The 71,907-nt window shown below is 35.3% G+C and overlaps 5 protein-coding genes, 1 long non-coding RNA gene and 1 pseudogene across 12 annotated transcripts; 2 read left to right on the top strand and 5 right to left on the bottom strand.

Annotated features, from left to right (window-relative positions):
* Positions 1–15,468: 15,468 nt before the first annotated feature.
* LOC131600068 (annexin D5-like) lies at positions 15,469–17,368 on the top strand. Its single transcript, XM_058872299.1, has 6 exons — positions 15,469–15,625; positions 15,922–16,067; positions 16,139–16,357; positions 16,437–16,652; positions 16,739–16,828; positions 16,974–17,368. The coding sequence occupies exons 1-6, from the start codon at positions 15,550–15,552 to the stop codon at positions 17,175–17,177; spliced, it is 951 nt and encodes a 316-aa protein (XP_058728282.1). The 5' UTR covers positions 15,469–15,549; the 3' UTR covers positions 17,178–17,368.
* Positions 17,369–19,979: 2,611 nt separating this feature from the next.
* On the bottom strand, positions 19,980–23,483 carry LOC131598168 (F-box/LRR-repeat protein 3-like). The gene is made up of 2 exons (XM_058870795.1): positions 23,320–23,483; positions 19,980–21,228 (listed from the first exon to the last, which is right to left on the bottom strand). The coding sequence occupies exons 1-2, from the start codon at positions 23,481–23,483 to the stop codon at positions 19,980–19,982; spliced, it is 1,413 nt and encodes a 470-aa protein (XP_058726778.1).
* Positions 23,484–24,952: 1,469 nt separating this feature from the next.
* LOC131598167 (uncharacterized) lies at positions 24,953–26,895 on the bottom strand (annotated as a pseudogene).
* A 651-nt stretch (positions 26,896–27,546) lies between these two features.
* On the top strand, positions 27,547–30,816 carry LOC131600067 (tRNase Z TRZ1). 2 transcript variants are annotated; one of them, XR_009282990.1, is made up of 8 exons: positions 27,547–27,943; positions 28,064–28,226; positions 28,309–28,379; positions 29,201–29,296; positions 29,487–29,600; positions 29,933–29,960; positions 30,074–30,148; positions 30,479–30,541. XR_009282990.1 is itself a non-coding variant. In XM_058872298.1 (8 exons), exons 1-8 carry the CDS (start codon positions 27,548–27,550, stop codon positions 30,551–30,553), a joined length of 1,059 nt encoding a protein of 352 aa, XP_058728281.1. In that variant the 5' UTR covers position 27,547; the 3' UTR covers positions 30,554–30,816. The 2 variants fall into 2 exon arrangements, 1 of the variants encoding a protein (XP_058728281.1); XM_058872298.1 differs by having other exon boundaries at positions 29,892–29,960; positions 30,479–30,816.
* Positions 30,817–36,369: 5,553 nt separating this feature from the next.
* Positions 36,370–42,581, bottom strand: LOC131595670 (RNA demethylase ALKBH10B). 2 transcript variants are annotated; one of them, XM_058868094.1, is made up of 8 exons: positions 41,793–42,581; positions 41,028–41,153; positions 40,547–40,644; positions 40,330–40,447; positions 39,133–39,255; positions 38,862–38,974; positions 38,601–38,755; positions 36,370–37,330 (listed from the first exon to the last, which is right to left on the bottom strand). In XM_058868094.1, the coding sequence occupies exons 1-8, from the start codon at positions 42,364–42,366 to the stop codon at positions 36,640–36,642; spliced, it is 1,998 nt and encodes a 665-aa protein (XP_058724077.1). In that variant the 5' UTR covers positions 42,367–42,581; the 3' UTR covers positions 36,370–36,639. The 2 variants fall into 2 exon arrangements, with proteins under 2 accessions (XP_058724077.1, XP_058724078.1); XM_058868095.1 differs by having other exon boundaries at positions 41,028–41,150; positions 41,793–42,580.
* Positions 42,582–63,786: 21,205 nt separating this feature from the next.
* Positions 63,787–66,965, bottom strand: LOC131600066 (anthranilate synthase beta subunit 2, chloroplastic-like). The gene is made up of 8 exons (XM_058872297.1): positions 66,790–66,965; positions 66,515–66,672; positions 65,908–65,978; positions 65,744–65,781; positions 65,503–65,613; positions 65,293–65,392; positions 64,611–64,746; positions 63,787–64,206 (listed from the first exon to the last, which is right to left on the bottom strand). Exons 1-8 carry the CDS (start codon positions 66,908–66,910, stop codon positions 64,105–64,107), a joined length of 837 nt encoding a protein of 278 aa, XP_058728280.1. The 5' UTR covers positions 66,911–66,965; the 3' UTR covers positions 63,787–64,104.
* Positions 66,966–68,195: 1,230 nt separating this feature from the next.
* Positions 68,196–71,309, bottom strand: LOC131600065 (uncharacterized). Of its 5 annotated transcripts, none has more exons than XR_009282988.1 (7): positions 70,794–71,309; positions 70,186–70,696; positions 69,917–70,094; positions 69,400–69,589; positions 69,040–69,154; positions 68,858–68,941; positions 68,196–68,419 (listed from the first exon to the last, which is right to left on the bottom strand). It is a non-coding gene; the product is annotated as an uncharacterized LOC131600065 (long non-coding RNA). The 5 variants fall into 5 exon arrangements; XR_009282989.1 differs by having other exon boundaries at positions 68,858–69,154; positions 70,794–70,896; positions 70,979–71,309; XR_009282985.1 differs by having other exon boundaries at positions 68,858–69,154.
* Positions 71,310–71,907: the final 598 nt, after the last annotated feature.

The raw sequence follows: 71,907 nt of genomic DNA, 5'->3' as shown, positions 1-71,907 counted from the left end.
GCCCTAACTTTTGCCTAAGTCATTTGCTTCAAAGCTTTGTTTTTTTTTGACTTAGCGGGCTATTGCTTCTTTTTTTTTTATTGTTCATGATTTTCTTTTCATTCTTTTTCGTCTCGTTCGGGAACAAGTTGCATGGCTTTGTGATTGACTTGATGAAAAGGTTGTGACTGCCTTCTTCTTAGTGAATGGGAGACATCCGTTGTGGATTGTGCTCTTCTTCTTTTTGTTGTGAGATATGAGATATGATTGATCCTCTGATGGAATACCTGAAAATCGAACGCTCAGTCGCACTAACTGAAGACTACCCTGCCCCTGGTTAAGATCGAGGGTTTAGTATTTTTTTGAAAAGAAACTACTACTCCATAGGCTCAAAGGGGTTTACGAAGGTTTCGCTCCCTTATAACTCCGGTGTTTAGGAATTGAAACAATGCCTGTACATCCTCAGCAGGATCTTGTTCCAAAAACATACAATCAGTGATTCATGTGTTTTTGATTTTTCATCATTCTCCTTTTTTAGTTGCTTAAGACAAATGAGTGAAGTATCAATGAACATAATGACAAAAATGAAATGATTTGAGAAAAACATGTATATTACATTATTTTTATTTATTCAAACAGAATGAGTTTCTTACAATGAATAGTACTTGATAACAACAAAAGTAGTACAATTGAGAATACTAGAGAAATCTATACAATGGCAAGCTTGGCCTTATTATGATGCAAATGAAATGTTCTCTGACAAACATAAAGTCTTTAGGCTCCATTGGTGGGAGGTGCCCCTTTAGGAGGCATGGGGTTTTCTGATAGTAGCTTGATTTTACTTGTAATTCCCCATGATTCTTCTTCTGTGAGCTCTTGTCAGATATCGGTGTGGAGGAATCGTCTTGACTGATCTGATGGAGAGGAAGAGTGGTAAGAGTCTTGGTAACCATGGATGCACATGCATGAATGCAAAAATGTTAATGAAGATGCAAATGCAGTAGGAATCAGGATCAAGGATCAAGGCCTCTTGTGATAATAACTTCTCATGGTCAAAAGATATGGTCGAATCCTCCAGATTCAGAGGTTCGACGTTGCTTTCTGGATAAATAGCTTGTGCATAAGTCAAAGATGGTCGAACCCTCCAGATTCAGAGGTTCGACGTTGATTATGATAGATAACCTTTGCAAAAGTCACATAAAGTTAAACCTCCAGATTCAGAGGTTCGACGTTGATTATGATAGATAGTCTGAATGGCTTAGGGTAGGATGGAGGCATGTTTTCCTGCAAAACAAAATTTCCCAACCCCTCTCACAGGTAGGATCTAGTATATGGTATGTCAAGAAGCCAACAGAGGATTGAAAGTAGGCGCTATCATACGATATTGCCTCGTTCAACCAAGCTCTGTCCGTGGATACATGATCGGATCAATCAGACATACGTCTTCTGTCCGTCATGGCCACTCTATTCCTAGTTCCTAAGGTATCACTCTGGCCTGGGTATTGGGCCTTTTACCTCATAGAAATCCCACCCAACCTGCAAACAGAGAAAATATGCGGCCCCCACGGGGACCCATAATATAGTCCAGAATGCGAGAAAATAAACATGATATGCAGGCAATAAATAGTCATGATATGCAAGGCATAAAGAAGTAAAGCAATAAAGCAGTAAAGCAATAAAGCAATAAATCAGTAAATGAACACCCATGGAAAAGAAAGCAAACACAAGCTAGGATCGACTAAGCTAGGTCCCCAGCAGAGTCGCCAGCTGTCGCACGCTCGCGAAAATAAACAACAGAGTCGCCACCAATATATTTATCCCAAAGAGGGAAAGGAATATCAGAAAACCTGGAATAAGAAATGGATAAGAAAAGGTCTTTCGACCAGAGATAGGGTACGGAAGTCGGTTACGCAAGGGGAAGGTATTAGCACCCCTCACGTCTGTGGTACTCCACAGGATCCACTTATGTTTGTTCTATTCTAAGGGTGTATAAATCTAAAGCTTAATGCTAAGGGAATGCATGCAAATGAAAGAATAAGAAACACGGGGAAAATAAGGTTTATAAATAATTGTGCTCGTTCAAGCCCCGCGACTTGATGCCTACGTATCCTTTTCAGGAATCAGAGCGCCGTAGTTCGGCTCTTTAGTTTTTGTTTGTTTTTGTGTTTTTTAGTTGAACAGTTACATTCGCACTCCGCTGCTCGACCTCTGGAGTCTTAAGCTGGGAATGGAGCGGAAATAACGTGTCCGATTAGGAGAAAGAATGCCCTGAAGGCAAGAGAAAGAATGCCTCGGAGGCAAGAGAGAAAATATTGGTTTGTATCTTTTTAGGGTAATTCCATGATGAACAAAACCCAATACAAGGTTTCGCACCACTTCATTACTTTGTTTAGGTCTGAGCCTTTATTAAGTGTTTTAAATGTTTTTGGTTGAGTGTTTTTTAAGGGAATTTACTTTGCGATTCGAATCACATAAAATGTATGATGTCAAAGAAACAGATTAGGGAATGAATCCCACTCATTTCTCTACATGGATAGAGAAACAGATTAGGGAATGAATCCCACTCATTTCTCTAATAATCGAGAAACAGATTAGGGAATGAATCCCACTCATTTCTCTTTGTAGTGATCGAGAAACAGATTAGGGAATGGATCCCACTCATTTCTCTCTCACTAAGTGTTCGAGAAACAGATTAGGGAATACATCCCACTCGTTTCTCTCCCACTTTTAATGTGATTCGCCTCTTCCTTTGTTAAGTGTTTTAAAGTTGAAAAGGAAAATAAACAAAACTAGCCTAAGATGAAAACTAGCCTAATATGATGGGAACCTCTAATTCCTAAAGTTGTCATGGTTTCTACCTAATGGTTAGGAGCAAAAAGCGACATGAGAATATAAGCATAAGCGGAGATCGAAATTACAAGTAAAAATACAAGTAAATAACGATACAAGAATTAGTGTAAAATGGCTAACATAAACACTTGAAAATATGGTACAAGACATGAAAGTGAACAATGCAAAATAGTACAAAAATCGAATTTAAAATACTATTATTTTTACGGTTTTTTTTATGAGAGGAATTGAGTTCTAATCAAGTAAAAGACTAAAGCAAATAGCCTAAAACTAATATTTTTGTTGATTATTTTTTATATGTTAGAAAAGTTGTATTAAAGTCTAACAATGATAGTGGAAAAATTAGTATTTATCATCTAAAGAAAATTGGTAGAAATATAATTAAACCTAAACTAAGATGTAATGGAAACAGGGGGTGAAAGTTGAATTTATGGTGCAATTAGTAATTTGGGCGCTGGCCCATGGGAAAGGCCGCCCAGAAGAGTTTTTTATGTAGAATTTCTCTTTAGCCAAAAAGAAGATGTTGGGCCCAGGGGTGTATGATTAGCAATAGCAGGCCCACGGATGGTTATTTTTGTTTGATTTTCAACATAATGAAAAAGGACATGGTGGGCCTAAAGGGTGTAACAATTTATGAAAGGCCCGAGGGAAATTATTTTTCTTATGATCCATTCACGTTTTTCTTGATCCAATTCAGATTATTCACATTTTCTTCAATTAAAATTAAAAGAATGAATTAAATGAATAATAAAAATAAAATAAAAAGGAAAGGGGATTTAGGGTTAAGCGAAATGTACCGATTGAACTTCTTCTGCTCTCAACTGTGTGCGACGGCGCCGGAGTCTCTGATCAACGTTCGCCATGAGTTGCGCAAACAAAGCCTCTTCACCGCTTTCATACTTTTCTCGATCATGAACCTCCGTCTCAGTCCCGATTTGAAACCTTGGTGTGAAGATCGAAGCGAGGGTGATGTTGTCTACCGGTTGTTGTTGATCGTGTTGAAGATTAGAACAAAGATGAATCGGTGGTGTATTTGATGGCTTTGCACTGGAACTGAGTTGCGTGTTGGTGATGGACGAAGATTGACGAAGCTGCCGGAGAGGCTCCAACGGCCTTTGAACCTTGACGTCGGTGATTGACAAATGCGAAGAGCAGCGAATGAAGCTCTGGTTTCAGGTAATACCACGAATTCCTCAGCTTCTTGTAATACGTATTCTTCTATCTTCTTCTCTTTCCCTTCCGAATTATCATTGTGTTCCCTTTTTTCCAGAATTCTTTATGGTGATTGAAACAGAGCGAGGAGGATGAAGTTGATACCGTGATAACGTGAAGAGCAGTGGTGTTCTTGAAGGTTCAGGTGATTTTGTGTGGGTTGAAGATGAAGATATGGTGAGTGAGAGATTGAAGAATGAAGAGATGAAAGGTTCCAGGTGAGGGGAGAGTGGTTGAAGTTGAAGATTGGAGTGAAGTGAAGATGGTGATGAAGTGAGAAATGGTGAAAGTGAATTATGGTTGAGAATCGAAGATGAAGAGAAAATGGAGAGATGAATCGAGAGTGATGAAGATCAATGGAGTGGAGACCCTTGAATGAAGGTGGAGAAGTCTGTTATATAGATTGTTCAGGTTAGCTATTCTCTTCTCATTTTTCTGTTTGGATTCAGTTGGTAATTGGTTTGGGTTGTTGAGTCAGTTAGGGAATAACTGAATTAGTTTTCTGTTAGGATCTGTTAGAGGTTAGTTAGAAAACGGTTAAAACTGTTAGAGGGTTAGTTATAGAATGGTTCTGAGTTAGTTAGGAGGTTGTTAAAACTGAAAGGTCGTTATAGATAAAACAGTTAGGAGTAGTTATATGTTTATAAAAAACTGTTAGGAGGATTATGAAATTAAAGGGTAGTTTGGACTTGTTTAGTTGTGAACTGGTTTGAAAAGTTGCAGCAGAGACTGAATGTATTTACAAATGTGACTTGTGTTTGATTTTTGTGTGATGATGACGAACCTGTCTTGATTTGGTGCAGATTTGAACTGGTCATGGAATTTGTAGATTCAGTCAAAGCACATTATCATGACGAAGAACCGGGGCCGTGGAATCGAAGCTATGTGCGTCTGAAACATGATGAAGGGGCAGATCGATATCTATACGGGCTGTTATGTGGCACTTGTTAGGATGAAGTTTAGATATTAATTGTGAGGTGGTTTGGAAATGGACTGTTTTTTGCTGTAGGCTCTGTTTTCTCTTTGTAATGGGCTTCCTGTTTGTAATTTAAAACTTGTCTTGAAATGTTGCATATATTCCCTTTTGATTTTGAATGAAATTGCAATGTACTTCACTAATGCCCTTTTGAATTGGAGGAATACATTTGAACTTGTAATATTAACTCCGAGGTTGACTTTTGAGTTTTGAATAAGAATTGAGATTATGAATATAGCATTATGACTTGAGTTTCAAGGGACTAATAATGAATGAGTCTTGCCCTTTGATAGAATCTTCTTAAAAATACATATGAGGTTCATATGAATCTTGATGAAGACTTTTGAATCATACTTGTATAATTTTCATAGTTCCATAATAATTAGATCCAAATTGAGCATTCCTGATTGGATCTTATACTTGCTGCAACCTTAATACGCATAAAACATTAACTTGATGTATCAAAAGATAAACAAACTCATCATCATCCTATTGCACAAACCATGAGCCCTTTCTTAGTTGTTTCTTGTATCTCAATTAACTTTAGGAACCCCTTGAATTGGTGAATGATAGAAGTGGGAAAATATATCCTGTTCGAATGATGATCACAAGTAGGTGAATATTTACAAAGAGCCACAAATGAATCTTCACATCCATGATCCTATGCCATGTTACTTAGTTAGTGATGAATGATGTTAAATGACCTAATAGAAGTATGCGGGTGAGATGTGACGCCTAAACCAATTAAAAATAAAATTAGGTGGGCAAATTTTGGGGTGCAACAAATGTCAAAGCTAACCTAAAAAGTCTACTATTTCTATGAGTTTTTGAAGTGGAAAATTTACTATTATCTAACAATTAATTCTAAACAACACATAAAATCTATTTAGAAAATTGATGAATTTTATTATGTTTTATCGACTAAAAGAAAGTAGAAAAATTAAGTAAAAACTATATCTACACATGAAACATATGGAGTCAGGGGAGGTTTATGTTAAAAATAGTGGTGAGGTTAGTAACTGGCGCAAGGCCCAGGCTGGTGGCCCATCAGAATTGTTTTTGTTCAGGATTAGTGTAAACAGATGGGAGTGCATGGGCTTAGTGGGGTGAGCAATAGCAATTCGGTGAAGCCCATGGAGTTTGATCCACATCCAGATTTTTGAAACAATTGTTTTCAGATTTAGATTTTTCTAGTACCAAAAATGGGGTATGCTGGGCCTGAAGGGGGGTTGATGAAGCAATTCGGCCCAGCTTATGGTTTCTGTTTTGATCCAAGAACAGATTATTATTCAGAAAGCAAATGATTAATTAAAAATTAAAAATAAACTAAAATTGAAAGAGGGGCATTAGGGTTTCGGTTGTGACCTTTGAGCTTATACGTGAAAGACTCTCTTCCTCAACGGACTCGGCGGCGCGGCGGCGGAGATCACTCCACTTCTCCCTCCCCGATCGAACGAAGCAAAGAGCACCAATGTCACGGCGTTCCGGTTACCACAAGGATATTCCCTCCTTCGCCTCAGTCCTTCTCCCTTCTCTTTCACGAGCGGCGGCCGGAATCTCCAATCTTAACGGCGCCGATTTGAGCTTCTCTTCCGATTGAAGCTTCATTCCGTCATCGTAAACCAAGTAAACGACGACACTTATCTCTCTGCTTCAATCTCTCTTCGTGCGCGATGGCAGCAGCTTTTACCTCAACTCAAATTCTCCGTCTCTCTCGATCGCTCTCGTCATGGACCTACACGCTTCACCTTTTGCTTAAGATTCTGAAAAAAAACTCTTCTTCTCTCTTCCGCGTTTGAGGTGTGGTTGTTGTTTGCGAATTCGTCAAGATAGCGATGTGAAGCGAAGACAGAGATCGTAATGATAATGGCGGCGTCGCAGATTGAAGCTGATGTGGTGATGAACATTGATGAAAGATTATTGCAGGTGTGTTGAGGTTTGCCACGTTAGATGAAGATGGAGATCGATGCCGTTGGTTGCGTGATGGAGGTTCAATGATGTGAAGCTGATGATTTTTCGGTTGAAGCTTGATGCGTGGATCAGTGATGATGGAGTCGTGACCTGAAGGTTACTTCGATGAAGGAGATCGTGACGGTGACGCGTTGAAGACTGATGAATCCACGGTGGTGATATTGAAGGTGTTCTTTCTGTTACAACCGAAAATTTCTCCTCCTCTGATAATTCTGTTTCGTCTTCTTTTCAGGATTGAAGAATGGATAATGGAAGGTGATTATTGGTGATGATTTTCTGGAGTATTGAAGATTATCGGAGCAGTGAATTGATTCTTGAATTGGGAGAGAAAAATTGAAGATGATGAAGATTGGAGAAGGAATGTGGATGAGATGAAAATGGCGTGGGTGTTATGAAGATGAATGAAGAAGATTGTGAAAGTGATGATGATAACCATGGTGAAGGAAGTGGTGAAGAGAGGTCCTGAGTTTTTTATCGAGATTAAAGGTTCAGTTCAGGTTAGTTATCCCTCTCCCAATTTTCTATTGAAATTCTGTTGGATTTGATTCTGTTAGTGATGCTAGGTTTTTGTAACTGCTAGGAATTGGTGATAATTCTGTTATTGGTGGTTGATGAGTGATTAGGGAATTGGTTAGAGATTAGTTATAGGGTTAGAAATTCGGTTAGGTTTCTGTTGGAAGGTAGTTATGAATTCTGTTAGGTTATTAGTTTTTGGTTAGTTAATGGCTATGAAGTGGTATGAAATTCTGTTATGTTGTGTAACTGATTCTGTTGGAGGTTTGAGGCAGGGTTTGAAGTTAGTTATGACAATTAGGAGTGTGGTTTTGTATTTAGTATGGCCGGACTGTATTGAAATTGTATGGTTTGGAACTGAGATAAATTGGTATTGATGTAGGGGCACTGTTTTTGAAATGTGTGGCTGGACTCTTTGGATTAACCTGAATATGTTTCCCTTCTGATTTTTCTGACTTGTTGGGATTGTAGGTTCTGCTTTTGACTTTGACAGGCTGGTATAGAGCATGACTGATCCTGGTTCTGTCCGGTAAGGAGACAACTGAGACTCTGAAAAATCGGTACCTGCAGATCCAACTGAACTTCTTTGAACAAAAAGGGTGCTCTCACTGATTGCAGCTCCTTCATAGAAGCCTTTTAGTGTTGTGCGCCGCATCAGTAGAATGTATAACAGGTGATAGTTCCTTATCTTTGTGCAATGGTCCTGGTATTTTTTCTAATGTTATAAGAATTGTGCTGGTGGATTATGTGGTTGACAATTACTGTTTGGATAGTTTGATTTGAACGTTTTCTTTTCAATGTATATGTGCATTGTTTTTGTAGGTTCCGGATTTTGGCGGAGTGCACATGGCATGACACAACTCAAAGTAGCTCATTGAGCTTTAAGGCTTGGAAGATCATGGAGCGAACCTTGGTGTCGGCATATTATAAGCATTGAGATACTTTTGTTGACAAAGTGTGAATTGCCATGGAGGATGAAGATGAAGCCCAGATTTCTTTATGTAATTTCTATGTATTGGTGATGAACATGATGTACACTTTTGTTTAATGTAGTTTTGTGAAGGAACATGTGATGGAATTTTGACATTCGCGAAACTGTAGTAACCTTCTTTAAATTCCAACTTTTGAAATTTTCACTTTTCCTCCAATGCTCAAATTTATATTAGAACTTTGAACATCCTCCTTTGATGGTGTGAATACCAAACGCAACCCAGAAACATAATGATAGCCAATCCTTCCACATATGGAGGATTATAATAACCCGTCAACAAAAGTCAATTCACAAGCTCATATCCTTAACAGTTATCCTCTTTTGGATGCTAAACAAAGCAACCATGACTAGGACGAAAGTCAACACCTTATTCAAACTTTGATCAAGTAACTTGCACTACAAGTCACAAAGTATTGAAACAAAGGAAATGTCTTGAACTATAGGGAAGCTTTTGTCCCCTATGTCTTGTACCATGACTCGTTCTTTTACACCTCACCCCATAAACTCCGAGTGACATGAGACCTTGAACCGAATAGCCTTAGTAGATGGAAGTCAACAAGTTCAATCATGATGAATGAGAAACCTCAATCCATTTGCCTTAGATGCATGTTGATGAAGAAAGAGTAACTTGAAATGAAAGCCTTAAAGCCACATAGGACCCTAATTACAAAGATCCTTGACCCCAAACCAAATTTATTGATTAATGATGCATGATATGTTGATGTCCTAATGGGCGGTATGTACATGAGATTATGAAATGAGAAGTCTAAGCCAGTTAAAATAATTTAGGGGTAGGACAAATTTGGGGTATGACAAGGGTACTCCGTATTCAAGTGGGGTTTAAAGCATCATGTATGATATGGTTTATAGTAGACTAAACTTATCATATCCAATTAGCATAGTAAGTCGATTTATGGAAATTATTGATCAAGTTCATTGAGAAACTTTGTAGTAGATATTGAGTTATTTGAACAGTTTATCAAAGGACGGTTTTAAGTACATAAAATAAGATCCTAGGAAATATGCTTTGAAGGGATATGTAGATGTGGTCTATGTATAAAATGTGGGCATTATAAAATTTTTGTTAGATTTTGTTTTAAAAAAACATGGCTCTAATAATAATTAGAAGAAACATTGGAGTATTTTGGGGTCTAGATACAAATTTCTATAAGGAAATTCATTGTGTTTACATTGTTTGTGATGACTACTAGTTGGAAGGAAAAGCAATATTCCGTTGTGGCATTACCTAGAACTCAAGCGGAGTACATTTCTCTTGTTGAAGTATTCAATAAGGCCATATTATTAAGAAGAATTATTAGGTAGTTAGGAATTACCCAAGAACGTGTAAAGATATATTGTGATAGTTAAAGTGAATTTTATTTGGCTAATCATCAAGTTTATCGTAAGAGGATAGATCACATTGAAATCAGTTTGTACTTTTTTAGAGACATGATCAAGTAAAAAATTATGGTGGAGAAAGTTTCTTTGGAAGACAATGTGAAAGACTTGTTCGCTAAGTCATTACCTAGGTCAAGGTTTAACATTACCTGGACTTGATCAATTTTGTTGAAGAGTGATTCAAGCTTTTTGTTGTAACAGAGTGTCGTCAAGAAAAAACCAAAACTATGAGAAAGATTGAGTTTATTGAACAAACACAAGAAATCCTATTAGGTTTTCACGAAATAGAGAGAAGAATAAAAATCAGGATTGATTATAATTATTTTACTATTCACTTACTCAACAAGGGTTCAAAGATTACAAGTGAATAACAATAACCAACCTCTCTCAACAACTTGATAGAATTAGTCTATTTATAGACTACTAAGCTAACTTAAATAATTTGGCTAAAAAAACAGGCCTAATTCGATATGCTAACAAAGCTAGCATTTCGACTACTACATGCTTTAGCGTACTTTGACCACTACATGCACCAATTCGATATTAACATGCGATCAAACTTCGACAAGATGCATAATCTCTATCGAATCAAGAAGCTACCCTTGTCGAGACTAGAGTTCGATCCAAAATCTCACAAATCTCCACCTTAAAACAAATTTTACAACATCAAAAAAAATCATCTTTCTTCATGTAGTTTTATCAACTGCATACGGTGGAAAAACTTGCAACTTGGCAATTTCGTGGTGATCATATCAGCAGCATTATCTTCAGTCGAAACCTTTAGCACTTGGACTTCTCCATGCTCAATTATTTCTGTAACGAAGTGCAGACTCACATCGATGTGCTTGGTTCGATCATGATAGGTTGAATTCTTCGACAGGTGTATTGCACTTTGGCTATAACATTTAGCAGTGATAGCTCGACCTTGAAGTTTCAACTCCTTGGCAAAACCTTCAAGCCACAATTCTTCTTTTACAACTTCAGTGAGGGCAATATATTCCGCTTCAGTGGTTGATAACGTGACAACCTTCTGAAATGTCTTTTTCCAACTGATTGGTGTGCCAAACATAGTGAAAAAATATCCAGAAATAGATTTTCTAGAATCCATATAACCTGCATAATTAGAGTTAACAAATCCTTTGATTTCTACTTTGCTATCATCATCACAGGCTTCACCATAAATAAGGACTATGCTCAGAGACCTATTTATATACATCAAAATCCACTCCAATGCTTTCCAGTATGCCTTCCCAAGATTGGCCATATACCTGCTTACAAAGCTCACTCCTTCGATTCTTTCCTTAACCTTGTAAATCCACTTTCAGTTGACTAACATGGCTCCTGCAGGTTTTTTGATCAGCTCCCATGTATGGTTATCATGAAGAGATTTCATCTTGTCATCCATGGCTTTCAGTCATTCAGTCTTATTTTGACTCCTCGTAGCTTCCTTGTTGTCTATAGGTTCTTCATCAAGGACCTCACTTGTAAATATTAAGGCAAAGGATATGAGATCTGCGTAACCAAGTCTATGATGTGGCATAATGACTCTTCTTGATTGTCTCTAACTAGCAGGTACTCATTATCATTCTCCTCATCTTCATCAGCAACTTGGGCTTCTTCTTCGACTTCACCTGGGTTATGCAACTCATTATCATTATGCTCCACCTCAACAGGAATCTCTTCCTCTTCCATATTTTCTTCAGAGAACTTTGCATTTCGACTAGCACTATCAATTTTCTTGAACGCCATTTCTGCTTCTTTGGAAACTACATCACGATGTGTGATACACCTTTTGTGACCTAGTTCTAGGCACCACAGCCTATAGGCCTTTACTCCCTCACGATACATCATGAACATGCATCTCAAAGCTCTAGGTTTGACCTTGTCTAGCCTAATATGAGCATAGGCGACACTGCCAAATACTCTAAGTCTGTCAAGAATAGGTGGATGTCCCAACCAGACTTATTTAGGTGTGTTCATCTCCAAGGCATTCTAGGGACATCTATTTATTAGATATGTTATTGTTGAAATTTCCTCATCCTAAAACATCTTATTCAATCCAGTACTAACCAAAATGCATCAAACTCTTTGCAAAATGGTTCGATTAAACCTTTTAGCTAAACCATTTTTTGGGGAGTACCTGCAGTAGTTTTGTGCCTTGCAATACCAGGCACAACATAGTAGTTGTCGAACACCTCATTGCAAAATTCAAGACCATTGTCTGTTCTTAACCTCTTGACTTTCTTTCCAGTTTAGTTTTTGACCAGAGTCTTCCAATTTTTGAATTTTTCAAAAGTTTCATCCTTAGATTTCTAAATAAATACCCATAATTTTCTGGAATAATCATCAACTATGGATAGAAAATACCTTTCACCTAAATGTGAAGGACATCTTGCAGACCCCAAAAGATAAAAATGGATATCGTCAAAGGATCCATGTGTTTTTTTATTTACCTTTGTTAAACTACACCCTACATGATTTACCAAATACACAAGGTTCACAAAATTCCAACCTTTAGACCTTGTCACCACATAACAGTTTTTTTTCAAAAATTCGACCTGGCCTCTTTCACCGACATGGCCAACTATCTTGTGCCATAACTCCGTCTTGAACACAGATTTTGTGGATGCCACATCTACTGAACCACTTACAACCTCAGCCTCAAGGGTATACATGCCTTTCATTTTAATGCCTTTTAAGACTTCCTTCGACCCCTTCATTACCCTTAGGATACCTTTCTCTCCTTTGAAAACATATCCTTTATTGTTGAATTCACCAAGAGAAATAAAATTTCTCTCCAGATTAGGTACATACCTGACACTAGTTAATAGCTTTATTGACTCATCATGGAGCTTGAATCTTACAGATTCAATTCCTGCAATTTTGCAAGCTTTGTTATTTCATAGCAGCACTGATCCACCATCTTGATCATATAATTCCTCAAACACATCTTTATTTGGAGTCATGTGCGAAGTGCAACCTGAATCCATGATCCATTCCTTGCAAAAAAATTTGCTCGAAACTACAAGAATATCATATGATTCAAAATCATCTCGCACAATGGTTGCATTACCATTATCCTTACCACCATGATTGTTCTGTCAATCAGGGCTCACCTTTCATGTGTGACCATCCTTCTTACATTGATAACACCTAATTGCAGAAATATCACCGCCAGAATATTTCTGCTGACCTTTACCCTTCTTCTTTTCAAACTTACCATCTGTCTTCGAGAATTTCCCCTTAATGGAAAACCCTTCACCAACATATGATGGTTTATGCTCCTTCATCTTGTTCAAGTCCTTTGAGTACAAGGAGGATTAAATTTCTTCAACGGTCAAGGAATATCTTCCATAAATGACGGATTGAATTTCTTCAAAGGTCAAGAAATAACCTAGTAAAGCACACAACAACAATAATGACGCTTGATTTTCATCATCGATCTTGATATCGATATTTTTATGATCAAGAATCAAATAGTTGAATATATCCAACTGCTTAACCAAGACTTTGTCTTCACTCATCTTGAATGAATACAGAGCTTGATTCAGGTAGAGGAAATTGACCAGCGATTTAGTTGAATATAAAATTGAGTTTCTTGTACAAACACAAGAAACCCTAATACATTTTCATGAAAGAGAAAGAAGAAGAAAAATCTGTATTGGTTATAACTGTTTTACTATTCATTTACTCAATAAGGGTTCAAAGATTACAAGTGAATAACAACAACCAACCTCTCTCAATAACCTGAGAGAACTAGTCTATTTATAGATTACTAATCTAACTTAAGCTACAAGCTAACTTAAACAATTGGACTAAAGAAACAAGCCCAATTCAATATGCTATCAAACTTAGCATTTTGACTACTACATGCTTCAGCGTACTTCGATTACAACATGAAAGACTTCGAAATCAGCATGTGATCAAACATCGACAACATGTTTAATCTCTTCGAACCAAGAAACTACCCTTGTCGAGACTAGAGTTTGATCCAAAATCTCACATTTTTGATGAATAGTAAGTGTTTTATGGGTAAATTGACATCACCTTCAATTTGAAGGCGGGATGGAGATTTATTGTATATGCCTTAAAATCTCTATTGTGAAGAAATATATGAATTTTTTTTTAGATTCTTCTAGATACATGCATGAGAGTTGTGTAATCTACATTTTTTTCCACTTCCACTTGTGTGAGGCATAATTTCGAGATCTGAATCATATTTAAGAGAGAAAAAGTTTTCTAGAGAGAGAAGTTTAGAAAGATAAAAAGAAAACTTCTAAGAGTTTATTAATCTTTTAGGGTTATTTAAAGATTAGGAAACACTTATAAACACCTTAAGATTGAGTTATTCATGTATTAAGAGGATGAGAGATTGAGTCATAAATAGGAGGAAATTATGTCATGTTTTTATGAACTTGCAATATCTTTTAGGGATGGCAACAAAATCCATACCCGCAGGTACCCACTTGAACCCGCCCTGAAGTTGACAAGGAAAATCCGCTTTGACTGGGTTCAGGTTCGAGTTTTGATTTTCCCCAATTACAAAATATGGGGACGGATCTGATAATGGAGACACTAGTACCCACCCCGAACCCGCCCCCATTTATTTTATTATGTACATTATTATTTATTTGTGATACTTTATAATATTAAATAAGTGGTCAATGTTTTGACATTTTGATTCTGTTTATTTTTTAAATTGTATGAAATGTATGTATGAATTTTTTTTGAAAATTTTTTATTTTATTATTTATATTATTTATAATGTAATTTGATTTTGGAAAAAATAAGGGTTTCTATTAAAAATTGATTTCATTGAATGGATGGTGGCGGGGCGGGGATACCGAACCTAACCCGAACCCATTTTGATCGGGTTTGGGTTTTAATTCTCCATCCCTACTTGGGTTTAAGACGAGGAACTGAAATTTTGGTTTGGGTTTGGGGAGGTAATAACCGTCCCCGATCCGCCCTGTTGTCATGCCTAATCTCTTGACTAAGACTATTGATTGGTAGCGAATTGAAGAAATGTTTTCTTCTCCATAGTAGATCATTTTAGATTAAAATAAATAAACAATTTTCTCAGTGTTAATTCTCATCTTTTACCTTGTTGTTATCCCAGATTTTATTTTTACATTAGTTGATAGATTATTATTATTATTTGAAAATGATTAGTGTAGTTAATTTTATTCTTAGTCCTACATATCCCATTTGTTGGGTGTCTTTGATTCCTTTGATTTTTACAACAATATTTTGTTTAAAAAACAAAGTCTATATGTTTCTTATACATGAACAAAAATAAAAACTTGGTAAGTTTCAAAAATTTAAAAGGATCTACGAAACTTTAAAGAAATGTGCACCTCATAGCCATTGCTACAGTTTACTATATTAACAAATTGTCACCCTTAAAATTAGCTAAAACACAATTTTGTTTCCGAAATTTAAGCTCATATAAAAACATCCATATTACTCCATTAACCGATTAAGCCTTAGTTAGATTTATTTTTTGTTTTATCCAAACTCTATTAGCAGATAGATAATGATGCAAAATTTGTAACAATAATACTTGTCACATTTTCACCTAATTGGATACAATTAGCATTTATTTTGTGTTGCTAAGAAACACAAAAACACACACACACACACAAGAAAGATATACACAATGACAACCTTAACCGTACCTCCTATGATACCATCTCCTCGTGAAGATGCTAAAAAGTTGCATAAAGCTTTCAAAGGTTTGAATTTTTAACTATACATGCACATAAAAAAACATGCATATTTTGATATTTTAATGTGTTAACAACATTGTTACACGATTTAGCGCATGTTTGGATTCACAACGACTTTGATAAAAACATGCATATTTTGACATTTCAATGTTTTTGAACATTGAGACATAATGCATGACATGTTTGAATCGAATCGACGGTGATTTTAATAAAAAAACATGCATGGTGTGTCCATGATGATTGTGTAGAGGCACCTTTTGAAATTTCTTGGCTAAGGAAATTTTGATGATTATCTGTTACAGGTCTTGGGTGTGACACAACAAGGGTTATTCAAATCCTTGCTCACAGGAATTCAGAACAGCGTTCTCTTATTCAACAAGAGTATGAAACTACCTATTCTGAACCACTTTCCAAACGTCTATCTTCAGAGATTCATGGTCATCTCAAGGTATAAAAAAATATTCATCAGAAATTATTCAAGTACTATTCTCATTTTTTTTGTTATCTTAATGGTTTCAGAAAGCATTGTTACTTTGGCTACATGATCCAGCAACAAGAGATGCTAAAATAACAAGGAGTGCATTAACTTCGTCGGTTGTTGATAATCAAGCAACTACAGAAATAATATGTTCTCGTACACCGTCACAATTAAGAAGGTTAAAAGAAGTTTATCTCTCAACTTATCATTCTCCTCTTGAGCATGACATTGAAAATCAAACTAGTGGTGATCACAAGAAGGTGCTTCATCCATTCCCCGTCTCTAAAAATTCCTAGAGTGTGTAATATTTTTGCATACTAATCTTGAATACTTGAATAGTTATTGCTTGCATATGTAACTACTCCACGTTATGAAGGCCCGGAGTTTAATCCTCTAATGGTACAAGAAGATGCTGAACAATTATATAAATCCGGGGAGAAGAAAATAGGAACGGATGAAAAAACGTTTATAAGGATTTTTACTGAAAGAAGTACTACACATTTGGCTGCAGTTAGTTCTGCATACACTGCCTCATTTGGAAACTCATTAGATAAGGTAATATAATGGTTATATATAAGGGCTAATTTCCTATATTCACTTGTATTATTTGTACATAATCGAACTCATCTTTTGTCATGAAGGCAATAAAGAGTGAAACATCTGGCTCTTTTATGCGAGGTTTATTGACCATACTAAGATGTGCAACTGACTCTAACATGTACTTTGCCCAGGTAAATGTTTGTGTTTCCATTTGCATTAATATACATTTTATTTGGTTTCTTATGCATTTTAAGAAAAAGTATGAATAAGGGTAATTAATATTACTGTTTGGGTTTATAATGATAATGATGCATTTAATTGTATATATCTTTGCAGATTTTGCGCAAGTCGATGAAGGGCATTGGAACTGATGACAGTAGACTAATAAGGGTAATTGTGACGAGGACTGAGATTGACATGATGCATATAAAGACAGCATATTATAGCAAATATGGAAAACCATTAACACATGCTGTTCGGTCAGATACAACAGGACATTATGAAGACTTTCTTATACATCTCTTAGGTACTGATTATTAGTTGGTCATGACATTGATCAAGGTATTGTGTACAAAGCCATGTAATTAATTATTATAGGTGCATGCATATTGAAGAGATGGAAATGCAAAAACTATTACATTGTTAAAATGGTTGTGTTAGGTTTTTCAAATAGCTTTTGTATCTATGCCATGTATGTGATGTGTCTATTAAGACATGATGTATAGAGAAAGTAAGAGAATGAGATGCATATGTTTGAAATAGCTTTTATATCTTATCTGCCTTTTAAAAAAAAATTGTTTATATTTGTTTTGGACTGGACCAACACTCGGCTCAAAGCACAGTCCAAGGCCCAGTCCAAGGCTACTTGGTGAAAGGCCCAACAAGACACCTGCTCGGATGCACTCGTGCTTAACCCACTGTCGGGCGGGCAGGGCCTGACCCAACTCAATAGACAATCTCTATGAGGCGATCCGAGGAGTGGCCGCCATGCGAGGGCACTACCCCACGGGTAGCTGTCCTCTTCGTGACATGTCGATGACAACACCTCCTCGTAAGGTTTGTCACCAACGCCTCTCTGAATATTACGAAGTCATCCTGTCCTGAAAAGACCGCATCTACCACATGCAAATTTCTTTGTTTGTCTAGTTACTTTGAAGACTATATTTATAAAATAGTACAAACTCAGTAGTCTCTAATTTTTACTCAATGGAACACATAAACAAGCATATACAGAGAAGCATTTGAAACTTCTTCCATCACAAGAATGCAATCCACGCACACAAGGCTTTTGTTATCAAAAAATACAACACATAAGAAACAAGATATGATAACTGTCAAATTCAAGTTCTTCTACTTCAATTCAGTATAATAAACATCAACACCAGAAGGGGTGATTATTGTTCTCAAAGATGGCTTTGTAAGAGTTAGCATCAAAATTAACAAAATCGTCATCCACCATTTTCTATTACTTCCCTCACACCCTTAGTTGTAATATGGCAACAATTTTGGATGTCCAGAAACATTAGTCCAATGCACAATTTCGAGATTATGAACAATGTTTCATCTTCAATTCTTGACCCTGACAAGTTCAACACCTCTAATTGTGAAACTTCAAAGTTTATCTCAAACTTTTCAATTCCCGTATAGGCAAGGTATAAATTCCTTAGCTTACAACATCTCTTCATAACCTCAACGACACCTTCTTGAGAGATACCCTCACAAGCTTTTAAGTCGAGAAATTGCAAATTAGGACAAATGGAAGAAAATTTTGATAAACTTGCATCACTCAGTAAAACATTATCACCAAAATAAACTGCTTTCAGTTGAAGGTTGATGAGAAAATCTGATATGGAATTGAAATCTTGCTCCCCATTTTGATCTCATTGAGTAACTTGCAATTTCTTGTGAGAATGAAAAAGGTTGAGTTTGTCAGCTGGCAACAACCACTAAGTGTTATTGAGGTCAAGTTAAGGAGAACATAGATAACTCTTTGATACATTGATCTGTGAGAAGATTTCACATACAACGTGCCCGGGCTTGCTGGGCCATGCAACCGCCCATACAACGTAAGCACTTGGCTTTTAAATAAGTATTTCTTTTAATTGCTTTGCGTTGAATTATATTTACTTGGATAAGATTAGATTGTCCTGGCAACATGAATTTTGGATACTTGTTGCAGCACAATTTTCTCTGCTGTTACTTTTCTTAATTTTCTATGTGTTTTCAGCATTCAAAGACCAACATTAAGTTACGGAGACGTTAACTTGTACACTTGTAGTTTCTGCTTTGTCATGTATTCCGCTTTAGATCAGCAACTAGGGGTTTATTTAACCAAGTGTTTGAGATGCCATCAGTTTTTCTTAGACTGTTAGTATCTTAATCTGTTCCCAAATCATAAGCTCAAGACATCTCTGATCTCTTATAGACTTATTATATTTTAGTAATAGCTTTTCTAGATCTCAGGCATATGTGTACTAATAATAAAAAAAAAGATAGAAAACAGTCCCACATTGGCTCTTAAGATCATAAGAAAAAACCAATACGCATGGTTTGGCTATAAAAGGACCTTTTCACTTAACAAAAACTGCTTTTGTCTTGATCAGTGGCAAATTCATCAACCACCGGTTTTGTCTGGTTTTACCAGTTTATCAACTTTTAGATTGGTTTTCTCCCATAGTGGCTTTACCGACTTTTAGACCTGTTAAACCGACTAGTCTTGTTCGGTTTTGATTTTATTGTGAAGGAGTAAAGGCATTTGAAGTGAAAATTGTGATGCAAGAATGATTTGTACTTTTACTCAAAAATCTCTATATATGGTAACGTTAAGTTCATAAGCTAGATATTCACAAGGTTGTAACAAAAATTCTAAACACGAAACAAGAGTAGACTTACCAAAGTTCTCAGTAATTTTTTTTAAGACACGATTAACCTCATATTATCGTTTTCACACTTATCAAGTTATGTATTTGTTTATCTAACATACATGGTTGTTCCAATATTGAAAAGATGCATTATTATCTAGCATAAAACATCCACACAGTCAACCACCACCAGATTGTATTCAGGCCAAATCAATTACAAGTGTTCGTTATGAATGGACATTTGATATTTTTAACCATTTAGTAATACTCATACACCAAATTCGTTGGTGGCGTATATAAAGATATAGCTTAACTATAACCAATGCAGAATGGTGGTAGTCTATATATATGATTAATAAAGACTAATTATTTACTATTTAACAATACTATACAATACAATCAAATAGCAAGAATATTCTTAAAAACTAGAAACTCTCAAATCACAATCTGCAATGGTAAATTAAAAAATAAAAATGCAATTCTATAACAATAATTGCTTTGACGGAAGAATTGGGACAACACCATCAACTGTAATTTCATCATAACCTCTCAAATCAATCTCCTTCAGTTGTGTGCAGTGTTCCATGATGCGCATCACTCCCTTTTTGGTGACATAACTGCAATTTGACAGTAATAGTTGCAAAAGTCCACAACAACTTTTTGAGATCTGATAGAGTGTTTTATCATTAACATTTGTATCTGACAAGTTCAACACCTCCAAGTGGGGAACTACAAAGTTCATTTTAAGTCGTCTCACTTTATTACAGTAGGCCAAATTTAAATGTCTAATCATAGAACATCTACTTAAAACTTGACAAATACTTTTTTCAGATATGTCATAGCAATAACTTAAATCAAGATGCTGCAAATTGGGGAAAATGGAAGCCAACAATATGATGTTTTTATTTTCTATAAAGCAATTGCGAGCCAAACATAGAAACTTTAAGTGAGGGTTCACGTCAAAATCCTTCGAAGAATCAAAACTCTCTCCACTATCTCTTCCAATGCGTTCCATTGTAATCTCAGTGAGTGAACGACAGTTCCTAATAAGTGCAAACAACGCTGATTTTGAAAGATTCAAACAATTACAAAGTTTTATAGAGACCAAACCACCAAGAAACAAAGATAACTCGTGAATATGACCGTCCTTTAAGAAATCAGCTTGATGTAAATCCAAATGTTGTATCTCCGGACACTTGGATAACAAACAATAAATTCCATCATAACTATAGCCGGTACAATTATTGAGAACAAAGTTCTTCAAAGGAAGTTGTTCCGCTGCAATAGAGTAGAGCAAATCATCTGAGATATGCGAATAACAAAACTTGAGAATATTCAAACCCTTCAAAGTTTTGAAGGAATCAATGTAGTGTGAAGTAACGCAGTTTGCATCCTTTAGCTCAATACTAAAAATTGATAAAGATTTCAATGTTGGTCTGTCACGGAGAGCCAAAGCAATGGTTGGGTCGAGATGACTAGAGCCAAAGCAAAGGTGAAGGGAATTAAGGTTGGGGAATCTATGGAAGAAACGAGGGAGAATATGGGATGGATGATCGGAAATAGTGACGGAGAATGTAAGTCGGTTGGTGATGGAGAGAAACTGTTTTGAGACGAGGGATAGAGAATTAAAGTCGCGGTTGTGTTTGTTTGCAGTTTCACCTTTGCCACAGTTGATGAGAAATTTGAAGACATGCTCCCAACAATCATCAGATTTGATGCAAGTTTTCTTCCTTTTTCATATATTTCATATCGAAGACGTAGATGAATGATGGAATATGAGTTTTGTGTGGCCACTGGTTTGTTGAGGTTAATATGAAACAAACATAAATTAGGTTTCGTTGGGATTATATACAAAATAAAAAACCACCACTACCGAATTTTGTGCTTTCTAGTTTCTATCCAATTTTTTTTATTCATAAAATAATGTTCAATTTTTTTTTTTTTTTTTTTTTTGCTATTCGCACCGGTGTCGACCCACCACAGGTGGGCCACTAATCCGGCTCGTGCGGAGAGGCACGCGCACTGGCCAAGCAAGATTGTTCCGCCTGGGAATCGAACTCGGTATTCCCCGAGTACGTCCTTGGACGGGGCTCCTTGCCAATGGAGCTCAACCGCTTGGTTTAATGTTCAATTTAAAATAGGTTACTTTTTTAAATATTTATTGTATTGAATAAAAAAAGTAGTATAAATAAATTGGAGAAATCCTTGCATCAAAACTAACTTAAATCCTAATATTAATTTTCAAAAAAAAACTTAAATCCTAATATTTAGGAACAACCAAAAAGGAGAGAGAAAATTTAAATTTATTTAAAATTTAATTTCGTACTGACAACATGGGGTGGTTGTGATAATGGAGGAGAGAGACAATTTTATTTTTATTATTTAATTAATAAAAAAATTGTGATTAGTTATGTGTAAATCCAAGTGTTATGATTGTGTCCATCTAAATATTTTCCAATAAATTGTGGATGAGGATTGGGAAAATTCGGATCAAGGATCCTCTCGTTTTGTATCTCTATAGCCATTGCTTCAGCTGCAATCTTGACCCTTGAGATCTCTTTAATGCTACTTTGTTATTTTAAATTTTTTCCTTTAAAAATTTATGGTGGTTGGATTTGCAACATAGTGAGTGGCATAACAAAAAGCGCAGGAGATGATCCATGCGCGGAAAAATTCTTATGTAGATACGGACATAAAAAATTCTCTTACACACAACCAATCACAAAGTTTTAATTAATTTAAAAAACAAATACAAGATTTTCTCTCTTCTTCATAATCACAACCACCAATTAATCCAAATAAAAAAGAAATTAAAAATTAAATAAATTAAAATTTTACTTTTTTTTATTGGTTGTTCCTAAGACTATGAATTTATTGTTGTTTCCATGCAAGAATTTCTCGAGATTGTACCGAAAAAATTGTGGGCAAGCTAAGGTTTCATTCAGGGACGGAGCTAGAAAATTTGAACAGTGGGGGCAATATTATATATAAACTTAGGATTATTTTACCTTTTTTTTTTAAATTAAGAAAACAAAATAAGAGTTTGAAATAATTTATTAATCACTAATATTATACTTTACATCTAAATTTAATAAATAGATATGCAAAATTTTAGTGCAAAAAATTGTACATGTATACTTTAAAAAAATAAACTAGGGATAAGAAAAAAAATAGAATAGTATATATGATATTAATGATATGTTTTTTTTTATAAAAAAAATAATAATTAACCACAAAGAAAGGATTGGAGAAATATATGACTTTAGTGGTATTATTAATTTGTAGTGTTCTGATTATATATTACACGGGAAACATTTGGTAGTGCTACAAAGAAATCAAGATTAAGTGCATTAGGAACATAGAGTGGTATTCCAAAGAATCAAAATTAAGTGGGGGCACATGCCTGGTTTCATTTTAGGGAAAACAAATATAAAAAACTTAATATTTTAAAAAACGGTTTTAAAAAATCTATTTTCAAAAATACAAAAAAAAATTATTTTTTTAAAGTTGAAACAAACACACTCATAATTCATCTTTTGTTGATAAAAAAAAGAAACATATAAAAAGTTTTACCCTAAGTTGAACCCTAAAACCGAATTCTTCAATATGAACAGGAAGAAAAGTGGTGTCAAAGTTTCACAAGAATTGCTTCCACCTGATTATTATTCCGACGGCCGGCATAGATATCATGAGACCCGCCCACTATTACTACGAAAAAATGACTTACCTGATGATTGTTGGGAACTTATTTTTCAAATTTTTAAACATTGTCGAAAAACGTCACTCTTTCAAGTCTCTCTCACTCGTATCAAAACAATTGCCCTCCATCACCAACCGTTTTCATTTCTCTCTCACTATCTATCAACCAACCCTCAATTTCCTCCCACTCCTCCTTCAAAGGTTTACCAACCTCACTTCCCTTGACTTCTCGTCGGTCTCTTGCAACCTCAACAAACTTCTCTCCCCCAAGTTTCTTATTTTCCATTGAATATTACATAGCTCAATCTCTCCGACCAACCCAACTTTCCCGCCAATGGCTTGAGAACTTTCTCTCAAAATATTAAAACCATGGTATTTGTTCCTCATTGCAGATTGTTTCCCATTACTACAAATGCTTGACCTAAGTAACACTAAGACGTTCGCACTTAGTCCAGTACTCTTCTAGAGTGATGCTACATCGTATTTTCTTTGAATTTTCCAAATTGGAGGTGTTGGACTTATCCCATACAATAGTGGAGTGGAGGATGAAGAACTTTATATAATCTCAGAGTCTTGCCGTGGGCTTTTGCAACTGTCGATGAATATTTGTCTACTGGTTAAAAAAACTGTACACAATTAAGAGAGATTGATATAAATGATTGTCATAAAGTGCAACCTAGCGTAGTTGCCTCAATGGTATTTTCAAGGCTATCATTGAGAAAAATTAACAGTGCCACCTGGTTGTATTTTGAATGACACAGAGAAGAAACTTTTCGAGCTTCAAGGATGCCTTGTTTGCTAGCTGTTATGAAATGTAAGACGTTTTTGTGATTAACTTCTTTGAGAAATTTCCATTTATATGTAATGTAAGAAATCCAGTGTTATAAGTATGGACATGATTTGAAATCAAGAACAACACCGAATTCTGAACTGAACTAATTGACCATTGAATTATGTAGATATATGTGGATTCAACTGCCTTCTTTAGTAGGAATCTGAAAAATAACAATTTATCAATCAAGCTTGATTTCTATCTTCATTCAAATTGCATGGTTTGAACATTTTGCCATGGTTTTGTGTTGATATTATTATTTAAGTTGAATAGCTGATTATCCTATTATGTATTTTGATAACACTTAGCTGCTAAAGAGCTTCACAAATTTGATAAAAATAGAGATTATTAATTATACATGACCCGACACAATTATAGACCACCATCCAATTTGGCCTCCTCACTTCCACAACTTGAATTTGGTTAGAAGTTTAGCACATGTAGGCAGTTGTGTTCTGCAAAAGTCTCCGTCGGAATGTTTTTTCTTTAGATGGTGTGTGTAGGTTCGAATTTAACAGACTTACAATGGTGATGTGATCAAACTTGTAAACCAAAATGTGGAACTACTTATAGAACTAATGATCAAAATGTGCATCTGAACAAATGAATCTGTTAGTCTGTTTACAGTATCAAATTCTCTTATAACATTTGCTACTATCGCTGCAATTGACTCTCATTAGAATATTCTGATTGACTAAAATTTTATTAACATCAGAATAAAGGTATTACATCATGACTGTAGTAACAAACTATAACCAAATGAGTTTATCCAAAAAATATATAATTTAAGAGAAACAATAAATTAAAATTGCATATAACATTGAACAATCATCATGGAAAGATTTACGAGCATAAACATAACATTTTTTGAAGTGATTTCTCAAATAAGTAAATTTAAAAACATAAAACATTTTAAATTTAAGTTAAGAACTGTTTAATAATACTAACAAAGAAGGCATCCATGACTCTAAGAGTTCCCTCTCTCCATCATTGAAACGATAACGTGGTGGAACAATTATCTTTCTCAATGTTGGCCTTGAAAATATCATTAAGTCAAACAACCTTAGAATGCACTTTTTGACAGTCTTTCAAATTAATCTCTCTTAGTTGGATACAGTTTTCTGCCACATGTTTCGCTCCCGTATTTGAGACATGATTACAATTTTCAAGTGACAGTTGCAAAAGCCCGGGACAACTCTTTGAGATCACATGGAGTTTTGCATTATTATCTTCTGTGTGTGACAAGTTCAACACCTCTAATTTAGGAGCTTCAAAGTTCATTCCAAGTAACTTCACTTTTAAACAATGAGCTAAGTTCAAATGCCTAATTTAACAATATCTCTTTAAAACTTCACAAATACCTTCAGATATCTTATTGCAATATTTTAAATCAAGTAGTTGCAAATTGGGAAAGATGGAAGAAAACATTACAATGCTTTCATCAGTTAACCAAGTATTGCCAGCCAAACATAGAGACTCTAATTGAGGACTTACAATCATTAAAGAATTAGAATTATCCACACTCTCTTCCCGCAGTTACAGATAAGGGTATTTCATTTTGATATAACTAAGTGAAGGACAGTTTCTAAGGATGGCAAACAAATTTGAACAATTGTTTGTTTTGTTGGTAAAATGCAAAGACATGAATTTTGGTCTCTCACATAAAGCAAAAACCATATCGGCGTTGGTAATGTTAAAACAATCAAATATGATGGTCTCTTCGAGAAACTTACAGTTGTTGAACAAGTGGAAATGACATTCGTAGGTCATGTAACGATGAGTAGAGAGATTAATCTTGCGGAGTTTGGAAAGTGCCAAAGAAATAGTCTTAATCCCATCAATGAAGCTATTTTGATCGTGGAATATTGCAATTCTACCTAGATCAAGTTCTTCGAGTGAAGGAAAACAATCCACAATGAGTAAGATGTCAGAGGTCTTAACAGAATCCATATTGGAACAATTGAGAGATGTCAAAGTTGTAATATTTTGGGAGAAAACTCGCAACCCATCTGTGGGAATGAAGACTTGGCCGGAGAGATCGAGAGATGTGAGTTTCAAAGGAAAACGAGAGATTTGATGAAGAAACGTGTTGCGATCACCGTTGAAGGCATTGGGATCACGGTAGAAGCTACGCTTGAGGGTGAGGGCTGTGATATTAGGAAATCTTTAGAATAGAAGAGAGATGAAAGGGAGTGTTTTTGAGCCGATGACTAAAGAGAATCGAAGACGGTTGGTGATGGAGAGGAACTGCTTGGAAACAATGGAGAGAGATTAGGTTTAGTCTTAGTCAAAATAAAGTGTCACCTGACTATTTTTTTTAATGGGTAATGCTAATGTGTGCCCTAAGGGCACATGTTAAGAACTAAATGTAGAAATGTTTTTCTTGGAAATTGTGCACTGCTTTTATTAAATATTTAAAATTTATTTATTTATTTATTTATTTATTTATTTTTTCAATACAAAGTTTCTATTTATAGGTATCTTAACATATGCCCTTAGGGCACATGTTAGCATTATCCTTTTTTAATTTATCTGAAAATTTATAAATCCATCAATTTATTCTTGAAATGATTAATTTTTACAATTTTATTATTGATCCAAATATTTTTATATAAATAAAAAATATTATTGCTGATTCAAATATTTTTAAACAAAGTCATTTTAATAAACGGGACTAAGTTTACTATTGATTTAAATATTTTTATAAATAATGTCAAAACAAAAATAATATTTATTACTTTTATATACTAAAAATATATTTTTTATTCAAATAATTTTACACACGAAAAAAATTATAGGCACTGGTTTATTATCTCTTTAAAAATAATAAACTACTTTGATTCAACAATTTTGTCTTTTTTTCCATTATTTATTATTATTATTTACATTTTATAAGCAAATGCACATACCCAACAAATTTTGATCAAATCATAACTTATTATTTGTTTAAAACACAAAATTAAAATATTATAATGGAAACATGAAGTTACATATCAAAATATTAAATAATAATAAAATAATTTTACTATTGATTCAAATATTTTTTTTAAATAATATAAAAAAATATTTATTTACAAAAATATTATATTGTTAAGTCAAATACTTTTATATATGGAAAGAATTATAGATACCAATTTATATATATATATATATATATATCTTTAAAAAATGATAAACTTTTTAATTTCATTTATTTTTATTATATTTATGAAACAAATGCACGTGCATAACAACACTCATGCAAACGCCCCGATATTCATCCCTTTAGTATTCAACAGCGATATACACATTTAACTTTTTCTTTTATAGATTACTATCAACAAATTTTTTAAATAATTATTTAATAGATTTAAATTTATTATATTATTATTTATTTTATAATTAAATAATTTATTTAAAATTTACATTTATATTTAAATAAAATTTATACCATATTAAATAAAATTTACATATTTTTTGCTAGTTACACTTACGCATAGAAATAATAAATAAATAAATAAAATAAGAGACATTAAATTATGATACGAGGAAACCGCACTCTCTTGTCAACTATCAACACCCTTTGCGGCCACGATTGTCGCCACGGCATAACTGCAACTCACCGTCACCGGAGATCACATCGCAGTATAGCTCCCCTCCTCACCGCCATTCCTCGATTCTTTTCCACTCCATTCCACTCCCATCTTCAATTATTATTAATGGAGCATGGAACTGAGCATTCAACAGAGTCTTGTTCAAAGAAATCAAAGGGTTTGAACATTGGAGAATACCAAATTGAGGGTTTATCCATTGGAGGCCATGAAACTTGCATCATTGTTCCTAAGTTTAATGTAGCTTTCGATATTGGTCGGTGCCCACCTCGTGCTGTTTCTCAAGACTTTCTTTTGATCTCCCATGCTCACATGGATCACATTGTTAGTTACTTACTCTCTTTATTTCATTCCTAATGCTAATGCTAACATTTTGGATGAATTGAAAGTGTTGCTGAATTAGTTTGTTGCTGAAGTTTATGATGTATGTTAACCTTTCGACAGGGAGGATTACCGATGTATGTGGCGACACGAGGTTTATACCGAATGAAGCCGCCGACAATTATTGTACCAATTTCAGTAAAAGAGGATGTGGAGAAACTCTTTGAGATTCACAGGAAAATGGACCAATCTGAGCTTAAGCACAATCTCATAGGCTTGGATGTAGGTAATTGGTTCTCTCTTTTACATTGAAACTTCATAGTTTTTTCCATTATGTATGGTTGTTTCTAATTCATGGTTCACTGCAGGAGAAGAATTTTCTCTGAGAAATGATCTTAAAGTTAAAGCTTTTCGGACTTATCATGTAATACCCAGCCAGGTAACGATTCAATTTTTCTACAGACTAGGGTCGTGTTTGATTTGAATGGATTGTGGTGGTTTTTGAAAATGATTGTTATAAATTAGTTTCTTAAATTGTTTCGGTCTTACTATTTCCTTTATTTTTTATACTGTTGTCAAACATCGGCAGTATAGCGCTATGGCATAACAGATTTGAACAACCGCTGGTGTTCCATGATACGCTATTTAGGACAAATTGTTGCCAAATAGAAGCATTATAGCATGACATAATTTGAATGAAGACCACACTGTTTTTTTTAAGGCCACGTGAACTTTCAAGAAACACCCTAGTAGGGTCATTGAATATCGGCCATGGCAGCACTATGGCAGATATAAGTGGCGATTTATGGGATCACCGCATAGTAAATATCAGCCGATATTGCGAGTTTTTCCACCATAATCCGCTATGACGGTGCAACCAAGTGTCTTGTATGGCGGGATTTTGGTTCCCTGCCATCTGTCATAGACAACATTGCACCCTAAGGAATGACTTTTAAGCTTTTATGGATGTAAAAGATATAAACTATAAAGGACCGGACCTTTATTTTCAGTTAAACTCATACTCTTATCCTAAAATTTATACCCATATGTTTATACTAAACATTTAGTTTTGTAATTTTGGATATCGAAAGCAGATTTAATATGATATTCAACAAACACCCTTTTAATATGCCATATGCTGCATCTTTTATCGCATTTGCTCACAACACAACAAATTTCAATTAAATCCAACAGCATCCTTATCATGACGGTTGAAACAGCACATATGGGACCTAACTGTTATGCATTTTTTTTTGGCAGGGTTATATACTTTACTCTGTAAGAAATAAACTTAAACCAGAGTATATTGGTCTTTCTGGAAATGAAATTAAGAATTTGAAGTCATCTGGAGTGGAGGTCAGTCTTAAGTACTGTATGTATTAGTCAATGATTTGACAAATTTATATCTAGCCATCTTAATTTTTTGTATGTTTAAACCAGTTTTAAAACTTTTCAGTTGGTAGTTAGAACTTAGAGATTCATGTAGTCCATCTTCTATATCTTTTAGTTTCGTTACGCATGCTCAACCAAACTGGGTTTTTGGCAGATAACAAACACTTTGGCAGAACCAGAGATTGCTTTCACTGGAGACACCACATCAGATTTCGTAAGTGATGAAAATAACACTGATGTCTTGCGGGCGAAAGTTCTTGTTTTGGAGGTAATCTACTTTGTCCAATACTTTTGAGGCTATGAATTAATGATATTTAAGCCTATATGTACAAATAAATCTAGAATATCTGCTATTATTCACGTCCATATGGCCTTCAAATTTAAATTTCAGACTCAAATGGAATTTTTAATTGATTTTCTTGATAGTTGTTTCTTTTTCTGGGTGATTCACATGTTAATGAACCGGTCCTAGTGTTTCCCGTTTATGATTTACGTTGATGGTTGATGTTATGGTTTCACAGTTTACCCTCAATCTTATTTTTCTCCATTATTTATATAGTGCACCTTTCTTAACAATTCAATAACTGTGGAACATGCCAGGGATTATGGACACACTCATTTGTCTGAGGTATGTTACCTTCTGCAATTAATAGCACACAATTTCATGCAAATCAATCTCAATACTTTTATTTACCATGTGTTTATATTTATTTGTTTATTCCTTCTCATTTTCTTCGTCAGATAATAAACTATGCTGATAGGTTACAGAACAAAGCAGTCCTTTTGATTCACTTTTCAGCTCGTTATACAGTAGAGGTATGACATTATTGTTTTTGCCTATTGAAACCAGAAACTTGGTTTTAGTAAGTGCCTGTGTGCACTGCACTCATAAGATCGGAGTTGATTGCTGAGAATCTAATGACTTGTGGATTTCGGTAAAATGGATTTAAAACAAAATCTCAGAATGTGAACTGTTTGATTTTCGTCCAACGACTCCAATCTCATGACTCTGAATTGAAATCCTTTCCTTATTTCAAGCAAATAGAAAAAACTAATCACTTGTTGCTTTTTGCTCAATATTAGTTTTTGCCAGTTACGATTTTTTATTGAGATGCTGATGAACTGTTTTGTGCTTGTGATAATCAGGAAATTCAACTAGCTGTAAGTGCATTGCCACCGTCATTATCCGGACGCACTTTTGCGCTTACTGAAGGTTTTTAACAAGAAGTTGGAACTTTGATTGAACACATACATGAATGGAGTTTGATTTTTCTCCTCCATCATTGTTGGCAAATATGGAAACAGTGGAATGAAAGGATGAATATACTGATGTACTCTTCAATTACCTAGTCTTTTCATTTATCAGGCTATTTGTTGTAATTTTTATCTAGTAACTAATAACTTTTGATTCGTTTAGTGAAGTTAAAGAAAAAGATGTTTGAATGATCCACTTTTACATATTATTAGCTTATGTAGTTCTTGCATGGAGTGCTTTTTTCTACTTACCATCAGTGAATAGTGTTCTAACCCTACATTAAACAACCAACAACATTGACATAAAGAATCTTTGATGCACTCAACTTCTCTATCTGTCTTTAGACATTGATTCAATAAGAACTTAAAATGATTCACCAATACAGTACTTACATCCTTACATTTTCAACCTAGTTTTTCTGGGAGTTATAATTTTCTAGCATTTCTATTCATGTGATCCACATGTCACTCCACATTTTCAGTTGTCAACCACTTCTCTTATTTAAGAGGGAAAGTGCATCATTTCTCAAGTATTCCAACTCATTATCATTCTCACATCACTTTTCATTCTCATACAAACTTAAGCATTGTAGTTCTAACCTTGCAGGTCAGCTCCCTCTCCACCGCATTAGAATCTCATGTCACTGTAGCAAGCTTTGCCTCCTCGTTTTGCGATCGACTCTGGTTCCACTACGAAACATTGGCTCTGTATGTGGAAATCAACTTCTAATTCCTACAAATTTCAACAATTAGGTCTCCTACATTAGAAGTCCAAATCTCCTCCATTCGAAATACAGATCTTTGTTCCCGGTCACTTTCTCCAAATTCAACCTCCTCTCAAACAAATCTCCTTCGAATTCATTAACAATGGTAGCTTCCAATGACAAGTTGTGTCGTTGTTGGAGAAGCACCCAAAGATCCACCTCCTCTTCCTTAAAGACTAAATGATCAAGTCTTGATAACGTCTCCATATGTTCCTTCGCAGCAAGATCCTGCCCAACCTGGGGAAAGTCAGGGAGTATTCCACTCCTTTTCGTTCCTTGGATATGCGCCACAATTTCACTAGGGCGGGCCTTCGTTTAGACCTCCATTATTACGTGCAATGCTTGGACAAGAAATGATCCCTAATTTTCAACTACTACAAGCTACCTTTGTTGTGCATGGAGTTAGTGATGCGTTGAATAGTATTAACAACATGGTGTAGCAGCAAAAATCTCAGGCCTTAGCGGAGAGATTATTCAAGATTGAAGAGATCCTACAACACGCATATTCGAGGAACAATATCGTGCAAGAAGTGGCTTCATGAAAGAACCAAGCCGCTAGCTCTGAACCAATACCAATTCGAGCGGAAACGTGTCGATAAGAGATCTAGAAGTTGTCGAGCCCGCGTCGACACCATAAACACTAGCCATTTCCCTTAATCCTGCATGGGGAAGAGAGAGCCATACATCTCTAGAAGTTTGTCGTCCTCAGAAGAGAGAAAAATATGAAGAAGATTCTCCAATTTAGGAGCGAAAGAGAAATCTTATATCCGCATGCATTCTGGATAGTAGGATTTCAAGGTCACTGAAGAAGTCATTAAAGCTCCACAGTTATGACTGGACCGATGGTCAGGGGTCTGGACGAGCACTCGAACACATAGATGATCTAGATTACTACCACACCCACGGGAATGTAAAGCGCAAACTCTTTACATTAACTTCAGTTGGGTCAATGATGGTTTGGTTCAAATCCCTTCCTGATGAGAGCATAGATTCCTAGAACGATCTATGTGAAGCCTTCACCGTCTGAAAAAGGTAACTCACAACCATGGTTGTGTTTAGTTGGATCAAATAAGTTAAAAAAAGAAACCCTATGTGTGTACATCAACTGTTTATCCAAAATGGTAGTAGCCGTGGAGGGATCAGATGAAAGTTTAAAGTTTTAGATCAATGAAAAGAGCATGAGGCGTGGCTTTATGTTCAAGGAGAAACTAGGGCGTAAAGAGATCCATAACCGGAAAGACTTGTTGAGTGGACAAGCCTTACATCAACAACGAAGAAAATTCTTGGCCATGGGGATCAACCGAGGACCAAGGAACACTTGATCTATAAGGCCATTAGAGAAAGCTGATAGGCATCCTAAAGAAGAAAGAGAGCGCGGACCCAGCTCAAGATTGTATGCTTATACTTTCCTCAATAATTTGCAGGAGAGATTTTGAAAAGAATGCGTGAACACAAAGTTCAAACAAGTCGATATCAGGAACTCATATTTGGTCAGAGAATCTTCTAGGACAAATAAATCCAAGTACTGTCATTTCTAAACCACGACCACAACATGAACAATTCCATCCAATTCAAGGATGAAATTTATGGACTTATTAGTAAGGGACGACTAGCCAAGTACACTAGTGATAAAGAGAGACCTGAAGAAGAAACAATCCCCAAGAAAACAATTGAGGTTGTTGTCAAGGCCAAAGGAAAAGAAACCAACAGTAGGGAACCCGAATGGCACAAAGGGAAGTGTCAGTACATCACTTCCATCATCGGTGGGGCTCCGAGGGAGAGAAATCCCTCCAAGGGACATTGAAAAGGAAGAATGTTGAGTTAATGGCCATTAGAAAGAAAGACGAAAACACTCGACCAAGGGACCAGACAGACCAATCCTGGGTCCCAAGCAAGATTTTTCCCTTGATGATAATGACTATAATCACAACTATGTGTCTCGTGTACTTGTTGATCGTTGCAGCTCCTATGACATCATGTGCTCAAATCTCTTTGAGAAGTTAAAGGGTCCAACCTACAGGCTTTCAGCGATACAATTACTTGACCTTGGGGATTCATTGAGATGATTGTCACTTTGGGAGAAGGATGGGACACCAGATTAATTGATTCTCAATTTTGGCAGCCCCTTGTAGGGGCGTCTAGAACTGCATCCCAGGAAAGAACCTCGCAACAACCTTAGACGTAGTGGCATTCCCAGTCCACCTTAAACTGCAGTACCACAATGTCCACGACAAGCTGGTAATAACAAGCGTTTACCTTTCTAAGAAGAAGATGATCTATAAGGCTTTGCAACAGGATCAAAAGGATATAGAAGGCAAAGCCTTAAAGATCTATAAGGCTTTGCAACAGGACCAAAAGTATGGAGACGACAAAGCCAGGAAGATCAACGTAGTCTCCCTGGTAAGGAATTTTCATAATATGGCTATTTGACCTCATAAGGATAAGGCAGATAGTCTTTGTCGAACGAATGTCAGTGGTTGATCTGAGGGAAGTCATAGTCAACCACCACGTCCCCCGTGGCTAATAAGCTGGGGCTATCCCACCTAGTTATCTTAATTCAATTCTTTTGGAGAAGTTACAACGAATTACTATAATATATTATGATGTTCAATTAAATAAAGAATAAATTTCTATTAAACAATCTCCTTTCCTTGTGATTATAAAAGATAACGATGAGTTTGAGGTACGACCAAAGGGATCAAAGCCACATCACAAAGGCTTAGGGTTGATGTGATTAATGTCATAAGCGTATGAGTCATAAACGCCAGAGGCGTATGAGTCATAAATTCCAGAGGCGTATGATGAAAATAATTAAATCTACAAGATGCCAATGCACATACACAAATAAAGCAAGTCACAAAGTAGTGAATACTAACTCACCCTTCTCTTGGTAACTAGCCTCTCTAGAGGCAGTGGTGAGTTTGACACTCGTAAACCTTGAATCAGGTTTTTATCAAAATCATGGAAAGAGTATAAACCTTTGCCGGACACGGTCCTTAGAGACGTCCAATAAACTTTAAGCACAACCTTGGAGAAAAAGTTGTGTCCCAAAAAATAAAATCGGGGCTACAAGCAATACTACGAAAACAGGTAAAAATATGGGTAAGTAACAACCTGAATTGCACATTGCATAATAAGAAATACAAATATTACTTATCAAATTTACAAATGTCAGATACGAACACGTCGGGAAAAAAAAAGAAGAGACGACTATTCCACCAAGGATACCACCTTCCCATATTCGATAGCTTGATTAAGATGAACTTGGTCTTGAGAGACTAGCACAGTAGGATAAAAGAGCTCCACTTACTTCAAGGCACTTTCAAAGGCGTCCTCAACAACTGAGTAACTTTCATCTATCGACTTGGCCAATTCCTTAAATAGAGCAAGACTCTTGAGGCGCATATCACGGAGGTCGTCCACATCCTTTTCTTGACAATCTTGAGACTCTTTCATAGATTTTTCTAGCTCTTGTATCCTTTTTTGGGAAGGATCCAAAGACCATATTTCCTTGTTTGAGCTGAAGTCAAAATCTCAATATTCTCCAACACTTCCAATACAAATAGTTTCACATTCACGACTAGAGTGTCGAGATATTCAAAATGCTCCACAGCGGCCTCCATAGCCAAAAACGAATCAGAAGCCCCTTAGATTTCCGCTAAATACCGATTGTTCTCAACAGTAAGGGCATTTACCCAATCTCAACAGGAAGACTTCACTCTGCACGACATTTACGAAAATCAGGACAGTTGATGCCGACGGGTATGATAAGTCAAATCTACCAACATCTTTTAAAAAATTTAAAATTTTCAATTCAATACACCCTAATATGACAGCTATATACGTGCATATTTGGTTTGGCTTTTGGAAACGCTAAAAGCAATTCTAGATGTGTAGAATCAATTTTGGGTGATTTTAAGATGTTTGGTAAGACAAAAGTAGAATTGATTTTGTCTCCGGAATTGATTCTACTTAAAGCTAGAATTGGTAGCTTCTGCCTCCAGAATTGATTCTAGATGATTTTTATATTGTAATTTATTATTCAACTCACTTTAACATAAATGTATCCAAACATAAATCAATTTTGCTAAACTCAATTCTGATAAAATCAATTCTACTAAACTTAATTATGCTAGAATCAATTATGTTCATTGTCAATCCAAACACACCCTACACCAAATATGCTTCTTTTTTTTCTTTCACTTCTGAATTACATCAAATACATATGTGAGCTTCGCGCCCGTGCTTAAATGTTCGATGCTAAAGGCGTCACCTCTGCCATGGTCTCTAGCTATAAACATAGTAGATTTGGTTCAGGTTCTCTCTAATGCATACTTTTTGAATCGTCGTGGCTTAGTCTCTTAGTATGTCACTATTAGAAAGATCAGAAATTGCCTTCTTTGTAAATAAAAGTTAGCCAATTCACTAACATGCAGTCTCAAAGGCTCAGTTAACCTTGGTCTCATGCAAATCCAGCTCCTAGCACTTCTTTATTTTACCTGTAAACTCAACATCTTACTTTTGCCGAATGTGAAAGCATGGTGTTAGCCACTGCAGAACTGATGTGAGACAATTTAAGTACTATTTATTTATCCCACAATAGAGTTTTGCACTCTATGTACCAAATACATCGAGTTTGACATTCACTTTGTTAGAGGGAAGATAGGCAAACCAAGATCTCTGTATTCAACATGTTTCCACCATATTCTCTGCGAGTTTCAGTGGATTATAGTTTGCTGTCCGCTCTCTTCAGAAGCCTTTATAAGTGTGAGGGGCATATCAGATTAACTACTCAGTCACTGATTAAGCAATGTTTAACTAGTCTTTTTCACTAACAGTTCAATAAATGAGGTCATTCTATTTTATTGTCTTATCCCATTCTCTCTTCCTCATCAAAGCTCAGAGAAGCTTGTCATAGAATCGACAAGAATCTAACAATGCTTCAAGCTACTAATTTTTTTTTAAATGGTTGAAGCAAACATTACTACATTAAAATCAATAGCAAAATCTGCAAAAGAATTCAGTTATAGAGGCATTTAAATCTGAATTAAGAATGAGTTTTCCCTTACTATAGAAGTTAATATAATATTAATAAGACAACAAAAAAAAGGATGGATCCAACAGAAAGGATTTTGAAAAGAACCAAAATGTTCTACACCCTTCCCTTGCTCTTTCCTTTGCAGTATAATGTTATCTCAAATGTTGCCGCTCTTTACATTTTGATTCAAACTCAAATTAACTTTCTATCTTTTTCCTTTGATGAACCTTTCTTTTCTCTGTAATCTCTCATTAGCTTGAGACAGTTTCTCCATTCTTTTCCTCTTCTTTCTCTATAGTTTGCTCTATAGCTTGTTCGACTTCAGTTCCAGTTGCATTACCATTGCATTCTTGCCTTTGAATATTTTCATCCGTTTTACCTTTTGGTGAACCATTAGTATTGTTATAATTAGATTTCCCGTTTTCCTTTATTGACAATGCTGGAGCTCCAACACCTTGGTTCATTTCAGTTAAGGTACCTTGTGAGTGCTGAGATGAATTAGCAGAGCCAGGTGGAGGAAGGAAGACTCCCGTGCCGGGAACAAGGACTCGAGGAGGAGGATGCCTTGGAGGAGCTGTGGTCCAACCCGTAGAGCCAGGCGGGATCGGCACAGATGTAGCAAATTGCATGGGAGTAGCAACTGGTGCAGGCACAAACAATGGCTGCATGCTGTTAGGAGATGCTTGTAGGGAAGGAGCCGGCAGTACTCCGGTTACATGAACTGCAGAATAATGCTTGGGAGCTAACGCCCGATGACTGATATGGTTTGGAGATCTGGCTGAGTAATGTGATGTTGCCGGCAAAGCATGCCCTTGAGCGTTGATTGGCAGAGACTTTTTTGGTAGATGCTTTGTGAAAGTAACAAGTATGCGTTGTTTTTGAATAGAAGGAATAGCATGTTTGGCAAAATCAGCTGATTTACCTTGCATCACTAGAAGGGATCTACAGTTGCAACAGAGTAAATAATAATAAGCCATAATAATCAGATGTTGAGTTATTCAATCTGAATAAAGAAAAAAATAGGCATTATTATACAGAATAACTATCTGCCATTAATAACCATAACATGTATTTAACTTAACCATTGACCTGCACGAGCATAATGGTACTAGACTTCTAAGCTTACAAGGACACCTAGTATTGAGTAACAGTTGAAAAACTATGCGACAATGATAAATAGTGTCAGTCCTCATATCACATGCCTTATGATTCATGGCAGCAAAAACCCATTGAATACAATTATATAAAAGCATGCCTTTCAAGTTACAAGAGCCAAATTATAAGCACAGTTACATGGTAGGAAACAGATGTATCACTAAGAGAGAAGCTACTAAGAAATAAATACTAACCATAGAAGGGTTGGATTTAGTCTCACATTGCATAGAGATATGACAAGTGTTATGTTTATAATTAGGGGCAATCCTCACCCAACAAGCCGGTTTTGTAGGGATGAGTTAGGCTCAATCCAAATTCTAATTCTAAAACGGTATCAGAGCCTATCTTAAATCCATTGTTGGGCTTCCCACATAGTCCACGCTTCGGGCTCATTGAGCAACAAGCTCACCCCAAATTTTGGAAGGTCCAATTTTTTTTCATTAATAGTAATAGACATACAAAAATATTATAATAAAAACCCAATAAATAAATAAAAAATATGCTATGATAACATACAAAAAATAAGAAGGATCAAAAGTCAAAATAATTATAATTAAATTTATTTGATTAATATATAATTATATTTTTTACGTGTCATTTTTAATTAATATAATTGTTTTTTTTTTAATTTGGGTCCATTTTTTTAATTAGAATAGGGCCTCCGGATTGATTGGGCTGGCCCTGATTGAGGCCCAAGCATGAGGGGGTGTTGGAATTTCCGCCTTAATTGCGGTCCGCTCCTAGTCGCCTTAATTGCGGCATTTGGCTTGCATGAGGGGGTGTGTTGGAATTTCCGCCTTAATTGTGGTCCGCCACCAGTCGCCTTAATTGCGGCATTTGGCTTGCCTTCATTGTAGCCTCCAACACCTTCATTGTGTTGGGTTTGAAGGAGTGGATATTGCTTAGAGATATGACATGTGTTGTGTCTATAATTGGCGGCAATTCTCACCCTACAAGCCGGTTTTGTAGGGATGAGTTAGGCTCAACCCAAATTCTAAAATTGTAAGAAATAATAATAACAACAGCATAAACAACAAATAAGGTTAACAAATATTACCCAGGTGCAAGAGAAAGCTTGACATTGCCCCTATAATTCCCATGGTGATCTGGGACAATTGTCCTCCCGAAAGTCATGTCACATTCAGTCAGGAAAAGCATATAAACAGGCCTTCCAAACCAAGACGGCCAACTGTTTGGCATCGAGTGATCACCCTATAGATAATTGTAATACAGATATCGGGTCACATTAGCAAATTTGATAACATGCCAAATTCCCAATATACTCACCCCTTCCTCATAACAACATACAAGAAGTTACCTCGTTATAGAAATCCACAACGCAAGCATCGGGCTTCACAGTCATCACTTGCGAGGCAGCCATGCGCTCAATGATATCTTGAAACAAGGAAGGCATAGGTTCCACATTCTTATCTGTCAATTCAATTAGTAAAATTTCATGGGTTATTATTAGAGGTAGGGAAAGACAGATAACGTAACTGCAGAGAAAAACACAACTGAACTAGACATATATATGTCTCTCTCTTTCTCTCTGTTTGTATTTGAGTATGTGTGTGAGATAGAAAACCTGCCTTTCAAAGATGCTGTCACATTGTCCACATCTAGTGGTGCATCGGCAACAGGAACACCCAACTGAATCAGCTCTCTTCCATGTCCTCTCATAGGCCTTTTAGAAAACAAATATGTCTGACTTCCTGTTCATAAAAAACATCAGCAACTAGCAATTGTTAAAAATGAAAAAGTACTTTGTACTAGCAAAGGCACTTGTGCTGTAGTTTCTAAAAATAAGTCCTTTATTTCCAAATTCATTTGAAAAATGAAAACTTACATATAATCTCTAATATATTAAATTTTGATTTTAACAAAATTTCCAGAAAGAATGAAATGGATGTAATGGTATGAGTAGATTTATTTTTCTCAGAAATGGCAATTTCATCCTATGGTTTTACTTATAGCAAAAACAAAACTGACAATTTTAGAAACAAAAGGCAGACAAGAGAGAATCCATACATATTCTACAAATGCAGTCGATAAAACAAATTCCAGAATGGCACACTGCTTGAATTAATTATTTTAAGTTTTTATTAACTTTTCTCTAATTAATGTGTATATATAAAAAATAAAAGAGTAAATCAAAGGTCTAGATTTAACAGATGGATGGTTGTGATTAACTAGCTATTAAACAGCATTTTAATGGAAAGATAAATTGGGGTATTAGTTAAAGTCTAGGAATTAATAGGGATGGCTTAAGAGTTTAACTATTGGCACTGGCAGAAGTCCATAAGTTAAAATGGTTGAACTCTTGACTTAGGCTGGGCATGTTTAGATTACTCTATTCTGTTTCCAGAAAGTTTCAAAATCAATGTGGAAGAGAGATTTTAACCTAAAAATAGAAAGAGATAATACATAAAGTTTATTGCAAGAGTCGGAAAATTAACAGTACAGTAAATATTTGACTTGGCATAAGCAAATGTCGAGCTCCCATTCTAAAGATGTTAGTTACTAGTTAGCATCATAGATAATGCTAAGGAATTCCTTTTCATAACTACTCAACTACTTTAACAAAAGCTAGAAAAATAATACATATAGACTATCATTATTCACTGATATGGCCAACATTAAAAATATGTCCGAAGAGCCTATCAAGTATCAAGTGTTTGCCACACACATTGGCCAATGCATAACAATCAGAGAAAAATTATTTAAAAAAAAAACAAAACAAGCAATAAATTCCTCCAATATGAAGACGTAAGACACAATGCACTTACCTTGCAATTGTCCTTTTCTTCCAGCAACCCTCAAATCATTGACCAATGAACCAAGTTTAGAAATTTCATTACTATCAATTAAATCTTCATACAACTTCAGTCCTTCAACCACATTAACCTAAAGATTAAAAACAACATATGCACCATAAAATAGAACATAAAAGATAGAAAAAAAGATGAAAAGGTGACAAAAAAGAAACTATTTACAAGATCCTACCATCTTCCCATCAAACAACTCATTGCTAATATAAGTTTTTCCTGTGGTAGAACCATTCTCACTCTGGTGTTGGTTTTGCATAGAAAGTGAATCATTTTCTGAAAACACATTGTACAAGAGTATCAATATGATGGAAAACATATATCAAACCAGTCTTCACAGAAAACTACGTGTATAAGGTGACCCTGATCCAATAATTAATTACATGGTATACGAAACCTAACAAGGTAGCTTAAGAAACTAGATATTGATATTTATAAAAATAAAAAAAAAAACAGGATATCAGTTTGAAGGTACATATAATGCATGTGACAAATACAGGGAAGATGGTGGACAGAGCCTGAGCATTACTTGCTGTTAGAATCTAAGATGATATAGTATTTACTTTATTCCAAAAATTCCTGTATAAACCTAGCATAGTCTCATGACTTCTAGAATTCAATAATATCATTATCCGAATCATAGTCAACAGGAATAAAACCTCCAGACTTTGATGCACATTCTTCATTTACACTAACGGCTTTACATTCTGCACCGGACAGTGATCCTTGAGAATTCCCGGAGCTCTTCAAAATGACATCAGATTGAGGATTTGTTACAGTATCTGCTAAAGCAGCCAGTAGATGAAAAAAATCAAGATTGCTTCAAGCAAAGAGAAAGTATTCAAAAACTCATAAACTTTGAAATGTTACTAATTTTATCAGGTCAAACGGTCTAAGTCATCTATGTAGATACAGATCAAATATTCACAGTATTATAGTATAATGCACGTCATAATTTTAAATTGCAGTTTGCAACATTACAGTTAAGAGGCCTACAATGATCCCCACAATTGCAGTTCAAAACCATAACACATAAAGTCCAGATCATAAGAAGAATAAATATTAGATAAAGCTGCAAAGAACAATATCACCTAGAAATCCAAGATTAACCATGTTGTAGAATAATCAGTGTTGTCAATTGTGGATTGCATAAAATAAATATTTGTTCAAATTCTGCTATACCATAGCGCTATCGTTGCACATTAACGATTTATTCAAGTTCTCCTATACTAGCGCTATAGCGTCCCCGGAACACCCTATTTGACAACACAATGTATAATGAATATCACAGTTTCAAATAGTGATTTCCAACAGCAACTGTATAACCCTAACATTATGGTATAACGGTCTCCTATTATTAAATCTGTGATCACAACTGCAATTTAAAACTACAAGTCAAATAATCAAAAAGACCCATCATTTACCTTTCTTCTCCTCAGCATTGTCTGAACTCTTATCATCCTTAGTTCCAACCTTGCCACCAGATTTAACTTCTTCACTCTTATCAACTACTTGAGACCCTTTAACAGCGGAATTCGCTTCCCAACGGCGAGACTCTACACTAGAATTACTACCTTCCTTCCCATTACCCGCCTCAAATCTCTGCCATTGCCTAACCTTCCTAAACTCCTTAACAGCCGGCTTAGCCGGCCTCTGCTGCCTCCTCCACGCGACCTGCTGTAAAGCATACCCAACCTCAGAAACCGAATAGTACTGCTGCATAAGAAGCACCTGATTCCAATTAACCCTCCTCTGCTCAATTGCACCCACAACAAAATCATACTCACCACTCTCCCCAACAGCCCGCAAATGCTGAACAAGACAATCTATAATAGCATTCGCAGCGGCAAACTCGCTGCGAAGCCAGTTCATAAACCCGTCTCTCTCATCAACAAACCACTGCTGTGGTTGTGGCCTGTACTGCATCTCACCGCCAGTAACCACCGCCGGAAAATGCTTAATCTCAGGTGTTACCGCATTTCCCATTGGCATTGCCATGAAAACTACCTCACTAACTAGAAATTCACAATTAATCTAGAAAATTCACAATCTACTACTAACAAGTACAGAATTACACGAAAAATGGATGAGAAATTAGGGTTTTTTTTGAAGAGAAGAGTGTGAATTGTGAGATCTGAGAATGGAAATTGAAAAGGAAAGTGTGATGGTTGTTGAGTAATGAGAAGAAAGAAGTTTGGTGGAGAATGAAGATCTAGGGTTAAGATTGTTTTATACGCTTTCTTTTCTTATTATTACTATTTTCATTATCATTTCTAATTTAATTAAGGTAAATTATTCGATAATTTTGAGTTTTGTTGTACTTAATTAAATTAGTTCAAATTTCAAAACATTAACCAATTTACTAATAAGTTGATATGAATGGAGAATAACGAACAAAATGATTATAAATAAAGTCTTTGTCTTTATTTAAATTTATTTAATTTTTAAAAATATACATTTAATACTAATTTCTAAAATTAATTATTAAAATATCATTATAAATTTAGACTTTAGATTGTTGAAAACAAAGGGAAAGGAGAGGACTTTTGTGATTTGAAAATTTTGATTTCACACTAGGATGGCAAAAATATTTATTTCTCTAGATTCATTAATAAGACCTATATAAATATATGAAGTCGGTAGTTTAAATATAGTGATTGCGAATAAAATAATTGAATATTTTATTTATTAGACACTTAATAGATATAAAGTTGGTATAATAGTATATGTAAATAAATGAGTAAAATTATGAAAATATCATATTGAATATTTTAATTATTAGACACTTAATAGATATAAAGATAGCATAATAGTGTACAGGGAAATAAATAAGTACAATTATGAAAATATCATATTAATCAAATATAAATATCCATATTAAAGAAAAACCGACATAATTTTTTATATTATTTTTTTGTGTTTGTTCATGTTTATTGTTTCAATAAATTGCTTATTAAAAAATGTGAATTTTTTATTTGAAATTTAAATTTTGTTAGCAGTATCTTTTATGTATTTTCTTATAATATATTATTGTAAATAAATTATTGATACTTATAAATTAATAATTAAAAATATATATTTTTATGTGTTATGTTTATATGTGTTATCAATAAAAAACTTTACATAATTATAAACACAATAATAATAATTGCTTTTATATAAATAAATAAATACATCAAAATTCATTAAATATTCACATTGCACATATAGAATATGAGGTGTGTTATGAATATCATCAGTATCAGTATCAGACATACATTAAAAATTGAATTATTTTTTATGTGTATATATATATATATATATATATATATATATATATATATATATATATATATATATATATATATATATATATATATATATATAATTAAAAGGTCATTAATTTTATTAAACAATTAGATTTAGTTCTATAGTAGGTTCTTTTAACTACTTGTTGTCTAATTTATTTTAATATTTTATAATTTATTATTAATTTAAGAGAAAATGGGTCATGCACTGACAGTGTAAAATATTTTTACACTGTCAACCAATCACCACCATGCATCCAATTAAAATATTCTTTTATTTAAAAAAAACTTTAATGACATGGCACATTCATGATTTCCTATTGGATGACAGTGTAAAACTATTTTACACTGTCTGTGCACTACCTTTTAACTCTTAATTTAATATCTAACATTTTTATTGAATTTGATATTCAACTCATAAAAGAATTAATATAAATAAAAATCATACTAACGGAGAATCAAATCATAATCGAATCATAATTCAACTTTAATTACCGTTGAAACAATTAACTAATTTTATAAAAAAAAAAAAAAAAATAGGAAGAAAAATTTAATGTAAACGGCGCCTAAATATCTAAGACTTGGTCTGCATTTGCACTTAAAGTCTTTAGTTTTAAATGAACCAAACCTCACTCTTTTGTCATTTTGTCAATGTTATTAGATAGATTTTCATTGGTAAGACTTAAAGAGATTTTGATTTCGACTTTATTATGTGCCCCTTTATTAATAAATAGGGTCATGCTAACATGTGCCCTAAGGGCACATGTTAAGGATATTATAATTAGTAAAAATTAAATGTAATTAAATACAATAAAGTTATATTTAAAGTTTCGATACATTGAATGCACGTGTTTCAAAAAAATATTTCTATAAATATCTCATTAACTTATGCCCTTGAGGCACATGTTAGTTTTTCCCTAATAAATAATCACGTTGAGAAAATTAGTATAAATAAATGCATCCTTTAAGTGTGATATTAACTTCAATCACATGTCTTGTCTTTTACTCACGGCACGAAATATTTTTAAGTAGTGCAAGTGTATTGAGGTGTGTTTGGCTCAACTTGAGAAAATGAACTTAATGTTTTTATTTTGAATTTATGAAGTAAAATGATCTTATATTTGAAAGAGTTTCTATTTGTGATAAATTATTTTAAATAGTTTAAATTTATATACAAGATGTGAAAAATACTTAATTAGATCTAAAGGCTTTTTTTGGGGGGCAAAAGCTCAAAAATATTTGTATCTTCTTAACTTATTTCATAAGTCAACAATGGGTAATTACTAGAATAAATCATCAATGTACATTTTCTTTACCAAATTTATCTTTAAAAAAAGGAAAACCAACCGTGTAAGTCTATTTAGTTTATTATAAATCATAGTTTTTAAATTGAATATGATGTAATAGTTTATTAACAAATGCTAATAAACTATTAGATTAGATTTAATTTAAAGTCTATAATTTGGAGTAAGTTAAAAAAACGGGTCGGGTCGGGTGCGGGTTTTGCACTGCCCAAACCCGCATCCGAAATTGGCACCCGAACCCAAACCCAAAGGCTGTTCGAGTGGAAAAATAACACTCACGCCCACACCCGTTAGGTTCGGGTTTTTTCATCCAAACCCGAACCCGCAACAAAATACATAAAATACATTTTTTCTCCAGTTTTCCACAATATATATATATATATATATATATATATATATATATATATATATATATATATATATATAAACGGGTGTGATTTTGGGTTTCGGGTGCGGGTTTCACACTACCAAAACCCGCACCCGAAATATCGGGTGGCACCCGAACCCGAACCCAGTCAACTCGGGTTCGGGTGCGGGTGGGACCCGTGGGTTTGGGTTTATTTTCCATCCCTAATGTAAATGAAGCCTAAATATGTTAGTCTTGGTCAGCATGTATTTACACTTAAAGTCTTTAGTGTTTTTTTTTTAAAGAAAAGAGACTCGAAGTTCAAAGAGAAAAGATTACATAGCAATCAACATAGGAGTAGAGACTCCAATACAATTAACTAACAAAAGAAGAAAATTTTGAGCAAGAATTCACTCATAAAACATTAAATAAGGACTTATATCACACTCCATGTTGGCAGGTTCATCTTCACAAGTATTCGACTCCCAGTAAATATAACTACCGTGCATATCCCAATCCAGTTTGAACAACTCTTGAATTTGTTGTATCAATTGCATTCCAATTATACTATCCTATCCAAAATCCAAAATGTTTTAAAAAAACACTTTGAAATCTATAAGATGCTCAACAGCTCGAAAGTCAAACCCTTTTGCTAATCTTAATCCTTCTAGAACACTTCCAAAGTTCGCAATATATGTATTACAAGAACTAAAATATCCTATGAAGCCTCCAACTCACTCACCCGTACAGTCTCTTAAAAGACTGCCACATTCAACTATCAAATCATTCTTACTAACTTCATCCGTGTTTAATTTTATTCAACCTGAAAGTCTTTAATTTTAAATGCTCCAAACCTTACTCTTTTGTCATTTTGTCAATGTTATTAGATAGATTTTCAATGGTAAGAGGTTTTGATTTCGAATTTCATAGTAAATAATTGTGTTGTGAAAATGAGTATATATATATATATATATATATATATATATATATATATATATATATATATATATATGTATATATATATATATATATATGTATATATATATATGTATATATATATATATATATATATGTATATATATATATATATATATATGTATATATATATATATATATATATGTATATATATATATATATATATATACATATAAATATATATATATATATATACATATATATATATATATATATATATATATATACATATATATATATATATATATATATATATATATATATATATATATATATATATGTTTAAGTATAATATTAACTTCAATCATATGCCTTATCACGACATGACATATTTTTAATTAGTGCAAATATATTGAGGTATGTTTAGGTCTCGAACTTCAATTTCCACGAATTCACGTTCGATCTCCAACTTCACGATTCGTAACCTTCTCCGATTACCGGAGCATAACCATTTACATTCAAGTGCGAGGATCCACCGCGTCTTGATTCAACCAAGCATAACTTTAATTTTGATTCCTCAAATTTCAAATCTTTAGTTTTGCAATTCTCAGTGATGGTTGGATCTAAGGATACTAGATCTATCTTTGTGCGCAAAGCTACTGCCACTGCTAGCAAGCAATCAGCTACATGTCCCTCTTCCATAAAACATCGTAGATCATTGAATGATTGTTTCGCTACATACAAATTTGGTTTAAGCTTTGCAGTTGTCTAGATATATTTAAGTTACTCCAATGGAGACTCATGTTCCACCTATGATTAATTAGTCAGAAGCCTTTCCTTGCCTCCACGCTATGCAAACGAACCTCGGCGTACAAGGTGTTGGCGAATTGTTAAACAACATGTTCAACATCATTCGACAACACAGTTCACACGTGATGGAAGAGAGATTTCGGCGCCTAAAAGAATTTTTTTCACAACCTTTTATCTCGAGGAAATACTATCCAAAAGGTTGCATCAAGAAATACTCGTGATGTCGTCCCAGAACCAGCTGATAACACAATTTTATATCGTATATTTAGCCTGAAATCCATAGATATTTATAGCATTTTCCATTTATTATATTGATTTATTATGATATTACGCGAGTTTTTGCTTTGTTTCAGGTTTTACACTCTTATTATGACTAATTGTGAAAAAGAGAAGAAATGGAGCTAAAACGACCCATATCTATGCCTAAAAGACGAAAAATAGGTGCTGAAGTAAAAAGGGAGTGCAAATAAGGCCCAAGTGTGCTGAAAGAGACCCAAAGACCCAATGAAGCAATCCAGCCCACGAAGGAAAGCAGCCCAATCCACACAAGTAAGCGGAGACGCACGTCTCCAACGTCTCTATGCCACATCAGCAAAAGGGAGACGCACGTCTCCATTTCCCTAAAGTTTCTCCACTTGAGACGCACGTCTCAAGTCATGCGCCCAGTCTTCCTGAAGAATCGGAGACGCACGTCTCCAAGCCAGTCTGAAGAGCTTCCTCTTTTCACGCAACGTCACTGCAAAGCATCCCATATAAATAGAAGCAGTCACTTCAGTCCAAAGGGTCCGATTTTCTGCCAACGAAGTGCTGCCGAAATTGTACCGCGAATCATATTTTTCATTCTGCTTTCATTCAAACACTTATTTTCTCACAACGATTTCTACACCGGAAATTGTTGTGAACTTTTTATAAATCTAGCCTTACGTTAGATTTATCGTTTTTATTTCCTTGTTTTATTTTCTGTCCGTTTAAATTCCGAAGAACGATCCAGCCAACTTGTGGTGGAGGTTCGATACTTGAAGATTTACTTGTCATTTATTTAATTCAGGTCTAATATTTACCGCCTTATTTATCTGTTTATTTGCATGATATATTGTATGCCTATTAACATGCCTATTATTATAAACCGAATCTATTTATGCATGTTTAACCATATTAATATGTCTGGCTAAATTACTAAGGTGTCGGTATGTAGAGTAAGTTAACCGAGGGATCCGAAATAAATTGGATTAATTATGTTTTATTAAATATCACTTATTTTTGGTTTATATGTCTAATTTAATTAGTAAGTCTTAAAACCAATAGAGTGAAAGTTTGAGGGGTTAAGACGGTCAAAGGTTAAAATCAATAGAGCGAAAGTTTGAGATCTTTAACCAGATAGTAGACATAGGACATTAGTTTTAAGGATGGCGAAAGCGTATTAAAACTAATTGGGACTTATTTATTTTCAAAAATTGTTTTTACACCCGAGCGGGATGGCGAAAGCGTACGTTAGGGATATTAGCATGTTCCGAGTCAACAGAGCGAAAGTTTGAGATTAGGGGATTTAAATAGATAACAACTTCATAAAATAGGCATTTTATTAATTACGTTGTTTCCAAAAAGCTCTTCTAAAATCTAATGGGATGGCGAAAGCGTACATTAGGATTATGATAGTAATCTGAATCAACAGAGCGAAAGTTTGAGACGAGGATTTTTAATCAATTGAATTAGTAAAGATTTTTAATTAAATTATGCAAAAGCCAATGGACCTTCGGATTACCTTAAGTTAAACGAAATACATACTGATACTTGTCTTTTATTATATTCTTTATTTCTCACTATCACTCTCCCTTAGGAACAATCAAAATTTTAGTAGCCCTAGCTTTACATAGTAACCTTAGATAACGGTAGATCGATTCATAGTCCCTGTGGATTCGATATCTTTTAAAACTACACGACACGACTGTGCACTTGCAGTCATCAGATTTATAGACACGTAAAGTCGCGATCACCAGCCATGGCGGAGAGAGACGAAGCCCTTTAGTCAAAGGATCAGCGGAAGAGTAGGGAGCCTCGGACTCCTCGTCAGAGTCCAAGGGAGATAGTGATAGTTACACTTCATTATATGCTCCATTAGAAACTCGCGCGAGAAAGGTATTGTAGAAGACCCTAGTATTCGTAATAATCCAGGAGAGTAAGATTTGAAAGTGACGACATGTAACTGAAGTCGCCTTGAGTAGGGTCATCCAAAAAAAGAAAAAGAGTTTGAGGTCTTACATTGACTGACTCACGTAGGTCTTTGTTAAGGTGGAAGGGGCCCAAGAAGATCTTTGGTGTTAAATCTTTGGGAACGACCTTCTGAGATACCACCTATTCAAGTAGAATTTAGGGAAGAATAAAGTAAATTCATCTAGGAAATGTTAAACATGGTTGAACCTCACATGATCCTGGAAGATAAGTTGACCAAGCGTTTTGGAACCCCAGCTCTATTGAGTCTCACTCAAATCGCATAGCAAGGAAGGAGTCCCATCGGCATTTAGATGACTCTGACATGGGTATGTTGGGGAAGTACGTAGGTACACCCCCTGACGATCTCCATAGAGAAAATTTATAAAGTTTGTGCAAATACTAAATTTTTAAAAGGTGGAATCCTACCTCCTTACCCCATCAAAGAGACATCTCAGACGGATAAATCAAAGTATTGTTTCTTCCACCAGAGCCATGACCACAACACCAACGATTGCCTCCATTTGAAAGATGTCATTGAAGGACTAATCAAGATAGGTTGGTGTCATACCCCAAATTTGTCCTACCCCTTTATTTCTAACTGGCTTATGCTCCCCATTTCATCAGCATACCTTCATTAGGACATTTGCATAGCTTTGCATCCATTCATTAAATAAAACGTCTAAAAGCATGAGATCAAGGATCATGGAATGAATTGAGGTCTCGCATAGGTTTTGGTACAAAGTTATCTATTTCTTCAAAAAGGGGTATCTTGCACTTAATCAAGGATTGGGTTCGACTTGGTCTTTTGAAAGACAGGTGATCAGAGGGTTTCCAGTTACAAGAGGTTCTTGACCTAGGGTTTACTTCCCTATGCTCGATGATCTTCATGGTGGGATGGTTAGGAGCATTGATTCATTTGGATGAATTAGTTATGCTACAAGCATTGGGCCATTCAAAGTGTTCATGTCACTGGTTATTGACTCGACTCATCTAAGTGGATTGTGTTACAAGTCGTTGATCAAACGGCGTCACTTTTGCTACGAGTTATGGGTTTGATGTCGTTTGGGATATTAAAGTGCAAAGTGTAGAAAGTTGAATCTCGAAACATCATGACTTCAAAACCCATTATTTATATTCAAATCCAATTGTTCATGTGTTCAGATCCATTCAAGTTTTATTACAAAATTACACAAAAACGTCTTTGGCCTATTGCCCTTATCTCTAAACATCATTCATGTACACCATAGCCCAATCCTTATTACAAAAATCAATTACAGAATTCAAAGACGGGTACACCATTACATTGTCCAAATCCTATACATCAAAACTAAACTTAATTGCATATTACACCATTTAAATACAAAAATTATTTTAAAACATTTTTGCAGCCAAATCTTGGTCCCGTTCTTGTTCCATCTTCAAACCATTTCTCTTCATTTCTTCATAGCAAACTCTGCATAAAGACCAAACCAAGACTGCATCACTCCCTTTCAAACCCATATGAACAGATTCCGCAGCAAAACAAAATCCATTCATCTGCATAATCAAATAAAATCCAGCAGTCATCATCAATACGGTTCAGCATCAACACAAATATAAGAAGCCTGCAATTAGATAATTATGACAGTTCAGTGGACTACAATTCAGTGCAGCCTATTATGTTCATAAAGCAATGCATATCCTTCAACAGAAAATTTTACAAGCTATATTCAGTTCATATTTACACAGGGCTTCACCTTCACGACAGCTCTACACACAATCTTCATGAAAATTCCAGAAAGTTAATATATTATGCACAAGAAATCAAGAGAGAACTGAAGTTCGAAAAGGAAATTGAGGGAATAAAATCACATAGCAAGTTCAGAATAAATTCAGCAAGAAAAGGAAAACAATTTCATACACTGTCATATAAATGTAAGAAAGAAAAAGACATATTCCCATCAGCAGCTTCTATCTAACATTCACCCCTACATTCAAAAACCAGGTGATCATCAATTCCCAGCCATACATCATACACATTCAAGACCATATACACTCCATACAAAAAGAACATCAGCCCTGCAAAGTTCTTAGCTGTGCTACAAAGTTAGTTCTGTACCAGTATCTCTTTTTTAATAACTTCTAACCTTCACTAACTGAATCACAAATGTAACCAACTGTCAAACAGAATTCTAACTGCAACCTAACAGAAAAACCAACCCTCTAACCAATCTATAACTAACTATGCCAGCTCAGCAAACTTCCAAAACAGAAAACTAACAGAAACCTAGCCTCTAACTAAAGTGCAACAGAAAATCCAGAGATGGAACTAACCTGAAACCACTATAAATCAGGATCACCACACTGCAAAGAGGTTCTTGATCATTTTCATAATCTCCACAAACTCTCCACCATTCATTCATCAACACCATCAATTCTCTTCCCACCATCTCTTTCACTCTCCAACAACCTTCATTAACAAAAAGAAAAGCATCACAGAGAAGAATCGATAATGAAAAAATGAAGAAGAAAAAGAATGTAACAAACATGTAACCGAATCTCCAGTTCTTCATCCATCTTCTTCATCTTTTCCACACTTTCAATCTTCTGAAATCATCTTCATCTCTGAGAAATCCACCTTCGGTTTTCGTTTGCTCTTCGAAGAACCTTCACCTCATCATCACGCCTCAACTGCGATCTTCAATCTTTGTCAAACACGATCTGCAAATTCACGATAACAGCAACATCATCACCTCTTTACGCATCCTTCATCATCAACAGCAACACGAAGCAGTGTCATCTACCACGGTGGTCCTCTTCCTCAACATCCAACAACAACTGCAAAGGCGACGAAATCAGATCGGAGTGTGGGAGCATAAGGAGAAGAAGATTCACCGCGCGTGCCTGATAGTTTCCTCTGGATTGCTCGTTGTGTCGACGGTGGTAGCGAATCGGAAAGGCGTGGAAACAAAATCGTGGTAACCGATCGGAGGAAGCTTGAGAGCGAGAATTAAGCAACGTCGATTGAAACTGAGACGTTCGGGATGTGACTGAGATCGGAGACGGTTGAGATAAGAGGCTGAGGCGGAAGTGTTGCGAGGTTTAGCGGCGACGTTGGAGTGTCGGTCGGAGACGAGAGGGGAGCCTCCGCCGTTGCAAGGTGAATCGTCACTCTCAAATTTGACCTAATCCCTTTCTATTTGGCCTATCTTGTTAACATGAATTTTAATTTGACTTACTGTGATTAATTTGTTATTAAGAAGGATTAATAGAAAATATGAAAAAAGAGATTAGTATATGCTTAGTAGGTTTGGATCAACACTTGAATAAAGCTTGGGCTCTAACACGAATTTCTCTTCACACCCCCTCTTATGGGCCCAAGCTCCAGTTAAAATAGATTTAGTTCATTAGGCAATTACTTTCTCACCCCCTGTGGCAGACAGATTTTAGCTTTGTTTTCAATTTTATTTTCCCTTTAACTTTTACTTCATAAATCATTTTTCCATGAAATAAAAAACCAATAAAAATGTGTTTTAGATAGATATATGTGTGTAGATAATTGTGATATTTTTTGTAGATTTTTAGAAATTAGTTGTGCATTTTTAATAAATCATTTACTTTGGTATGTTCATGTTTCTTTCGGTTTTGATAGGTTTTGCAAATTAATTTCGTTTAACACTTTAGGATCAGAATCTAATTGCCAATTTTTGTATAGTTTCAGTAGACTAACCCATGATGTTGTGTATAAAAAATGATTTCCTAATTCTTTGTTTTGATTGGTATTTGGTTAGTGTTGTTTGACTCGATTAATATGCGTTTCCATTAGACAATTGTGACGTTTGCGCTCTCAAATTGAAATGCATTCATGCAATAATGTTGGTTCCCTTTTGTACATATAACTAGGGATGTTTAGAGGTCCTAAGACCTGGAATTGGAATTTTTGAATCATGTTTTCATACTTTGCCCGATTTTTCTTATCACATGTAAATAACTTGTTTTTGGTTGACGATCGCACCGTAACTTGTACAAATGACCCGTAATTTTGTGTGAAACTCCTTGGCATGATTTTGTGATTGTTCAGGCATCTAGTAGAGGCTATTTGCTACTGACTTGCACCATTTGATTACATGTTTCTAACTTCATTCACGATTTGAAACCGTTTAGCTAGTATTGACCTAATGTTGTCTAGTTTTGGTTAGAGTTTTGTATTGCTTCATGCTAATTGACTAATATAGATTAACATAGGATATTGGAACTAAATGAATGAGTTTGCTACTGACTTCAATCCTAGTTCATGTGTTCACTTGCTTTTTGATTAATTGATGTTTGTCCGCTAATTGGTAAGTAATGACGTATGCGATACTTTGGTAACTTCTTGTGGATGTTTTTGTAGGGTACCGTGATGCTTTTGTATGTGATTTGGGACATTCAATCCCATGTGTTGCTACTGACTTGGGGCTTCTTTCTCTTGTTTCCATGCTTAGCCTCTCATTTCTTACTTTGATTTTGATTACATCTTGCTATTACTTGCCATGTTCCCTTAGACTCTTCCTTCTTTGTTAAGAGGAATTGAGATAGGATAGTTATCCTCGACCTTAGGGCCATTTGTAGATTAGAATAACATAGATTATAATGGTAGATCTAGTTCCCTTTTGCATCCTTTTTCTTTTTCAACTCTTTAAAACATTAATAAAAGGAAGATGCGAATCACATTAAGCAAGTGATAGAGAAATGAGTGGGATTCATTCCCTAATCTATTTCTCAATCACTTAGTGGCATAGAAACGAGTGGGATTCATTCCCTAATCTGTTTCTCGGTCACTACTTAATGGGAGAGAAACGAGTGGGATTCATTCCCTAATCTGTTTCTCAAACATTAATTAATGGGAGAGAAATGAGTGAGATTCATTCTCTAATCTGTTTCTCAAACATTACATAATGGGATGGAAGTGAGTGGGATTCATTCCCTAATCTGCTTCTCGATCATTATACATTTTATGTGATTCAAATCGTGAAGTAAATTCCCTTAAAAAATACACAACCAAAAACACTTAAAACACCTAACAATGGTTCAGACTAAAGCAAAGTAGAGAAAGTGGTGAGTGGCCCGGTATTGGGTACTGTTCATCACTCATCTACCCTAAAAGACACAAACCAATCTCTTTTCCTTTTGCCTCTTTGGCACCTAAGGGCACCGTTATCTCCGCTCCATTGCATCCTAGGCGGTCCCTTATGCAAGAGCGCGAGCGTTAACGCCGCCCAACTAAAAAAAACAAAAAAACAAACAGAAAATCTTTAGCCGAGCTACGGTAACTCTGATTCCTGAAAAGGATACGTAGGCAGCGGGGTAGGGCCCGTGCGAGTACAATTCTTTATTTTCCCTACATTTTGCATTCATTCGCATTTAGATATAGACATAGTTATACACCCTTTAGATAGAAACAAGCATAGGTGGATACCATCGAGTACGATGGGCGCGAGGGGTGCTAATACCTTCCCCTCGCGTAACCGACTCCCGCACCTAGATTCTCTGGTCGCGAGACCCTGTTCCTTCCTTCGTTAGGTTTTCTGATATTCCTTTCCCTTATGGGATAAATATATTGGTGGCGACTCTGTTCATTTTTCGCGAGCGTGCGACAGCTGGCGACTCTGCTGGGGATGTTGCTAGACCTGTTGCTGGTCCATCCTTAGTGAGTCGATCCTAGCCTGCGTTTGTTTGTTTATTTACTGGGTGTTTATTTGTTTTTATGTCTATACCTTGTATATATGTTTGCATGTTTACTTTTCTGCTTGCATATCATGTTTATTTCTGTTTGCACATCATGCATATGGATTATATTCTGTGTTCCTTGGGGTCTTCTGTTCTGTTTTGCAGGTTGGGTGGGATGTTTTATGAGGTAAAAGGCCCAATACCCAGGCCAGAGTGACACATTGGATACCTAGGATAGAGTGGATAGTCATGACGCCAACAGAATGTCAGGTTCTGTTGATTGCGATCATGAGACCCACGACCAGTCGAGGTTCAAATGAGATACCGTTGTTGGCATGTATTTGCGACAATGATGGTGTTTCAGGAGAACTGATAACGCTGGAAGCCATTGACCTACCTTGACCTAGATTCACCTGTGAGTGGGGTGGGATATACATGACAGGTACCGTTGGTGACTATTATGTTCTGTTGGTGACTATTGGTTTTCTTGGTATTCAAAAAGGTGTCGGACCTTTGATCCTGTGACATTTGACCTGTATCAGTTATTCAGAGGATTGTACAGTGGTTACTAAGATTATATGGACCGTGGATCCCATGCTTTTGCATTGCATAACATCATTGCTTTGTCCACTCCATTTATGAAAGATCCTAAAGTCTATTTCCAAAAAAAAGAGAAAAGAAAAGAAAAGAAAAGATATGTAAAAAGAAAAAGGAAATAGAAAAGCAAAAAAGAAAAGAAAAGATATTCTATACAAAAAAGAGAAGCTTTGATTCCAAAAAAGAAGAATGAAAGTGTGTGAAAAGACTTTAGGATCTCTCATAAATGAAACATGCATTCATACTATCATGCATTTCATGGTTCTTTCAAAGACTTATGGGACCATTTCTATTCAGATTCCAAGATCAACAACAGATTTGACTTCTCACCGCCACAACTCCAAGATCAACTATGGAACAACTCCATGAGGAAATGGATGAGATGAAGGAACAAATGGGTCATCTTATGTTGGAGATGCGAGACTTGGTCCGTAATCAGGATGCACTAAAGAAGGAAAATAGTCAGTTGAAGACTCAATTGAGCTTGGTCATGGAAGTTCTGAAGACGGTATTAAGGAAGGAAGGTGATGTTGTTCCTGTTGCTGCAACAGAAGTTGTTGATTCCTTCTCTCCAATAGGATCTCTTTTCACTCATGGGATGCCTCAGGGAGCTCTCCCTCAATTTCAAGTGCCATTGCCTCCACGTCAAAATGTTCATGCCCCTAGAATGAATCAAGGAGACCAAATGTGTGGGAAAAAGCCCAAGATACCTCAGAGGCTTATCAATCCGGTCCCGATGCCTTATGCTCAGTTACTTCCTCGCCTGCTAGAACTTCAGTTGATTGAGCTACGAGAGTCGGCTACGCCTGAAAAGCTTCCCCCCAACTTTGATGCCAACGCTCGATGCGAGTTCCATTCCGGGGCACCTGGCCATGATGTTGAGAATTGTAGGGCGATGAAACACAAAGTCCAAGATCTCATTGACTCCAAAGTAATATCATTCACTCAAAATGGCCTGCGCATAAAACGAAGAGTTCATGCATAAGTGAATGCCCGTATTCCAGAAAGTATCACAAAAAAAAAAAGAATAAGCCCAAATGGGGTCAAGGCTCCTCAACTATGGCAATCATCATTTCACTTCTGTATTCTCATTTTCAGTATTTCCTGTTTTGTAGAAGGCTACTTCCTTGTCTGAACTCGTTGGTATGGTAATAATGAAAGCACCACAAATTCTCGAACAACTTTGTCAGAATCTTCTTTCCAAGAGGTAATCAAGAATTTCCTGTAGAAGCACCTCTCATTCTCAAGGTTCTTGTGCTCAGTTGTATCCGTGGAGGTTGGTGTTTCAGTTGGTGTTTTGGTCTTTCCTTACAACATATAACTTCTCTAAGTTTGATGACCACGCAAGGTTCCTCCATGTTTGATGGAAAATACTTCTTCAATGAATATGCTTGGGGCTCCCGCACGAGGGATAAGCAAGACGTACTCTTATCTTGAGCATTGCATCATTCGCATTGCTCGAATCCCTTAAAGCATTACAAATTCTTGGGTGACTTCGTCAGAATCTTCTTCCGTGTGATAATCAAGAGTGTTCTTCACGATGCTTCTCATTCTCAAGGTTCTACTTCATATATCAGTTGTCTTTTCTCAGGATCTCCTTCTCAGTGGCCATGCTAGCTAACAGAGACAAGAAGAATATGAGAAACAAATTGATGCGATTCTATTGCCTTGTGCCCATTCACTTCCCTGTTTGTTGGAATTTCAGTTAGTAACTCTCCCGAGTTTGATGACCGTACCAAATTCTTTCCACTTATGATGGCGATCACTATTCTAGCAACTATGTTTGGGGCTCCCGCACGAGGGATAAGCAAGACGCACTCTTATCTTGAGCATTGCATTATTCGCATTGCTCGAATCCCTAAAAGCATTACAAATTCCTATGCGACTTCGTCAGAGTCTTCTTCCGTGTGGTAATCAAGAGTGTTCTTCATAATGCTTCTCATCCTCGAGTTGCTTCCTCGTTTGTCAGAATTTAAATTGGTTAAGATTCGTGTTTTGGGCCTTCTTCACCACAAGTAGCTCTCTTGAGTTTGATGACCATACCAGATTCTTTCCATTTTATGAAGGCGAATACTTCTTCAGCATCTATACTTGGGGCTCCCGCACGAGGGATAAGCAAGACATACTCTTATCTTGAGCATTGCATCACTCGCATTGCTCGAATCCCTAAAGCAAGGCAAAAGTTTACAACTCATGGGTGACTTTGTTGGAGTTCTCTTTTAAAGTAATCTGAAGTATTTGGAAGGAACTGCAGAAAGTATTCAAGCTCAACAAGTCCAGACGGAGTCAAGTCTCCTCAACAACGACACTCATTTAGTTTCTTACTGCATTCTCATTGTAATTTTTCATTTGTGTGTTTAAGCATCAATAGCATGTAAAAACTTGTTAATTTCTGAATGAAAATCATAATACATTGTTTATGTTTGTCTTGAAGTAATCCATTCGTTATCACTCATAAAATGTTTTTGGCATTACGATACCAACTTTACTAATTGTTTGCTTAGGCAAAAAAGCTGAGGGAGAATGATGAAAGATAAAAACGCAAAAATCTCAAATCATGTGTTTTTGAATAAAAAACCCTACTGAGGATGTACAGGCATTGTTTCAAATCCCCAAACACCGGAGATATAAGGGAGATAGACCCTCGTCAACCCCTTTGAGCCTTGAAGTAGAAGTTTCTTTTCTAATCATTAAAAAACCCTTATTTTAACCTTGGGGCAGGGTAGTGTTCATTTAACTTGATTGAGTGTTCAAAACTCACCAAAAGGGTATGAATCTAAGGATACAACAATGGTTATCCTTCAAAAGGTTGAGGAATTTCAAAACCTCGATGGTTATCCTTATCCTATCAAGAGGTCAAGAGATGACGACACAATGATGGTTATCCCTCATCAATCAAAGAACGAGGCAGTCACAATCACCTCCCGCAAATCACAGATTCAAGATCACACGACTTGTTCAAAAAAAAAAAAAGGGTGAATAAAAAAAAAAAAAAAAGAGCCCGCTAAGTCAACAACATGAAAACAAGTGACTTAGGCAAAAAGGTTAGGGCATCCCGCTGGACTCCAAAATAAAATTCAAGAGAATTTGTCCAGGCAAAAGTTAGGGAAAGCAGAAGCGAAAAATAAGGATTACAAAATAAAAATCCTTATCAAAAGAACAAAGTCGTGTGATCAGACACCAAAAATGCAAGATGAAGTGACTGCCATGTCCGAAAAACCTCATTGATTCCTCAACCGTTCCAAATTCCTTGTGAGGAATGAACACTCATGTCGAGTTAATTGAACCTAGGAATGGAGAACATCACGAAGGGGGTGGGTACCAAATAATTTTGAGCCTAAAATCCTTTGTTTTCTGAAAACCGTGAACCTGGCCAAGTTACAACCCTCAAAAGTCCTAATTGAAGTAGGGTTATTTTGAAAGCACACTCCTATGAGATAGCGTTTAACTGACTCCCAATGAAGCGAGACTGATATCCATGTTGGTATCGTATGTTTGCTTTATCTTCTATATGCAAAAATCGAGGTTGTGTCAAATAGTGATTCAGTCACAAGAGGTCGCAACCTCATTTCAATAAAAAGTTTCTTTAAACTTCAAGACTAACGTACACTTTGAATTAGAATTATCATTCCTAGAATTAACATTCTTTTGCATACAGAATATGTGCTTAACATCAAAGGAGTTACCATGATGAGAATCAATGAGCAACTTGATCATATCAAAATACAAGAGACTTGAGAACTCCGAGGAGTAAAAGCTAATCTTCTCAAATGTTGACCATCAAGGGGCAGGTTCTCTAAAGAACTCCGTTGGGCATGAACAGTTAATGCTTTCCTTGATTACCTTGAGGGGAAGAATTTGATGACTCCGTCGAGCGTGGTAAAGTTGTTTCCGTATTTGTTTGACTTCAAAACAATGAAAGCTCGAGGATTCTAGTAAGATGTACCTAATCAGGGGAAGATGAGTCGAGGTTTGACCTCTCAAATTCAGCATATCTGGGGCAATCACGTCGAGGGATCTCTCTTCAAGCTTCCATCAACCTGGGGCAATCATGTCGAGGAATATCTCTTGAGTTTGACCAATCTGGGGCAGTTACGTCGAGATTCGACAAATCTCTCCAAGGATCCTTTAGCGCGAATCCCTTCATGGGTCATGAAACTTGGGGCACAATCTTATGAGTTTGATCCATTCCCCAATCATAGGAGTTTATTGCTCCTGGAAACTTGGTCTCTCCCCAAACACGGAGTTAATTTCACCCGAGAGTTTGTTCCATTCCTCAAGCACAGGAGTTTATTTCTCCTAGGAGCTGTTCTACTTCCCTAATCAAGGTTCCTTACTTGGACCTCTCATCCCTGACATGGTAAGTCGAGGGGATCTCCTCAAGTTCAAAATCCTCCAAGCAGTGGCACATGGTGAGAAGTCAGAAATTATTCTTCAAGTCAAAGAAGGTGCATCTTACGAATCAAAGTCCGATATCTATTGGCACCTCCACATGGTCCTTAACACTAAGGGGATTCTCCCTGGTGTCTACCTCACTAATGCCTTTATTTGGCATCCTGCATATAGTGTTCACGGCATATAACATTGCATCCTCAAAAGCGTAGCATATCCATCAAAATGGAGCATTACGCCATAGAAAAATTCAAACATGCATACAAATCATAAGCCAGATAATACAAATCAGCACTCAATCAAGACGACGACACTTCCCCACATAAAAAGTTGTCCTTACAAACTCCAATTGATATCTGCTACTACATTACAAATCTCCATATGCCACGGTGCCGATACCTGGTATCCTTAATCCCCAAAAAAGAAGTCTCATTTTCTCTCTCCAACATGGATCGGATGCAATGTCTTTCTTCGTCGGAATCGTTGTCTCCGAGGTTATTTCCCGCATGCTGCGTGCATATTAGAGCGTGAATGAGGGTGGGCATTCAACCCATCTCATTTTTCAAGCGTTTGAATAAACCATACTTGGTCGTCCACCGCAAGGAAGGAAGTACTTTGGCAAAAGTCCATGACCGACCTATGTTGGGAGTCTGGGACTCGGAGAAGATCAAAGGCGTTCCCAACAAGATATTCCCCTCATAATCATTTATATGATCGAACAATTCAATGTATCCCGGATCCTCATTGATGGTGGTAGTTTCTGTGGCATCATGTACTCATAGTTATTCCAGAAGATGGGGTTAGACCCTAGCAGGTTGTTGTCGTACGAAGGCTATGATCTCCAATGGCTCAACTAAACCACTACCCGTCCTTTGGGATAAGTGGAACTACTGTTTTCCGAAGTTTATGAAAATGACATTTGGGCGGTAAATTATCAATTTCTCATTGTTCCTTGTAGGAATGTTTATAACTGCATCTTGGGATGACCTTTTGTAGCCACACAGGATGTTGTTACCTTGTTGGCGCACCTCAAGGTTAAATATCACAACCTACAGGAAAAATCGACAACTATTAATGATGTCCTATACCAAGCTCTTCAAAAAGATCAAGGAGAAGGCATATCCAAGGAGATCAATGTCGCTTCTCTCACCAGTCAACTGAACAAGATGGGCATTCGTCCTCTAAAAAGTGGCCAAACTGGCCAAATAGAATGAAAGAATTAGCGGCGGATGGCTCGCTTGGTTATGTTTCCTATTCTTTAATCATACCAAATGATATGCTTGTATCATTTACCTCCTTGTGTACGCATATATTTGGCAATAGTAGATAAGTTAATGCTTTTTAAAATATTCTTTTTTTGGCTTAAATAGTCTTCTGGTTTCTGTAAGTTAGCGAGTTTTTGCGTTTAGTCCCTAAAATGTTTCAAACTATTTAATATATAAATTACTGTATATTATTATTTTTCAGAATAAAACAAAAATTAATACTCAAAACAAAACAAAATCTATTTCAAACCAAATTATTGCATAGGATAATATATATATTTGCATTGTTGTTGTTAAACAGATAACTCAAATGGTGCAATGGAAAGACATGTTTGCTACATGCATGAGGTAAAGGGTTCAAACCCTTCCTCAACCAGTTTTAAATTTTTTTGACATTTAACATCTAACACTCTAATAATTAAATAATAATAAATCTTCCTATGTGGAATATATCAAAAATAAATAATTAAATAAAAATCATGCCACATGAGAGTCATTAGCCACGTAATTTAAACCACATCAGCATTGTTAGTCACATAGGTGTTTTTGCAACGGAAATTTGAAGTTAGGGACTAACGTCAAAAAGAAATACACATATAGAGACTCAGACCTACAAAAAAAAGGTATGGAGTAAACACAAAAACTAGCTAACTTACAAGGAGCGGAAGACTATTTAAGCCTTCTTTTTTTTATGATTGTGCATAGTGACAGGAAATCTGGGGTACGATCAAGGATATCGATATCTAGTGCACTGATAAAGTCAGGGGTGCTGTTAGAGACACTTTGCACGCCAGACTAAAATAGTTAATTCCCCACCTAAATTCAGCGATGCTATAGTCAGACGATACTTTGCACGTTCGACTATAGCAATCAATTTCCCACCTAAAGTCACAGGTGTTTTTAGAGATGCTTTGCACGCCTGACTAAAGCAATCAATTCACCACATAAAATTAAGGGTATTGTGGAGACGCTTTGCATGCCCGACTAAATCAAACAATTTCCCACCTAAAGTCATGGGTGTCATCGGAGACGCTTTACACGTCTTGTTAAAGCAATCAATTCCCTACTTAAATTCAAGGATGCTGCTAGAGACGCTTTGCACGTCCGACCACATCAATAAATTCCACACATGCAATAGTATAAAGGTTTGTGGACATAAACTTCAAGATCAACTAGTATAAAGGTTCTTAGATATTTTCAAGTTGATCTCAATAGCCAAAAGCAATTTTTTTCCAGCAAAGCTCAATAAACCAAAACATGGATTTCATGTCTGGTTTATCTCAAGAACCAAACACAATATTCTCAAGAGAATTACACTCCCAAGAATTAAGCAAACAACACAACCACTTACAAAATCTTCCTCATAAACAAAGTCTCACTCAAAAGCACTATGACAAATTTAAGTGAAATAAAAGTGTTTCTAGAGAGAGGAAGAGAGAAAATAAATAGATAAATTTCAAAGAAAATGTAAATCTTTGGAAAGTGGTGTGAAATGAAGAGGAGGTGAGCCTCATTTATATAAGAGTTGAAAAAAATCAGAAAAGGAAATAATCCACGGATAGAATTAATGAGTCAATTGATTGGCATAATGCTTCCATCGATTGGCCAAGTCAATTTTAATCGATTATCATGTCCAAAGAGGAAATGTTGGATATATAGATGTTGCAAGTCATTAAGGTGTTGTCCTAACCGTTTAGTTAACCGCTTAGCCCTTCTCCAATCGATTAGCTTAATGCTTCGATAAATTTGGCTAGCTCATAAAATTTTTGTCAATTGATTGAGACAAGTTACCAATCTATTGGTTAGTTAAAACATTGTTTGGAGAAATAGTAGGCAACTTCTTAGCCACTTGGCTTCGCTTAGAAAATAATTTTTAAGATAAAAACATTTGAAAAAGATATTTTAAGGTTTGTGTGTGAGCTGTCGCAATACTTCAAAATTACTTCTTTACTTTTACAAAACTCAGGTCAGACAAACAGATACGACGAGACGAGCTTTCACACTTTTATCTGAGACTTCAAGATTCTTTGTTGGATTGTTCCTGATCGTATAAAATCTTTAATATTGAGTCTCTTGTTGATGAGGCATGAGATGTTTCTCTGATTAGGTCAACATCATCAAGGTTGAAAGTTATTGCCACCAACTTTAATCAACGTTGTCGTCATCAGAACTTCAAATGAATCTTCTATGTAAGTTTCAAGTTCATACCTACAAGAACATAGATCCACATTTCTCTCTTTCCGAGAGCGGACTCCTATCATCAACTAGACGTCAATAAGACGCTGCAAGCGTTTCTTTTCTACCCCTTCTACATGAAGACCTCTTCCTATGTATCCCAGGTTATTGATAAACTTCATTAATCGGCTCTTTTGATACTAATCAGTCCTCGTGCGAGAATTTTTCTTATATGATGCAAAATAAATTTGAAATGTCTGATAGAGAGCTTCGATACTAAAAATTCATCAAGTTAAGGAGGACACCTTCATCAATCAAGTTGAATATTGCAAAGAGCTATGGAGGAGATTCAACATGGATAAAGCAAAGTCAACCTCAACTCCAATTGGCACTTCATACAATTTAGATAAGGAAGAAGAAGGAAAAATGGACTAAAATAACTTGTTTTATTGAAAGTACTGAAAAGATTTAAATTGTTGCTGACATTCCTTTGATATGCTTGAATGCACTAGTAAAAGATTATCACAAACATGAGAGGAAAGATTCACTTGTTTCAACTCAACCATTCCTAAAAATTTCAGGGAAATCCTATGTCTCAGCCAAGTTTCTTTTCCCAGCCATGCTTCAGAATTGTAAACTACTTGACAAATAAGTTATCTATGATTTATTCTTTTTTTTTAATTATTAATTCTATTCTGGTTTACAGAACTTCAGACTAAATTCAGCAGTAATGAAGTATTTTGGCTCAAGAACTGGTAGCCTCCCTTTTCTCTATAAGCTTCACAAAGTTGCGGACAATCGTCTTGCCTTCAGGAGTTATAATGCTCTCTGGATGAAACTGAACACCCTATAGTTGCAAAGAAATGTAAAATTAATTAGTGAAAAAGGGAGAAATTACAAGTTCAAAGAGAAAAGGATGAACAAAACAATGTGAGGAATAGATGGCAGGATACAAAGGTTGCACAACTCCTAATAATCACTTATTAATGGTAGAATAAATAGCTTTTAATGTATGTGATTTAATTTGACAAAACAGGAGATTAAATCCTTTCTACATCAAGCGTAACGTATCAGACACTAGACATGTATTTCATCGGAAGTGTCGATGCTACGTGAAAGTGACAGATTAAATTCGTGGAATAGGCTCTTACAAATACAAGTTAATACTAATTAGAGTAAATAAAAAATGGATCCAACCCTTTCTTGGAGTCTGCCATGAGAGACCAGGCAAGAGGAAGAATAAGTTGTTACCTGCACATGCCGATATTTCTTGTGGCGAGCAGCCATTATGAGACCATCTTCAGTCCATGCAGTTACCTCGAGTTCTTCATGAGGAAAGCTCTCCTTTTCAATCACAAGGCTGTGATATCTTCCAGCCAAGAAAGGACTGAAAATGATATTGAAGTTAATGAAGCCAAAGAGTTCAAAAGCATTTATAAATGAACGGTAAGTAGCTGCTAAATATTTAACCAATTATAGTTCAAAATTGTGGTACACAATTCAATTGCAGTCGCAATATAATGGCTTTTGAGATTTCCGCAACGATGTACCAGTAGCAATCAGTGTTGTCGATAGCGGAGAGCCAAATCCCACCATACCGGCCGCTTTGTGGCGCTGTTATAGCGGATTATGACGGAAAAGCCCGCAATATAGGCCGATATTTACCATTGCGGGGAAGCCAAAAACCGCCATCATGTATATCCGCCATAGCGGCCATGGCGCCGCTATTTGATAACACTGGTCGCAGTTATGGCCACATTGACTACATTTTCCCTCACCATAAAGGTTCACAACGTAACTGTGACTGCAAGCCCAATCGCAGTTTAAAACCATAAACCAGCCCTAAATTATATTATAGTGTATGAAAGAAAAGGCAACAGCAGATAATACTTCCCAAAAATTTCATACAAAATAAATAAAATTTAAAACCTACTTTGGTAGTCCAGCAAGTAACCCATCTTCTCCTTTTTCGTCATAATAAACCAGAGAGCTTTTTCCATGCATCACACCATATGGAGAACGGACAATTTTCCCTGCACGAGATAAAATAACTAGTCTTTATCCAATTGAAAATTTTACAATGAATTATGAGCCAGATCGTTGGAAGTTTTCACCGAGATTACAAGAAATTAGTATGACTCACCGCCAAAAGCCTCTCCCATGCACTGCAATCCCATGCATACACCAAACACAGGTACAGTTGGTCCAAGTTCCAAAACGGTTTGCAAAGATATGCCCGAATCTTGAGGTGTTCCTGTAAGGAGGAAACAACATACATTAGAGGTCTTGTCGTGTTTAGTTCATTGATCCTATCTAAACTTTTTCATTATTTCATTCATTCAAAAATTAAAAATAATCGAAATTCTGAAGAAGGCAATCTCTACCTGGCCCAGGTGAAATCAGCACTCCTCTTGGATTTTTTCTATTCAAAATAAATAAAACACGCAATCGCTTATTGCATCAGAAACTTTAAGAAATACGTATCATACCAAAAACAGCTTCATCAATAAGAAAATATCAGACATGCATAAACAGCTAAACGATTTACCTTTTCAAATCCTCGATAGTCAACTCGTCATTTCGGTAGACTTCAAAGTGATATCCTAACTCGCCCATATACTTCAAAAGTAAATGAAACATTATAAGAATAACCAAGTTTGTTAAACGAAAGAAGCACATCAAGTACAATAAAAGATTACATTCAAAATCCTAAGGTCTATTCTTAATAGCACATCTCTTGAAACAAGGCGCGAAAAATGTCAAACATGTTCCGACTCGTCTAGTACATTTTGTATAAAATTTGAGACTCTTTTACATTAGATCTAGGAAACATGGTTAGGAATAGAAAATTTTCTATCACATTTGAAGGGTAACATTTTCAGATGCAAAAAACACAATTGCTTGAAAACAGAAAAATCTCACTTTCCTGCAAATTCCACAATTCATTATTGCAATTGCGGCTATAAAATCAAGGTTTTTTTAGGGTTTTCACAACCATGCCATGACACAACAGTAGCTGGTTTGCAAATTTTCACACAAAAACTGACACATACAACAGATTCATCACTCATCAAGCTTAATTCTCCATTTTCAATAGAAAAACAGAACAATTAAATCAAATAAAAACATTGCACAAACACTAAAAAAGCACAAACCTGACAAAGATTATAGGTAAAGCTGTCATAATTATCAATAACAACAATTGGATCATTGGATTTTGCAACTGAAACACTTTGCTTCGAATTGACTTCCAATGCACCAGAAGCCGCTTTCAGCACAACCCCATTAGCCCTCTTCGCCTCAAACCGTAAACCTACAAAAAAAATCAAACTTTTACATCAAAAACAATAAACTGATAAAAAAAAACATAATTCATAATTCATAATTCATAATTATACAGAACAAAAAAAGAGTATGAATGAAAGAGTACTTGAGGGAAATTGTTTGTGGTTTGTGAGAGGCTGGTGAAAGCAAGGAGATTGATTGGGGTTGAGAGAAGGAGATGGGTTTGGGTGAAGAAGTGAAATGCGAGAGATGAATGTTGCTGCCATTCTTGTTTAATGCACACAACTGTCGCCCTAGTGTACGATGATTAATGTCTTCTTCTATGTTTTATTTAACTATTTATAACGGTTCTTTTCATCTAAATTATTTTGTTTTAGGAATTTTTATAATGATAAACTAGCGGGATACCCGTGCGTTCGCACGGGTACTGGTATGGTGGCTTATTTGTTCACAGATATAAAAATATTTTTATCTATAATATATTTTTTTGTTTATAAAAAATTTATATCAGTAATATATATTTTTCCTTTTATAAAAAAATAATATTGTTTACTAAAATATTTAGATTAACATTTCATTTTTTATCTATATAAAATTATTTATTTTGGGATCATTTATAAAATCTTTTGATAACAATACATTTTTGCCCATATATAAAAATATTTGGATCAAAAGTAAAAATTTCTTTTATAAAATTAATTTGATAAACTTTACCATATAATTTTATAAATGGATTTATGCTATTATAATCAATATTTCACATGTATTTTTAGTTTATTTTAATTAAAATTTTATGATTTTTTAAACTAACAAATTAATATTATTTTTGAAAAAAAATAGAGTCTTTAGAAACATATTCAAATTAAAAATTAATTTTAAATGCTATAATTAACAGTACCCAACTTAACTTCATGGGTACCAAAGAATTTATCTTAATTTATTTAAAATTTTATAAATAAAATAATAAATTGATTTAAATGGTAATAAATAATATGTAACAAAAATTCAGAATTAAAACCAAAGAGACCAAAATTGTCCACCTGATTTATGGTCAATCTACGTTTATGCCATTTGCAATTTAAATTAAGTGTAGGCAAATTCTACATAATATTTTTTATTACCAGAAATTGGAATCCAAACTCTCAATTCTAAAGACGGAAATGAAAGTTTACAAAAATACTCCAAAAAACATATTTCAGATATGATACACTAAGGGTCTGCTTGTAAGTTTATTGATAATAGGAATAAAATTGGTGTCAGATTTCCTTTTTAACTCAATAATCAAAATGCAGCCATTCATAGATAGAGTAATTTAGCTGTGTAGTAAAACGGTTTTCATGTAAATTAAAGACAAATTCGCTATGAGAGATAACGGAAAAAGACAAATAATTTATACATATATGTAGAAATGTTGGGAAAGAATAGATTAGAATGTACTACTGTCCAACTCTATGGGAGAAAAGATCTATCAAAGTAGTTTGAGCTTTATATCTTATTATGAATATCATCCGCCCTTCCTTGAATAAATGATAAACAGTTTTTAGTCTTGATAAACAATTTGTCCATCTGTGAGAAGTATGTTATTGTCAAATAAGTCATAAGTTTATGGTGCTGGCTGTAGAAGTGACACAAGTACAATTCCGTTTAGAATATGGATCGATAGTCTGATTCAGGTGATTATTTAGAAAGTTGTTGAATTGTCCAAACCAGTTGATATCTCGTCCATGCACAACACTCGTATAGAGGTCCAACCAACTTCTCACCTTTACATTTTTCTGCAAATGGTTAAGTGCAATTTATGTAAATAGTCCATGAACAACTTTGGCCAGTACAGAGAGGCTAACAAAAAAACATGAGCCAAAAAAACAATATAAAATGTTACTGCTACCAGGGATTGTTCACACTGATTCATAGGTACTCATATGTTCATATTTTTTACAACTATCCCCGATGAGTGGAGACCAAACAAAGATTTAGCATAGCTAATTGAGCATAAATATATGAATAACAATAGCAATCCATGTACATTTCCTAAATCAGATAATTCAACAAAGTCAAGATATACAAATCATTTTTTTCTTAAATAATTTTCCATTAGACAGAAGTTTCTTCAAATCGTTAATTTAAGCCGCGTGATAGTAAGTATATGCAAAAGAGCTTAAGAGATGACAACAATTAAAGTCTCATTACGAAACAAAAAATGATTTCCTAACCTCAATTATATATTCCACCAATAGTTAGTAAATCCGAAGGAAGTGAAGCCGAATCAAGCTCCCAACAGTCTTTGTAATTAGAATCTGCACAGACATTTAAACTTCAAACACTTCAAAAGTAATGCTAGCATTCATTATAATGAATAAGTTCCAGGGAGAAGTATGCATATACAGTTAATAACCTTCATTGAACCCAGTGTGTAGCCAAACATAAAATGTGGCATAAAGGAATGCTATACCAATTACAGCCATACCAGCAACTATGATAGTTGATAAACCACCTGCATGAGTAGCTACCTGCAGAACTTTCTTTCAATTAATACAGGAATAGTGAACTGTTCATATTTTTCTCAGGAGCTTATACTGACAAGCATTCCATGTCATGGGTCGAACATATTGTCAAACACTTGACATGCATTCCATCTGAAAAGTCGACTCTAGTATTCTATAAGGAATACATATACAAATTCACACATAAACATTACATATCTATTGAATCACCTTACTAATCTTAGGTACAACAGAAAGTAATGGGGAACAACCTTGTGCTTAGAAGGCAATGCCATTTGTCAATATGAGTTCTGCTCCTCCCAAAAAATTAAGAAGCCAAGGACATTGTCGATATGAGTTCTGCTCCACCCGGAAAATTACGCTGTCGCCGAACATTATGCTCCTCCCCGCCCCCGCCACCGTGTGAGGCGATCCACTTTTCGTGTGACTTTTTCACATGAGCTGCGAAAACACATCAAAAACAAAAAGTACAATAAAACATCGTCCATGTGCGAAACCGAAGTGCGCAGTGGTTGTACCGAATGTCTTAGTTGCTGAACCGAAATGTGCAAGTACTTAATCAGATTGGTTCTGTGACATTTATGAGTCATACAAACTTGTTCTTGTTAATTGAAGCTTATTATTACAGTAACATTTTATTTTGATTTGATTCTCTATAGTCGACTAAAGAACTTTGTTACCCAATATCTAAAAGGACTTTACTTCATAGTGAACGATATTACAAAGTAGAATGACAAATGAATGGCATAAAACAACAAAACAACACACATGTTTTATTGGATTTCTCTCCTTTGGAATGGAGCCGATGGAGTGAAACTTCGATGGAACTTGCAATGGACATGAAATAGAAGTTGAGTATCTGCAGTTTCTGGAGCAAACACATAGAACAATACGGCTGGACCCATTTCTCAATCACCTGATTCTGGAAACCATGTTGTCTCAGTGCCTGCAACCAAATTTGGTAGGAATCTTTAAAGATCAGGTGAACAACAAATGCAAATCTACAACACAAACTATCTGTATAGATAAGATATTACCTCTCCACCAACAAATAGAAGTGTCATATCGAGAGGATCCTGAGATTTCTTCCCTTTTCATTATCCAACAAATATGATAAGGGTAATAGAAAATTCAGCAGCAGTAACAATGATAGAAAAACATATAAAATCCAACAGTGGTACACATAATGTGAAAGTTCATAGAAGCATTTTGTCAAACATTAAGGGTGCAAAAGTAAGGAAAATCTGATTCATCAAGATGAAAAAGATGAAAATTAAGCCACTTACCATGTGACATGACAAATCTCTTACTCTCGACGCCAAGGTATAGGTTTATGATGATTGACCGATGTTGCTCTTTTTCGTCTTCTACCATTTAACCTCTTTATCTCCAAGATCTTTCATGCACAAAAAATGCAGAGAAATAAATCCAGTTATGCTCAATCTTCTTCCCGTGTGCATAATCTAACCGAAAAATTAAACAAAAATCATTGCCAAAAATCTCCTTCAGCTCTTATTTTGCACGATGCTTAACTCAGATCAAAAAAATCTACACATGAGACACACAAAATCCATTCAAAACCAAAGATTCACAGGGAGAAGAAAAGAGATTGGAAACTAATGCATAAAGAAAAAAATAAACTTACTGAAAAATAAACTTTTCGTTCCCGTCGGCTCTTCCATCAGCAACAGCAATAACTCCTCCATTATAGTTGCTCACAAAAAAGCATCTTCCCCACCTTTCTCAACCTTCATAAACACCAAAAAATGAAGAGTTTTCTAACGTAATTACAGGGTTAAGTTCTGAAGAATGAGAAGAAGAGAACACTACCCTTTTCCTTCTCTTAGCAACTTCATTAATAGCATATATTTGGTTGAGAGTGAGAATGAGAAATCACCATAACTCAGTGGTAAAACTCGATCCAGTCTTATTCCTGAAAAACAAACCACAAAATCATCAAATAAACCACTAAAACCCTAACTACAAATTCAAAACCCTAACTTTCAAACCCATTCGCACAGTATGAAACCCTAAAAAAATCTCAATCGAACTGATTCGCGTTAATCGATTCAAACACCATTATTATTTCGGATAACAAAAGAGGAAGAAGGGAGAAGAAGAGAAAAAGGAAGATGGAGATGGAAGCAAGAAAGAAAAAAGGAGAGAGAGACAGAGAGACCGAGAAAGAGAGAGGGAGAGAGTATTTTGGATGTTTTGAAGAGTGTATAGGATACTTTGGAAAGTTTGAAAGCCAAAGTTACTTTAGAAGGACCCAATAGTAAGATGAAAAGCAAAATAGAGCATTTTCATTGGACCAAAGCAATAATGTGTCATAAAAAGTAATTTTTGGACATCAAATAACCTTGAAATCAATAGGTGTCAAATTTAGAGCAAAGGGCAAGTTGGTATTTACCAGGTACTTGTATTTTCTTATTTTATAGATGTAAAAATATGAATCTCTGGTCCGAATGTGTGCAGATACATTGTCTCTTGAATTGGAGCACCGAAATTAAAATTATAGATCAGAATCTGCGACCAGATTCTGACTCATCAGTTCATTTGAAAATATCACTAGTTTTATCCAAATTATTATGTATATATGTTAAAATATTAATCACGGACTTAAACGTCTGAATGTTTGTAGATAATTGTCTTTGAATTTGAGGACCAAAAATTAAAATCAAGCATTAGAGTTTGCGATCGGATCCTGACTCATCAGTTCATTTGAAAATTTCACTAATCTTATCCAAATTATTATG

This window comes from Vicia villosa, linkage group LG4, assembly GCF_029867415.1.
Source record: "Vicia villosa cultivar HV-30 ecotype Madison, WI linkage group LG4, Vvil1.0, whole genome shotgun sequence".
Classification (NCBI taxonomy): Eukaryota; Viridiplantae; Streptophyta; class Magnoliopsida; order Fabales; family Fabaceae; genus Vicia; species Vicia villosa.
The sequence above is the reverse complement of the archived record's forward strand: the minus strand, read 5'-3'. Positions and strand labels throughout refer to the sequence as shown.

Bases quoted from the DNA above. Each gene is read 5' to 3' on its own strand.
- LOC131598168 (XM_058870795.1), bottom strand. From the start codon at position 23,483: ATGGAAAATAAGAAACTTGGGGGAGAGAAGTTTGTTGAGGTTGCAAGA. The intron at 21,229-23,319 runs GCAATTGTTTTG...TATATGAAAAAG, and splicing joins AAAACGGTTGGTGATGGAGG to GAAGAAAACTTGCATCAAAT.
- LOC131600067 (XM_058872298.1), top strand. From the start codon at position 27,548: ATGATACGAGGAAACCGCACTCTCTTGTCAACTATCAACACCCTTTGC. The intron at 29,297-29,486 runs GTCAGTCTTAAG...GGTTTTTGGCAG, and splicing joins TGAAGTCATCTGGAGTGGAG to ATAACAAACACTTTGGCAGA. The intron at 29,961-30,073 runs GTATGTTACCTT...TTTCTTCGTCAG, and splicing joins GACACACTCATTTGTCTGAG to ATAATAAACTATGCTGATAG.
- LOC131600066 (XM_058872297.1), bottom strand. From the start codon at position 66,910: ATGGCAGCAACATTCATCTCTCGCATTTCACTTCTTCACCCAAACCCA. The intron at 66,673-66,789 runs GTACTCTTTCAT...TTTTTTTTGTAG, and splicing joins CCACAAACAATTTCCCTCAA to GTTTACGGTTTGAGGCGAAG. The intron at 65,614-65,743 runs GTAGAGATTGCC...TCCTCCTTACAG, and splicing joins GCTGATTTCACCTGGGCCAG to GAACACCTCAAGATTCGGGC.
- LOC131600068 (XM_058872299.1), top strand. From the start codon at position 15,550: ATGACAACCTTAACCGTACCTCCTATGATACCATCTCCTCGTGAAGAT. The intron at 16,358-16,436 runs GTGCTTCATCCA...ATACTTGAATAG, and splicing joins CTAGTGGTGATCACAAGAAG to TTATTGCTTGCATATGTAAC. The intron at 16,653-16,738 runs GTAATATAATGG...TTTGTCATGAAG, and splicing joins TTGGAAACTCATTAGATAAG to GCAATAAAGAGTGAAACATC.
- LOC131595670 (XM_058868094.1), bottom strand. From the start codon at position 42,366: ATGGCAATGCCAATGGGAAATGCGGTAACACCTGAGATTAAGCATTTT. The intron at 38,975-39,132 runs GCAGGTTTTCTA...TTGAATTGACAG, and splicing joins TGTGACAGCATCTTTGAAAG to ATAAGAATGTGGAACCTATG. The intron at 37,331-38,600 runs GTAATATTTGTT...TTGCAACTGTAG, and splicing joins AAGCTTTCTCTTGCACCTGG to ATCCCTTCTAGTGATGCAAG.